Genomic DNA, 60,948 nt, shown 5'->3' on the forward strand with positions numbered 1-60,948 from the left:
GTATATACATACACGTACACACACACAAATATACATACCTATACATCTCAATGTATACATATATATACACACACAGATATATACATATATACACATGTACATAAGTCATACTGTCTGCCTTTATTCATACCCATCGCCACCCCGCAACACATGAAATAGCAACCCCCTCCCCCCTCATGTGCGCGAGGCAGCACTAGGAAAAGACAACAAAGGCCCATTTGTTCACACGCAGTCTCTAGCTGTCATGTAATAATGCACTGAAACCACAGCTCCCTTTCCACATCCAGGCCCCACAGAACTTTCCATGGTTTACCCCAGACGCTTCACATGCCTTGGTTCAATCCATTGACAGCACATCGACCCCGGTATACACATCGTTCCAATTCACTCTATTCCTCGCACACCTTTCACCCTCCCGCATGTTTAGGCCCCAATCACTCAAAATCTTTTTCACTCCATCTTTCCACCTCCAATTTGGTCTCCCACTTCTCCTCGTTCCCTCCACCTCTGACACATATATCCTCTTGGTCAATCTTTCCTCACTCATTCTCTCCATGTGACCAAACCATTTCAAAACACCCTCTCCTGCTCTCTCAACCACACTCTTTTTATAACCGTACATCTTTCTTACCCTATTATTACTTAATCGATCAAACCACCTCACACCAAATATTGTCCTCAAACATCTCATTTCCAGCACATCCACCCTCCTCCACACAACTCTATCTATAGCCCACGCCTCGCAACCATATAACATTGTTGGAACCACTATTCCTTCAAACATACCCATTTTTGCTTTCCGAGATAATGTTCTTAACTTCCACGCATTCTTCAACGCTCCCAGAACTTTCGCCCCCTCCCCCACCCTATGATAAACTTCTGCTTCCATGGTTCCATCCACTGCCAAATCCACTCCCAGATATCTATAAAACACTTCACTTCCAGTTTTTCTCCATTCAAACTTACCTCCCAATTGACTTGTCCCTCAACCCTACTGAACCTAATAACCTTGCTCTTATTCACATTTACTCTCAGCTTACTTCTTTCACACTCTTTACCAAACTCAGTCACCAGCTTCTGTAGTTTCTCACATGAATCAGCCGCCAGCGCTGTATCATCAGCGAACAACTTACTCACTTCCCAAGCTCTCTCATCCACAACAGACTGCATACTTGCCCCTCTTTCCAAAACTCTTGCATTCATCTCTCTAACAACCCCATCCATAAACAAATTAAACAACCATGGAGACATCACACACCCCTGCCGCAAACCTACATTCACTGAGAACCAATCACCTTCCTCTCTTCCTACACGTACACATGCCTAACATCCTCAATAAAAACTTTTCACTGCTTCTAACAACTTGCCTCCCACACCATGTATTTTTAATACCATCCACAGAGCATCTCTGTCAACTCTATCACATGCCTTCTCCAGATCCATAAAAGTTACATACAAATCCATTTGCCTTTTTAAGTATTTCTCACATACATTCTTCAAAGCAAACACCTGATCCACACATCCTCTACCACTTCTGAAACCACACTGCTCTTCCCCAATCTGATGCTCTGTACATGCCTTCACCCTCTCAATCAACACCCTCCCATATAATTTACCAGGAATACTCAGCTAGCTTATACCTCTGTAATTTGAGCACTCTTATCCCCTCTGCCTTTGTACAATGGCACTATGCTAGCATTCCGCCATTCCTCAGGCACCTCACCATGAGTCATACATACATTAAATAACCTTACCAGCCAGTCAACGATACAGTCACCCCCTTTTTTAATAAATTCCACTGCAATACTTTGTCGCTGTCTCCCGCGTTAGCAAGGTAGCGCAAGCAAGCAGATGATAGAATGGCCCAACCCACCCACATACACATGTATATACATACACGTCCACACACAGCACATATACATACCTATACATCTTAACGTATACAGTTATATACTCACGTACATAATTCATGCTGACTGCCCTTATTCATTCCTGTTGCCACCCGCCACACATGAAATGACAACCCCCTACCCCTGCATGTGCACAAGGTAGCTCTAGGAAAAGACAACAAATGCCACATTCATTCACACGGTCTCTAGCTGTCATGTATAAGGCACCGAAACCACAGCTCCCTTTCCACATCCAGGCCCCACAGAACTTTCCATAGTGTACCCCAGATGCTTCACATGCCCTGGTTCAATCCATTGACAGCACATCAACCCTGTTATACCACATCGTTCCAATTCACTCTATTCCTTGCATGCCTTTCACTCTCCTGCATGTTCAGGCCTCGATCACTCAAATATTTTTCACTCCATCTTTCCACCTCCAATTTGGTCTCCCACTTCTCCTCGTTCCCTCCACCTCTGACACATATATCCTTTTGGTCAATCTTTCCTCACTCATTCTCTCCATGTGACCAAAACATTTCAAAACACCCTCTTATGCTCTCTCAACCACATTCTTTTTATTACCATACATCTCTCTTACCCTTTTATTACTTAATCAAACCACCTCACACCACATATTGTCCTCAAACATCTCAGTTCCAACACTTCCACCCTCCTCCGCACAACTCTATCTATAGCACACGCCTTGCAACTATATAACATTGTTGGAACCACCATTCCTTCAAACATACCCATTTTTGCTTTCCAAGATAACGTTCTCGACTTCCACACATTCTTCAACGCTCCCAGAACTTTCGCCCCCTCCCCCACCCTATGATTCACTTCCGCTTCCATGGTTCCATCCGCTGCCAAATCCACTCCCAGATATCTAAAACACTTCACTTCCTCCAGTTTTTCTCCATTCAAACTTACCTCCCAATTGACTTGTCCCTCAACCCTACTGTACCTAACCTTGCTCTTATTCATTTACTCTCAGCTTTCTTTCCAAAACTATAAATATTCTATATATTCTGTCTATTCTGTTATATTATGTTGCTGTCTCCTGTGTTAGTGAGGTAGCACAAGGAAACAAATGAAAGAATGGCCCAACCCACCCACATGCACATATATATGTACACACACACACACGAACATATACATACCTATACATTTCAACATATACATACACAGACATATACATACATACACATGTACATATTCATACTTGCTGTCTTTATTCATTCCTATCACAATCCCGCCATACATGAAATAGGATGCCCCCCTCCCACCGCAAGGTAGCTCCAGGAAAAGACAAAAGGCCACATTTGTTCACATTCAGTCTGTAGCTGTCATGTGTAATGCACCCAAACCACAGCTCCTTTTCCACATCCAGGCCCCACAAAACTTTCCATGGTTTACCCCAGACACTTCACATGCCTTGGTTCAATCCATTGACAGCACATCGACCCCGGTATATTACATCGTTCCAATTCACTATTCCTTGCACACCTTTCACCCTCCTCTATGTTCAGGCACCAGTCACTCAAAATCTTTTTCACTCCATCTTTCTGCCACCAGTTTGGTCTCCCACTTCTTGTTCTCTCTACCTCTGACACACATATCCTCTTTGTCAATCTTTTCTCACTCATTCTCTCCAAGTGAGCAAAACATTGCAATACATCCTCTTCTGCTCTCTCAACCACAGTCTTTTTATTACCACACATCTCTCTTACCCTTTCATTACTTACTCAATCAAACCACTTCACACCACATATTGTCCTCAAACATCTCATTTCCAACACATCCACCCTCCTCTGCACAATCCTATCTATAGCCCACGCCTAGCAATCATATAACATTGTTGGAACCACTATTCCTTTTTTGCTCTCCGAGATAATGTTCTCGCCTTCCACACATTCTTCAACACTCCCAGAGCCTTCGCCCCCTCCCCAGCCCCTTTACCCAAAATTCTTGCATTCACCTTCCTAACAACCCCATCCATAAACAAATTAAACAACCATGGAGATATCTCGCACCCCTGCCACAAACCTACTCATACACATGCAAAGCTTTATATCCTCGATAAAAACTTTTGACTGCTTCTAGGTACTTACCTCCCACACCATATACTCTTAATACCTTCCACAGAGCATCTATATCATCTCTATCATATGCCTTCCCCAGACCCATAAATGCCACATACAAATCCATTTGTTTTTCTATTTCTTACATACATTCTTCAAAGCAAACACCTGATCCACACATCCTCTACCACTTCTGAAACCACATGGCTCTTCCCCAACCTGATGCTCTGTACATGCCTTCACTCTCTCAATCAATACCCTCCCATATAATTTCCCAGGAATACTCAACAAACTTATACCTCTGTAATTTGAACACTCACCTTTATCCCCTTTGCCTTTTGTTCATTGGCACTATGAATGCATTCCACCAACTCTTAGGCACTTCAGTATGAACCATACATGCATTGAATATCCTCACCAACCAGTCAACAACAGTCACCCCCTTTTTTAATACATTCCACAGCAATACCATCCACACCCACTGTCTTGCTGGCTTTCATCTTCCACAAAGCTTTCACTACCCCTTCTCAGTTTACCAAATCATTCTCCCTGACCCTCTCACTTCACACACCACCTTGACCAAAACGCCCTATATCTGCCACTCTATCAAACACATTCAACAAACCTTCAAAATACTCGCGCCTTCTCCCTCTCACTTCACCACTACTTGTTATTTGCCCCCTTCATCGATGTTCCCAATTGTTCTCTTGTCTTATGCACTTTATTTACCTCCTTCCAAAACATCTTTTTATTCTCCCCAAAATTTAATGGTACTCTATCACCCCAACTCTCATTTGCCCTCTTTTTGTCACCTCTTGCACCTTTCTCTTGACCTCTTGCCTCTTTCTTTTATACATCTCCCAGTCATTTGCACTATTTCCCTGCAGAAATTGTCCAAATCTTACTTCATCCCACCACTCACAACCCTTTCTGATCTACCAACCTCCTACCTTTCTCATGCCACAGGCATCTTTTGTGCAAGCCATCACTGCTTCCCTCAGTACATCCCAATCCTCCCCCTCTCCCATTATGTCATTTGATTGAGAAGGGGAAGGCATGCACAGAGCATCAGATTGGGGAAGAACAGTGTGGTTTCAGAAGTGGTAGAGGATGTGTGGATCAGGTGTTTGCTTTGAAGAATGTATGTGAGAAATAGAAAAACAGATGGATCTGTATGTAGCATTTATGGATCTGGAGAAGGCATATGATAAGAGTTGATAAAAATGCTCTGTGGAAGGTATTAAGAGTATATGGTGTGAGAGATAAGTTTCTAGAAGCAGTGAAAAGTTTTTTCGAGGATGTAAGGCATGTGTACGAGTACGAAGAAAGGAAAGTGATTGGTTCCCAGTGAATGATGGTTTGCGGCACGGGTGCATGATGTCTCCATGGTTATTTAATTTGTTTATGGATGGGGTTGTTAGTAAGGTGAATGTAAGAGTTTTGGAGAGAGGGGCAAGTATGCAGTCTGTTGTGGATGAGAGGGCTTGGGAAGTGAATCAATTGTTGTCCGCTCATGATACAGCGCTGTTGGCTGATTCAGGTGAGAAACTACAGAAGTTGGTGACTGAGTTTGGTAAAGTGTGTGAAAGGCAAAAGCTGAGAGTAAATGTGTAAGAGCAGGGTTATTAGTATTAGGTTCAGTAGGGTTGAGGGACAAGTAGGTTGGGAGGTAAGTTTGAGTGGAGAAAAACTGGAGGAAGTGAAGTGTTTTAGATGTCTGGGAGTGGATTTGGCAGCAGAAGTGAGTCACAGGGTGGGGGAGGGGGCGAAAGTTCTTGGAGCGTTGAAGAATGTGTGAAAGGCAAGAACGTTATCTCAGAGAGCAAAAATAGGTATGTTTGAAGGAATAGTGGTTCCAACAATGTTATATGGTTGTGAGGCCTGGGCTATAGATAGGGGTGTGCGGAGGAGGGTGGAAGTGTTGGAAATGAGATGTTTGAGGACAATATGTGGTGTGAGGTGGTTTGATTAAGTAATAAAAGGGTAAGAGAGGTGCATGGTATTAAAAAGTGTGGTTGAGAGAGCAGAAGAGGGTGTATTGAAATGGTTTAGTCACATGGAGAGAATTAGTGACAAAGAGGATAAATGTGTCAAAGGTAGAGGGAATGAGGAGAAGTGAGAGACCAAATTGGAGGTGGAAGGATGGAGTGAAAATGATTTTGAGTAATTGGGGCCTGAACATACAGGAGGGTGAAAGGCGTGCAAGGAAAAGAGTGAATTGGAATGATGTGGCATACAGAGGTCAACATGCTGTCAATGGATTGAACCACAGCATGTGAAGTGTCTTGGGTAAACCATAGAAAGTTTTGTGGGGCCTGGATGTGGAAAGGGAGCTGTGGTTTCAGTGCATTACACATGACAGTTAGAGACTTGAGTGTGAACGAATGTGGCCTTTGTTGTCTTTTTCTAGCACTACCTCGTGTGCACATGGGGGGAGCGGGGTGCCATTCCGTGTGGCAGGGTGGCGACGGGAATGGATGAAGGCAGCAAGCATGAATATGTACATGTGTATATATGTATATGTTTGTGTATGTATATGTATGTTTGTGGGCGTTTATGTATATGCATGTGTATGTGGATGGGTTGGGCCATTCTTTCATCTGTTTCCTTGTGCTACCTCGCTAACGCGGGAGACAGCGACTAAGTATAATGGAAAATAAAATATGTTTGAGGGAATAGTGGTTCCAACAATGCTGTATGGTTGCGAGGCGTGGGCTATGGATAGAGATGTGCGCAGGAGGATGGATGTGCTGGAAATGAGATGTTTGAGGACAATGTGTGGTGTGAGGTGGTTTGATCGAGTAAGTAACGTAAGGGTAAGAGAGATGTGTGGAAATAAAAAGAGCGTGGTCGAGAGAGCAGAAGAGGGTGTTTTGAAATGGTTTGGGCACATGGAGAGAATGAGTGAGGAGAGATTGACCAAGAGGATATATGTGTCGGAGGTGGAGGGAACGAGGAGAAGAGGGAGACCAAATTGGAGGTGGAAAGATGGAGTGAAAAAGATTTTGTGTGATCGGGGCCTGAACATGCAGGAGGGTGAAAGGAGGGCAAGAAATAGAGTGAATTGGAGTCATGTGGTATACAGGGGTTGACGTGCTGTCAGTGGATTGAAGCAAGGCATGTGAAGCGTCTGGGGTAAACCATGGAAAGCTGTGTAGGTATGTATATTTGCGTGTCTGGACGTGTGTATGTACATGTGTATGGGGGGGGGGGGTTGGGCCATTTCTTTCGTCTGTTTCCTTGCGCTACCTCGCAAACGCGGGAGACAGCGACAAAGTATAAAAAAAAAAAAAAAAAAAAAAAAAAAAAAAAAAAAAAAAAAAAATAATAATAATATATATACATTATCCCTGGGGATAGGTGAGAAGGACTACTTACCACGTATTCCCTGGATGTCATAGAAGGCAACTAAAAGTAGTATGAGTTGGGGGCTGTTTTACTTTTTCAAAACAAGGAACAGCTAAGGAGGCCAAATGAGGTTTCTTCCCTTTAAGGCCAAGTCTTGAGGATGGATGTGCTGGAAATGAGATGTTTGAGGACAATATGTGGTGTGAGGTGGTTTGATCGAGTAAGTAATAATAGGGTAAGAGAGATGTGTGGTAATAAAAAGAGTGTGGTTGAGAGAGCAGAAGGTGTTTTGAAATGGTTTGGTCACATGGAGAGAATGAGTGAAGAAAGATTGACCAAGAGGATATATGTGTCAGAGGTGGAGGGAACGAGGAGAAGTGGGAGACCAAATTGGAGGTGGAAAGATGGAGTGAAAAAGATTTTGAGTGATTGGGGCCTGAACATGCAGGAGGGTGAAAGGTGTGCAAGGAATAAAGTGAATTGGAACGATGTGGTATACCGGGGTCGACGTGCTGTCAGTGGATTGAACCAGGGCATGTGAAGCGTCTGGGATAAACCATGGAAAGTTCTGTGGGGCCTGGATGTGGAAAGGGAGCTGTGGTTTTAGTGCATTATTACATGACAGCTAGAGACTGAGTGTGAACGAATGGGGCCCTTTGTTGTCTTTTCCTAGCGTAGCGCTACCTCGCACACATGAGGGGGGAGAGGGTTGCTATTCCATGTGTGGCGAGGTGGCGATGGGAATGACACTATGAATTATGTACATGTGTATATATGTATATGTCTTTGTGTATATATATGTATACATTGAGATGTATAGGTATGTATGTTTGCGTGTGTGGACGTGTATGTATATACATGTGTATGTGGGTGGGTTGGGCCATTCTTTCATCTGTTTCCTTGCGCTACCTCGCTAATCGCGGGAGACAGCGACAAAGCAAAATAAATAATAAATTATTAAGCAATCAGGTACTTGGTAATGAATATGGTAGTGTCTGGAACCATGGAAGCTGAAAAGGGTCATAAGTGGTAGAGGAAAATCAAGTCCTTGGGACGCAATTGCGAGAGAATCTGGAAAGAGTCTTCGATGTCTCTTAGGTTAAAGCTGGGTATGTTTGAAGGTTTAGTAGTCCCAACAGTATTTTATATATGATTATGAGTACTGGACCCTAATCCCAAAAGGATGGATGTGTTGGTAGGGTGATCAAGTAGGGAATTACAGCAGCAGGAGAAAGTGTGGTTGAGAGAGCTGACCAAAGAGGTATGAAAATTGTTTGGACATTCTGAGAGAATGAATGAATGACTTACAAAGAGAATCTGTGTCAGAAGTGTAGAAAGCAAGGGTAATGAGACCAGAAAGGAGGTTTAAGGATTTTCTGTTTTATCTTATGTTGCCAAATCCCAACAGACTTCATAAAGTGCTTACTGGTAAAGTAATGCTCTGTCATAATCATATATGGTTTTACTTGAACCATTGCTGAAATAAAAAAAAAAAAAAGGGGGCTGTCTGTTTGCCTATCATACAGCTCCTTTCTTCTCTAACTCTGCTTGATGACACTTAATGAAAAATGTATATAGTCTTTTAAAAAAATTTAATCTTTGAATGTTTAGTGAGAGCTACAGATTTAACTACTTTCTTTTTACATAACTATGTTTTTCAAACTCATAATCAGACTAATCATAATGAATGGTTTATTGCAAGTTTAAAAATTTTAAACAGTCATGCTTGAAAGTTCTTTGAAAGGTCTTGTTTAATCTAATATACCTATAAAACCAAATATTTGCACACTTAATATCTCAAAACAGCATGGGCAGCAAGGCGACCAGCAGCTCCCATAACTCCACCACCAGGGTGTGCTCCAGCACCACACATGAAGAGGCCATTGATAGGGGTGAATGGACCTGGCTGAAGAGGTGAAGGCCGGGATATGAACATTTGATCCACAGTCATAGCACCATGGAAGATGTTCTGGAAAAAATCAAAAACTTCATGTAAAGGTTCTCTTGTCAAATGTAAATGCTCAAGAAAATGTGTAGCAGCAATACAGTAAAAGATCCAAGGAAATGTAGGCTGGTTTTCTGAAACTTTCAAGACTGCAACCAGCCTTACTCAGTCTTCCACAGATAATCTGATTTCATTGAAGAACAATCTTGACCTACTGGTGTTTGCACAACTCATCACTGGAACCCCACTGAAGTTAGTGTTGTCACCTACCCCTCCACATCAACAGAAATTGACAGGTGAAAGAAAATATGTTTACGTTTTATGAAACAAAGCTGTGATCATGAACAGTTCATTTTACAGTATGAGTGATATGGGATGAGAGAGACTGGAAAAGGCGAGCAACAGAAGTCAAGAATCCAGGATTTCGAAATGGACTATTTGAAAGTAGATGGACTGAAGAAATGAAGGGGTATATGAGTGATGTAGTATTCTTAATTAAAAACTCACCAGTAAGTTCTGCAGAATACCACATAAAAGCTGCAAAATGGTTTATACTGGGCAGACTGGTAAGGATTGATGCTAAACCCAAGCAACATAAATACAGGACAAGAATCAAATGCTGTTTAATGTTAAAAATGATTATTGTATTAATTGCAGTAGTGCTATTATCCCTGGGGATAGGGGATTAAGAATACTTCCCACGTATTCCCTGCGTGTCGTAGAAGGCGACTAAAGGGGGGGGGGGGGGGCTGGAAATCCTCCTTTTTTTTTTTTTTTTTTTTAATTTTCCAAAAGAGGGGGGGAGGGGGGGGAGGATATTCCACAAAGGCCCAGTCCTCTGTTCTTAACGCTACCTCGCTAACGCGGGAAATGGCAAATAGTTTAAAAGAAAAAGAAAGTGCTATTTTAGTTATAAACTGGAGCTCCTTGGCTAATAATACACCAATGAATGTTCTTTAATGCACCGTGAACTGCAACTTGAATAATAGTGACAATTATACAAACTGGATAGCTTTGTTGGAAAAATTTGTATAGTTCCATTTTGTCCACAAAAAATTTCATAAGCCACAAACTAGAAATACTTTTGTACCAATGGTGTTATCTTAGTTTCTGCCTCTCCTTCTTCCTTAATAAACCGGTTCCAAATCTTGTATCTTTGAAGCAGTGAGAACTTTTTATAAAGGGTGTAAGGCTTGTGTACAAGTAGGAAGACACGAGAGTGAATGGAGCCATGTGAAGGTTGGTCTGCAGCAAGGATGAGTGATGTAACCTAATTTAGTTTATTTATGAGAGGGTGTGGGAAGCGAGTTGTTGTTTGCTGAACTGCAAAATATGGTGACAGTTTGGTGGTGTGTTTTCTTCAAAATATTCTTAGGTGCTTTCCATAAATAAAACAAAAACTAAATACATGTTTTCTAAATTAGTTTTTTTTCTTTTCTGTTTTTTTTTAAGGCCAGGCCTTTATTGAAATATGGCAAGGAAGGAAAAGTATTTACAAATGATGGATGAAGTGAAAAATGTCTTCAAAAATAAGCCAGGTCATTTCATGAAGTTTACAGAAATACTTAATCATTATCGGTGCCCTTAAATTTGTTATACATAATCTGCCAAAGCTTCACCAATAAACTTTATAATCTCTTCTGAAATTCCTTTAAATTCTGCAAACATGCTTTCTAAAGCGTTCCCTTTGTCTCAGTGGTTGCTGACCTAACATGATGATGGGCTTAAATTCCTCCCTCGATTCATTTACTTGCTTCAGCTGGGCTCTACCATTCCTCCCAACACTTCTTGCCATGTAACATCCTCTGTGATTTTTCTCTTCTTTCCTCCTCTAGAAGTACATAAAGCTTCAAGGATGTGGCACGTCAGTTGTTTCTGAATGTGACACAGGAGCTGATAAGGAAGCATGCAGGCCTGTGAGAGGAGCATGTGGCAGGTCTTGTTTCACTGTTCTGAGGCTGAGCTGACAATGAGGAACTTAGGAGTTGGAGAATTCAGCTTGTTTGGAATCTAGTAAAAGAAAGCCTTTCAGGTCCATCTTCAGCCCAATCTGAAAGTAAAAATCAAAATATTTTTATGCTGAAATCACAATGTAATGTATCTAAGCCTCAACTCCATTTTCTTGTGAGCAAACTTTAAAAAAGATGAGTATCAACTCTGTCATTTATATCCATATAATCTTTAATATTGTAATGAACACTTTCCCTAAATCCTCTTTATTATAACTAGCTTTTAGAATAACCTTGAAAAACTTTTAATATCTATTTTAATTTCATTAATATATAAAATTAAAGATTATTATCTAATCATTTTTACTTACCATACAAACACAATCATATGACAAATATGAGCTGATTATATCATACCTATGTAAACTCTAATGAGACCAAACAACACCTCCTTTGGTTGCAGTGTCTACTATCTATCTATATATCTCCGATACATGTTCCCTCCTAGAACTCCCTCAAGGGGGTGGCCACGGCAAGAGAGGCTTCATAACTACTGAACTCCAGTACCACTTTTTAGCCTTTGACACCTCATCCTGAACAGGCTACTGAATGACAGAAGGCAACACTAGGTGTAGTGACTGCAGAGGCTCCAACTCAATGTTCCTACTGACACCTATCTATTGTCTACCTAATTTTCCAGCCTCTACTGCTACTACCTAATGATCTTGCTTAATATTCATTAATATTGTAATGAACACTGTCCCTAAATCCTCTTTATTATAACTAGCTTTTAGAATAACCTTGAAAAACTTTTAATATCTATTTTAATTTCATTAATATATGAAATTAAAGATTATTATGTAATCATTTTTACTGTTACCATACAAACACAATCATATGACAAATATGAGCTGATTATATCATACCTATGTAAACTCTAATGAGACCAAACAACACCTTTGGTTGCAGTGTCTACTATCTATCTATATATCTCCGATACCTGTTCCCTCCTAGAACTCCCTCAAGGGGGTGGCCACGGCAAGAGAGGCTCCATAACTACTGAACTCCAGTACCACTTTTTAGCCTTTTGACACCTCATCCTGAACAGGCTACTGAATGACAGAAGGCAGCACTAGGTGTAGTGATTGCAGAGGCTCCAACTCAATGTTCCTACTGACACCTATCTATTGTCTACCTAATTTTCCAGCCTCTACTGCTACTACCTAATGATCTTGCTTAATATTCCTGCCTAAATGTTCCTACCTACTGCTGCTATCTATTTCTCCTAACATTCTACCAAAAGGCAGGGCTGTACAGAGCTCACAACAGGAAAGTCTAGAGATATGAAGAATGAGCTGTGTAAGTTAAGTGTTGTCAAATGTTGTGTGTGACAAGGAGAGAATGTATGTTTGTGAACGGAATGCTAGTAGTCTACATGTGGGAGAGAGAAAATGAGAAGACAGCTATCTGGTGTCACAGAAGTGCAGGCTCACTATGCAGCTGTCACTAACCCTCTCAATATCCAGGCGGGTAGTGCTGGTAATACACCTCCCTGGTTATTAGCTACTTACCAATTACATGTGTGAGTGTAAGACTTGTCATACTGGCTCTCGAACAAACATCACTTCTCTGTCATTAACTAAGCAGCAGTAGCTACTGCCAAGCCACAGTATTTGGATGGGTTAGGTGGTGAACCCCTTCCGGTGTCTAACTTCTTCCTGATGTAGGTACTTATTTTTCTTGACCTGATAATGCTTACACTGAATTATTAAAATTATATTAAATGAAAATGGTACAAATCAATTGCAGTTCTTCTTAGAAACAACTGGCAAAATATATAACAAGGTTATGACAAGAAATTAGCACAAAACAAATAATACAATGCACTTACTTTGCTTAAATATGTTCCCATGTTCACTAAGTTGAGTGACAGCCCTTGTCTGAAAATGTGGATACACAGCATAAAGAAATTGCTGTGACTTCAAATCCATGCTTGCCACTAGGGTAATGCTTGCAAGGTCATAATGTTCGCCGTAAATTTCAGCATTAAGCTCGGAATTAAGAGCAACCACTGTTTTATGCTCCTCTTCCATAAGACATATGCCCTTTGCCTGCTACAAAATTTATCTGCATATTTGGTCAGCTACTTACATAGTCTGCAACTGAGGACTGCTTGTGGGGCCATCTGATATCAGCTGAACTTCACTCATAAAAGAATCTACCCATTTGAAAAAACAAACAGCCTCGTCATGTTGGCTGCAGATGAATGATGAAGGATGTGGACGTGTTGCAACAATTTAAGTTTGAAAAAATGGGCCATATACTATGGATGATGTAGTAAGGAAACTTAATAGGATTTGGAATATTTCAGATGAAGATGTTAAAGGAATGATTAAGAATTGGAAATATAATGAGTGCTTTGTGTATGAAGGTGGGATGAATGGTAATATGAATTAGCATCAACTGAATCGCCATCAAGTGTAAAGTGAAAAAGTAAGAAACAATCCTGTAAACATGGAAGTTTCACAAATACACACACAGTAGGGGGCTGAAGATGTCAGAGTTGTGGAAACTGTTTGAATTTAATCCACCACCATTAGACTGAGAATGGAGTGATAATAACAGATAGACCTGTATAAACCATCCTACTGTATAGCAGAAGAAATCAATATAAATCAAAACAAGTGGATGTATAATGGGAGGAGCCACATTGCTGTATTCCAATAAACCCTTTAGAGGGCAAGATCCTTTAACTTCACCGTTTAAAACAAGATGAATTACATATCCCTTGCTGGACACTGCCTGCTATTGAGATGAAAAAAAAGCAAGAAAAAAGGAAAATCATCAAATACATAAGCCTATACACATTTCTAGACATAACACCTCTACTGTTTGCCTAAAGATACAAAAATACAACACACTCACCCAACCCCAAGAAAAATATGTTTAGGACTTGGAGCTGCATTTATCAAGTCACAACCAAAACATACAAAGAGCTTGCAATTAGTATTACATCTGAAAGTTCTTTGCTCTAACAGACATTTTTCACCTTATGGAAAATAATGAATAATGGAAATTATCTACACTAACCTCTTTTAACACTATATAAATATTGTAAAAAAAACGGTGTTACTAGTTATCTGTATGATATATACATACCCCGCCTGTAAGTCCAAACACTTGTTCCAAATCAGGTGGTGGCAAAACTTCATATCCCTATTATACTTCCAATGAAGCCAGGAGCATAATTTTCCACTGTGTTGAAGATCTGTAAAATATCAGGGCATCATCATACTGATGTATATGTATAGAACAAGCCAAGAGCATAATTTTCCACTATGTTGAAAATCTGTAAAATATCAAGGCACCATCATACTGATATATAAAACAAGTTTTCTCATGAAAAAATGACATTTTGAGGAAGAGGAATGCCTGTGAAATCACAACACAATATGAGTGTTAAATGACAGCCTAACAACAAAATATACTGTAAGTCTTACCTTATTAGCATATTCCGTTTTAGTATTCTCATCCCATAGGCGACCATCAGCTCGAGTATATGGAACATACTGGGTGAAAAATAGAGCCACATGGCATCCAGGAGGTGCTAAAGTTGAATCACAGCTGCTTGGAAGTGTCATCTCTATCATGGGACTGTGTGATGCAGAAGTATATTAGTGAATGACCATAAGTTCCTCTTCCTATTTTTCTTTGTGTGTGCAGTCAACAAAGGTATAAAAGTAACTATAGTGAGGTAGAAATCATCTGATCTTGTAATCTTACTAGAACAACCCTCATAACATACTGTTTTCAAACATTCAGTTTCCAATACATCCACTCTCTTTCATGCTAAGCCTTGCATCCATGCTAAACCTTCAAACACTCTTCACTGCACCTAAGACAGCCACTTCATCTATCCTCTGACTTACTTCCACTCCCAAGATTCCCTCCATTGCCAAATCCACTCCCAAGAGTCTAAAATTCTCGACTTTCTCCAAGTACTCTCTATGCAAACTCGCACTCCCTCTCTCTTACTCAACATTATCATCTTAATTTTATTAACTTTTTTTTTTTTTTTTTTTTTTTTTGCTGTCTCCCACGTTTGCGAGGTAGCGCAAGGAAACAGACGAAAGAAATGGCCCAACCCACACCCACACACGCAAAATATACATACCTACACAGCTTTCCATGGTTTACCCCAGACGCTTCACATGCCTTGATTCAATCCACTGACAGCACGTCAACCCCGGTATACCACATCGCTCCAATTCACTCTATTCCTTGCCCTCCTTTCACCCTCCTGCATGTTCAGGCCCCAATCACACAAAATCTTTTTCACTCCATCTTTCCACCTCCAATTTGGTCTCCCTCTTCTCCTCGTTCCCTCCACCTCCGGCACATATATCCTCTTGGTCAATCTTTCCTCACTCATTCTCTCAATGTGCCCAAACCATTTCAAAACACCCTCTTCTGCTCTCTCAACCACGCTCTTTTTATTTCCACACATCTCTCTTACCCTTACGTTACTTACTCGATCAAACCACCTCACACCACACATTGTCCTCAAACATCTCATTTCCAGCACATCCATCCTCCTGCGCACCACTCTATCCATAGCCCACACCTCGCAACCATACAACATTGTTGGAACCACTATTCCTTCAAACATACCCATTTTTGCTTTCCGAGATAATGTTCTCAACTTCCACACATTCTTCAAGGCTCCCAGAATTTTCGCCCCCTCCCCCACCCTATGATCCACTTCCGCTTCCATGGTTCCATCCGCTGCCAGATCCACTCCCAGATATCTAAAACACTTTACTTCCTCCAGTTTTTCTCCATTCAAACTCACCTCCCAACTGACTTGACCCTCAACCCTACTGTACCTAATAACCTTGCTCTTATTCACATTTACTCTTAACTTTCTTCTTTCACACACTTTACCAAACTCAGTCACCAGCTTCTGCAGTTTCTCACATGAATCAGCCACCAGCGCTGTATCATCAGCGAACAACAACTGACTCACTTCCCAAGCTCTCTCATCCCCAACAGACTTCATACTTGCCCCTCTTTCCAAAACTCTTGCATTTACCTCCCTAACAACCCCATCCATAAACAAATTAAACAACCATGGAGACATCACACACCCCTGCCGCAAACCTACATTCACTGAGAACCAATCACTTTCCTCTCTTCCTACACGTACACATGCCTTACATCCTCGATAAAAACTTTTCACTGCTTCTAACAACTTGCCTCCCATACCATATATTCTTAATACCTTCCACAGAGCATCTCTATCAACTCTATCATATGCCTTCTCCAGATCCATAAATGCTACATACAAATCCATTTGCTTTTCTAAGCATTTCTCACATACATTCTTCAAAGCAAACACCTGATCCACACATCCTCTACCACTTCTGAAACCACACTGCTCTTCCCCAATCTGATGCTCTGTACATGCCTTCACCCTCTCAATCAATACCCTCCCATATAATTTACCAGGAATACTCAACAAACTTATACCTCTGTAATTTGAGCACTCACTCTTATCCCCTTCGCCTTTGTACAATGGCACTATGCATGCATGCATTAAATCTTGACTTTCTCTTCTCACCCACTCTCCCTCACCAGCTTTTGCAGTTTCTGACTAAAGTCTGCCAATAGAGCCGTGTCATCAGCAAACAGCTATGGACACATCTATCAAGTGCCCCACCCCCAACATACTGAAGACCTGCCTCTTTCCCTAAGAACCTTGCATTTACCATCTCACCACCCACCTCTGTTCTTCCTACTTGCACACATGCCTTATTCTTTTGACAGAAACTCCTCTGCTTCTAATACCTTTCCTCCTACACCATATGTTCATAGCAACATCAAAAAACCATCTCTATGTACCTTATAACACGATTTCTCCATATCCATGACACCCACATACAAATCCTTCTCTTTCTCTTAAATATTCCTTACACAGTTTACTCAAATCAAACACCTGATCCACGCATCCTCTATCACTCCTTCCCAATCTGATGCTCTCAGCATGCCACCACCATCACAATCACCACTCTCCCACAGAACTTACATATTATTCTTAACAAACATAACTCTGTATTTTAAACATTCAACTTTTGTACTCCATGCCTACATACAGTGGCACTAAACAAGAATTACACCAATTACCAGGCACCTCACCTTGAGACATATACTATGAAAATTCCAAACAACCAATCATCAGCACTTACCACCTTTCTTGAAAAATTCAACTGTCTTTGCCACACTGATTTATGGAAGGTTATCACCCTCTCTACTCTTTTTTCTGAACTATCCACCATGATTCTCTTGCATCACATACCTCCATGTTTCAAGTATGCCACATGTATCACCTTATCATCTAACACATGTACCAATCCCTCAAGATATTTATTCCATCTCCTCTTCAACTCTTCTTTGCTTTACACTTCTCTATCAGCTCCCTTCACTAATTCCCGGTTTGTTACTTGTTCTCCAGACCGTTCAACTTCTTCCTAAACATCTTGTTCTCCTTAAAGTATGGCAACCCCCCTTTCATCCTAACTCTAATTTGATTCATGGGATTCATGAGAGATACAGTATGTTTTTGAAAAGTACCTTCTTAAGGCACCACTTCATCACACAAGCTAAGAGCACAAAAGGTGAGGTTACCCACACCACTAGCTAGATCGTACAATATTCGGCAAGCGACTGCATCACGATTAATGTGTGGCCAACTGTAACTCAAGGGTGCGCTGTTTTGATACCAAAGACCAGAGAAATCATAATTGGGATGCAGAAAGTTCAAGGATACTTCTTTCTTACCTATAAATGATCAACCTAAAGTTGTCCTACAGCAGGAATCATGGCCTGTTGACTTAAGTAGTACATAATATAATGGGATTATATTGCTAAATTACACAGTTACTATATACAAAGATTAAAACATCATTACTTATCTGGTATTTGACCAGCAATGGCCTGTGTGTAGGCTTCATTCAACAATTCTGTTTTCTCACAGTTCAAGTGAATGGTGCAGCAATGATGAGGCATGACTGCATTTTCTCCAGTGTTGGGGTTGGCTTTAAAGTTGGGTATGGATTTGAGGGCGACTGTGAAAATCACCATCACTATCATAATCATAATAATAACAATATATTATTATTTATTCATTTGATTCGATCGCCGTTTCCCACATCAGTGAGGTAAGGCCAGGAAACGGACAAAGAAAGACCCATCCACTCATATAATCACATATATATATACACATGTACATACACCTGCCTTCATCCATTCCCAGTGTCACCCCGCCCCACAGGAAACAGCACCACCACCCTCTGCTTCTGTGGTAGCACCAGGAAGACAGACAATAAAGGCCACATTCATTCACACTTAGTCTCTAGCTGTCATGTGTAATGCACCAAAATCACAGCTCCCTATCCACATCCAGCCCACACACAGCTTTCCATGGTTTATCCCAGACATTTCACATGCCCTAGTTCAGTCCACTGACAGCACATCAACCCCAGTATACCACATCATTCTCATTCACTCTATTCCTTGCACACTTACCCTCCAGCATGTTCAGGCCCCAATCACTCAAAATCTTTTTCACTCCATCCTTCCACCTCCAATCTGGTCTCCTGCTTCTCCTTGTTCCCTCCACCTCTCTGACACCTATATCCTCTTAGTCAGCCTTTCCTCACTCATTCTCTCCATATGTCCAAACCATTTCAGCACACCCTCTTATGCTCTTTGAACCACACTCTTTTTAATATCACATATCTCTTACCCTTCCATTACTTACTCGATCAAACCACCTCATACCACATATTGTCCTCAAACATTTCAAATACATCCACCCTCCTCCATTCAACCCTTGCAACCATATAATATTGTTGAAACTATTATTCCTTCAAACATACCCATTTTTGCTCTCCGAGATATCATTCTCTGTTTCCTGCACATTCATCATCGCTCCCAGAACTTTTGCCCTCTCTCCCACTCTATGACTCACTTCTGCCGCCATAGGTGTCAATTTTTAACACTTCAAAAGGCATCAAAATTTTCACAATGTAAAGGTTAGCAGTGAGGCAGGAAGTGCCAAAACTGAAGGTGTCAAATTTTCTGGAACTGCATAGGATAGTTGTGGATGAGAAATATTTGCCAGAACAAATATTTAATGTCAATGGAACTAGTTTGTTCTGGAAAAAAGTAAAAATTATAATATGGAGTGACATACAGTTGATGGACCAAACCAGGGCATGCAAAGCAGCCAGAGGAAACCATAGAAAGGTCTGTGGGGGCTGGTTATGGATAGGGGGTTGTGGTTTTGGTGCATTATTCATGACAGCTAGAGAACAATTGTGAGTGAATGAGGCCTTTTCTTCATCTGTTCCTGGCACAACCTTGCAAATGTGGGAAATGGTAAAAAAGTCTGAAATGAAATGAGATAAAATTATAAATAGTATCTTTACTCTTTTTTTTATATATTTAGTCACTGTCTCCTGCATTAGTGAGGTACCACAATGAAACAGACAAAAGAATGGACCAACCCACCCACATACACATGTATATATGTATATATATAAATTCCCACTAATGCACATATACATACCCATACATTTCAATGTTTACATACATATACATACACAGACATATACATATGTAAACACGTATATATTCATACTTGCTGCCTTCATCCATTCCCGTCGCCACCCCACCACACATGAAACAGCACCCCCCTCCCCCGGCATGTGTGCCAGGCAGCACTAGGAAATGACGACAAAGACCACATTCACTCACATTCAGTCTCTAGCTGTCATGTAATAATGCACCAAAATCACAGCTCCCTTTCCACATCCAGGCCCCACAAAACTTTCCATGGGTTACCCCAGATGCTTCACATGCCTTGGTTCAATCCACTGACAGCACATTGACCCCAGTATACCATATCGTTCCAATTCACTCTATTCCTTGCACAACTTTCACCCTCCAGTATGTTCAGGCCCCGATCACTCAACATCTTTTTCACTTCGTCCTTCCACCTCCAATTTGATCTCCCACTTCTCCTTGTTCCCTCTTCCTCTGACACATATATCCTATTTGTCAATCTTTCCTCACTCATTCTCTCCATGTGACCAAACCATTTCAATACACCCTCTTCTGCTCTCTCAACCACTCTCTTTTTATTACCACACATCTCTCTTACCCTTTCATTACTTGCTCGATCAAACCACCTCACACCACATGATGTCCTCAAACATTTCATTTCCAACACATCCACCCTCCTCCACACAACCCTATCTATAGCCCACGCCTTGCAACCATGTGATATTGTTGGAACCACTATTCCTTCAAACATGCCCATTTTTGCTCTCCGAGATAATGTTCTTGCCTTCCACACATTCTTCAACGTTCCCAGAACCTTCGCCCCCCTCCCCCACCCTGTGACTCTCTTCTGCTTCCATGGTTCCATTTGCTGCTAAATCCACCCCCAGGTATCTAAAACTCTTCACTTCCTCCAGTTTTTCTCCATTCAAACTTACCTCCCAATTTACTTGTCCCTCAACCCTACCGAACCTAATAACCTTATTCTTATTCACATCTACTCTCAGCTTTCTTCTTTCACACACTTTACCAAACTCAGTCACCAACTTTAGCAGTTTCTCACTCGAATCAGCCACCAGTGCTGTATCATCAGCAAACAACTAACTCACTTCCCTAGCCCTCTCATCCATAACAGACTGCATACTTGCCCCTTTCTCCAAAACTCTTGCATTCACCTCCCTAACAACCCTAACCATAAACAAATTAAACAACCATGGAGAATTCACGCACCCCTGCTGCAAACCGTCATTCATTGGGAACCAATCACTCTCCTCTCTTCCTACTCGTACACATGCATTACATCCTTGGTAAAAACTTTTCACAGCTTCTAGCAACTTACCTCCTAGACCATATACTCTTAACATCTTCCACAGAGCATCTCTATCAACTCTATCATATGCCAGATCCATTAATGCTACATACAAATTCATCTGTTTTTCTAAGTACCTCCCACATACGTTCTTCAAAGCAAACACCTGATCCACACATCCTCTACCACTTCTGAAACCAAACTGCTCTTCCTCAATCTGATGTTCTGTACATGCCTTTACCCTCTCAATCAATACCTTCCCAAATAATTTCCCAGGAATACTCAACAAACTTATACCTCTGTACAATGGCACTATGCATGCATTCCACCAATCCTCAGGCACTTCACCATGAACCATACATACACTGAATATCCTTATCAACCAATCAACAACACAGTCACCCCCTTTTTCAATAAATTCCATTGCAGTAACATCCAAAGCCTTGCCAGCTTTCATCTTCCACACAGCTTTCACTACCTCTTCTCTGTTTACCAAACCATTCTCCCTGACCCTCTCACTTCGCACACCACTTCAAACAAAACACCCTATATCTGCCACTCTATCATCAAACACATTCGACAAACCTTCAAAATACTCACTCCATCTCCTTCTCACTTCACCACTATTTGTTATTACCTCACCATTAGCCCCCTTCACCAATGTTCCCATTTGTTCTCTTGTCTTACGAACTGTATTTACTTCCTTCCAAAACATTAATTTATATCAACTTTATTATAAATACCTTACCATTAATCTTACAGACAGGTGATGAATAATCAATGCCCTTGATGGATGCTTCAAAATCTGGAGGTAGAGAACCTTCTGGAAGTAGCTTGAGGAAAGTTACATTGGCTGTAGCATTTGAAAGGACAGTATCAGCATAAAGATAATAGCCATCCTCAGTTTCCACACCAACAGCTTCATTCTTGTCTCCTAACAGTATAGTTTTCACAGGCTGGAAAACATTAATTCATTAGTTTGTAGAATCAAACAATAAAAGGTTAATGTATTTAAAAATGACAGACCTAAGTTTATATCTAATGCTTCAGACAAAAGCATTTACTGACAGGCCAAAAGCATACTTTAGCCTCATACACTTTGTGCCCAAGTCCCAACATTTGCAGTTATACACATAAAACTTAGCATATAAAATCTTCATGAAAGCCTTAATCTCCTCTTTTACATTCAACCGAATAATTAACTCCTGCTCTGGCTTTGCAAACATACAAATACAGAGCTTTGAAGATTCTTTTCTATTTCACCAATCAAATAACAAAAAACATAAAAAAATGCTAAAACACCAGCTTTTAATATCTACAATTAATATCCTTGTCCCTGGGAAAAGGGTTGATAGAATACTTCCCACACATTCCCAGTGTGTCGTAGAAACTAAAAGGGGAGGAAGCAGGGGGCTGGAAATCCTTCCCTCTCATTTTAATTTTTCTAAAAGGAACAGAGAAGGGGGCCAAGTGAGGATATTCCTTCTAAGGCTCGATCCTCTGTTCTTAAAACTTCCACGCCAGCACGGGAAATGGCGACGGGAATGGATGAAGGCAGCAAGTATGAATATGTACATGTGTATATATGTATATGTCTGTGTATGTATATGTATGTATATCTTGAAATGTATAGGTATGTGTGTGTGTTTGTGAGGGCATTTATGTATATACATGTGCATGTGGGTGGGTTGGGCCATTCTTTCGTCTGTTTCCTTGCACTACCTCGGTAACACAGGAGACAGCGACTAAGTACAATAAATAATAAATATTTTTTTTCTCTTCTTACCTGATCACCATTTGCCACATAAGCATGGTGCCGCCAGGAACAGACAAAGAGAGGCCACATTCAACCACATCTGTTCTCTAGCTGTCATATGTGCAATACCCACTATCCACAACTGGACCCAACAGACTTTTACACAGACTTTTCCATGGTTTCCCACTGCCATTTGACATGCTCTGGTTCAGTCCAATGAAAGCATATTGACCCTGGTATACCAAATCATTCCAATTCACTCAATCTTATGAATGCCTTTCATCCTCCTGCATGACTAGGCCCTGATCATGCAAGTTCTTTTTCTCTCCATCCTTCCATCTCCAATCTGGTCGCCCCCTTCTTGTCCCCTCCACTTTTGACATATATATCCTGTATGTTAAACTCTCTTTCCAAATTCCAAACCATTTAAGCACACCCTCTGTAGCTCTCTCAAACATACTCATTTTATTACACCTCCTCTCTTACCCTTATATTACTTACTCGATCAAACTGCTTCACACCATACATCATCCACAAACATTTCATTTCCAAAACTTTCATTATCCTCCACAAATCCTTGTCTATAACCCATGCTTCACACTGTCAGGACTTCAACTCCTCCTAACATACTCATTTTTTGCCCTCCCAGATACTTCCTTCTCTTTTCACTCTAATCAGCCACCAGTGCTGTCATCAGCAAACAACTGACTCACTTCACAGATCCCTCTCATCCCCTATAGACTGCATACTCTCCCCACTCTCCAAGACTTCCAATTACCTCCTTCAACAACCCATCCATTAACAAATTAAACAGCCATGGTGACATTAACCATTTCTGCTCAAGATCAACTTCACTTGGAACCACTCACTCTCCTCTCTTCCTATTGGTACACATGCTTTACACCCTTTATGAAAACTTCTCACTGCTTCTAGCAGCTCTCCTTGCACACCAGATATTCTTAAAACCTTCCACATATGCTTTCACCAGATCCTTCTTTCTCAAAGTATTTCTCAAACATTCTTTAAAGTATACTTCTGATTGACACATCATAAACCACTTCTGAAACCACATTCTTCATCCTCTCAATCACTACTCTCCCATACAAATTACCAAGTACACTCAACATACTTATATCTCTGCAGTTTGAAATTCACTCTTGTTCCCTTTGCCTTTTTATAATGGTACTATACATGCATTTCACCAATCCTCAGGCACCTCACTATGATCAATACTCACGATTAAAATCCTAACTAACCAACCAATAACACAATCACCCCCTTTCTTAATAAATTCAACTTCAATACCATCAACTCAAGTTGCCTTGCCATAAGGCTTTTGACACTTCTCTCTTCAACACTTTGCATACCACCCTAACCCACACATCCTACACCTGCGACCCTATCATCAAGCATATTCAACAATCCTTCAAAATACTCACATTACCACTTCCCCATTTGCCCCATTCATTGATGTTTCCACTTGTTCTCTTGATTTTTGCGCCATACTAACCTCCTTCCAAAGCATGTTATTCTCCTGAAGTTTACAGATACTCACTCACTCCATCTCTCATTTAAACTCTTTGTCAACCATTTTGCCTTCATCTTGACCACTTGCTATTTTCTCTTGTACATCTCTCAATCATCTGCACTCCTTCGCTGAAAATTCCATTCATACACCTCTCTTTTCTCTTTCACCAGTAACTTTACTTCACCATCCCACAACTCACTACACTTTCTAACTTGCCCACCTCATGCATGCCACATACTTATCTCACACATGCCAGCACTACTTCCCTAAATACCTCTCATTCCTCACCCACTCTCCTAGTTTTGTTTCTCTCACTTTTTTTCCATTCTGCATTCAATCTGGTGTTTCTTCACACAAATTTCTTTTCAAAGCCCACTTACTTCTAACATTGTCTTCTCACCCATAACATTTCCTATTTTCTGAAAAGCTCTACAAATCTTCACCCTTGCCTCCATGAGGTAATGATCAAACATCCCACCAGCTGCCCCTCTCAACATATTCTCATCCAAAAGTCTCTTTGCATGCCTATCTATTGGTATGCAATCCATTAATACCCACTGACTATCTTTCTTACTTGTGTATGTCTCTCTTTTTAAACTTGGTATTCCTAATCACCAGCCCTTTCCCAAGACAAATCCACAAGTTGTTCTCCATTTCCATTTACTTTACTGAATAACCCATGCATCCTAGTCAATTATACCCTTAACTGCCACAATACTCACCCTCATATTTAATTCACCTATCACTAATATCCAGTCTCTTAAATCTAAACTGCTGACAACACTCAGCTGCTCCTAAAACACCTGCTCCTCATGATCTTTCTTTTCATGGCCAGGTGCAAAAGCACCAGCCCATTCTCAAGACAACTACACAAGTTGTTCTCCATTTCCATTTACTTTACTGAATACCCCATTCTCCCTAACCAATTATATCCTTAACAGCTGCAATACTCACCCTTGCATTTAATTCACCCATCATTAATATCCAGTCCCATAAATCTACACTACTAGCACATTCAGCTGCTCCTACAACCCCTGCTCCTTATGATCTTATAGCCACGTGCAAAAGCACCAATTTCCACTTTCATTTTTACCCACATCATTCTGGAGCTCACTCCCTTACACTTTTCCACACACTCCCACAGCTTCTACTTCAACAGTAATGCTACCCCTTCCTTAACTCTTGCTAACATCAACCACTGACTGTACCCCTACAATATTTCCAAACCATTCTTCCCCTTACACCTAAGCTTTCTGTTTTACTCAGAGGTAGAACATCCAAATTCCTGTCCTCAAATGTATTACCTTTCTCTCCTTTCTTCTCACCTTGGTTATATCCAAAAACGTTCAGAAATCCCAGCCAAAGCCTCTGATGAAGATAAGCACTCCCTGCTTGACTCTTGTTCCATCTTCAATCACCATTCTCCCATACAACTTGCCACTCAACAAACTTATACCTTGTAATTCAAGCATTCCAACTTTAAATAATGACATTTGTAAAGCATCTCATACTTACCATATTCAGTTGACTGTGTTCTCACAACCTTTGGTTATATTACAAGGCAATATTACATACCTGATTAGTAAAAAGGTGTGCCCCAGCTTCTGTGGCTGCTCGAGCCATGGCTTGTGTGACACCTCCCATGCCTCCTTCAGGATAACCCCAAACACCTTTTAATCCACACACCAAAGACATCACATGGTGAAGCAAAACATATCTGTTAAAAGTAAACAGAATTATACTATTGATTTCAGGTACTGGCGCTCACATCAGTGCTTAGCTTACTATCATGTCCATGTCCTGTCACTGATCCCTATCTGCCAATTCAAAGAGTTGTTCTGTATCACTATTCTCAAAATCTTCATGGATCCAATCCTCTCCCTCTTGCTCAGTTTCCTTACTTCAGATACAGTCTGCCTTACCTTCCAATGAACTCTCTTGCATATATATATATATATATATATATATATATATATATACATATATATATTTTTTTTTTTTCTTTTTTTTTTGTCGCTGTCTCCCGCGTTTGCGAGGTAGCGCAAGGAAACAGACGAAAGAAATGGCCCAACCCCCCCTATACACATGTATATACATACGTCCACACACGCAAATATACATACCTACACAGCTTTCCATGGTTTACCCCAGACGCTTCACATGCCTTGATTCAATCCACTGACAGCACGTCAACCCCGGTATACCACATCGCTCCAATTCACTCTATTCCTTGCCCTCCTTTCACCCTCCTGCATGTTCAGGCCCCGATCACACAAAATCTTTTTCACTCCATCTTTCCACCTCCAATTTGGTCTCCCTCTTCTCCTTGCTCCCTCCACCTCCGACACATATATTCTCTTGGTCAATCTTTCCTCACTCATCCTCTCCATGTGTCCAAACCACTTCAAAACACCCTCTTCTGCTCTCTCAACTACGCTCTTTTTATTTCCACACATCTCTCTTACCCTTACGTTACTCACTCGATCAAACCACCTCACACCACACATTGTCCTCAAACATCTCATTTCCAGCACATCCATCCTCCTGCGCACAACTCTATCCATAGCCCACGCCTCGCAACCATACAACATTGTTGGAACCACTATTCCTTCAAACATACCCATTTTTGCTTTCCGAGATAATGTTCTCGACTTCCACACATTCTTCAAGGCCCCCAGAATTTTCGCCCCCTCCCCCACCCTATGATCCACTTCCGCTTCCATGGTTCCATCCGCTGCCAGATCCACTCCCAGATATCTAAAACACTTCACTTCCTCCAGTTTTTCTCCATTCAAACTCACCTCCCAATTGACTTGACCCTCAACCCTACTGTACCTAATAACCTTGCTCTTATTCACATTTACTCTTAACTTTCTTCTTCCACACACTTTACCAAACTCAGTCACCAGCTTCTGCAGTTTCTCACATGAATCAGCCACCAGCGCTGTATCATCAGCGAACAACAACTGACTCACTTCCCAAGCTCTCTCATCCCCAACAGACTTCATATATATATATATATATATATATATATATATATATATTATCCCTGGGGATAGGGGATTAAGAATACTTCCCACATATTCCCTGCGTGTCGTAGAAGGCGACTAAAAGGGGAGGGAGCGGGGGGCTGGAAATCCTCTCCTCTCATTTTTTTTTTTTTTTAATTTTCCAAAAGAAGGAACAGAGTGGGGCCAGGTGAGGATATTCCAAAAAAGGCCCAGTCCTCTGTTCTTAACGCTACCTCGCTAACGCGGGAAATGGCTGATGATACAGCGCTGGTGGCTGATTCATGTGAGAAACTGCAGAAGCTGGTGACTGAGTTTGGTAAAGTGTGTGGAAGAAGAAAGTTAAGAGTAAATGTGAATAAGAGCAAGGCTATTAGGTACAGTAGGGTTGAGGGTCAAGTCAATTGGGAGGTGAGTTTGAGTGGAGAAAAACTGGAGGAAGTGAAGTGTTTTAGATATCTGGGAGTGGATCTGGCAGCGGATGGAACCATGGAAGCGGAAGTGGATCATAGGGTGGGGGAGGGGGCGAAAATTTTGGGAGCCTTGAAAAATGTGTGGAAGTCGAGAACATTATCCCGGAAAGCAAAAATGGGTATGTTTGAAGGAATAGTAGTTCCAACAATGTTGTATGGTTGCGAGGCGTGGGCTATGGATAGAGTTGTGCGCAGGAGGATGGATGTGCTGGAAATGAGATGTTTGAGGACAATGTGTGGTGTGAGGTGGTTTGATCGAGTGAGTAACGTAAGGGTAAGAGAGATGTGTGGAAATAAAAAGAGCGTGGTTGAGAGAGCAGAAGAGGGTGTTTTGAAGTGGTTTGGGCACATGGAGAGAATGAGTGAGGAAAGATTGACCAAGAGGATATATGTGTCGGAGGTGGAGGGAACGAGGAGAAGAGGGAGACCAAATTGGAGGTGGAAAGATGGAGTGAAAAAGATTTTGTGTGATCGGGGCCTGAACATGCAGGAGGGTGAAAGGAGGGCAAGGAATAGAGTGAATTGGAGCAATGTGGTATACCGGGGTTGACGTGCTGTCAGTGGATTGAATCAAGGCATGTGAAGCGTCTGGGGTAAACCATGGAAAGCTGTGTAGGTATGTATATTTGCGTGTGTGGACGTATGTATATACATGTGTATGGGGGGGGGGTGGGCCATTTCTTTCATCTGTTTCCTTGCGCTACCTCGCAAACGCGGGAGACAGCGACAAAGTATAATAAATAAAATATAAATAAATATATATATATAAGGGGAGTGGGGGAGGAATGGGATGTATTTAGGGAATCAGTGATGGATTGCGCAAAAGATGCTTGTGGCATGAGAAGAGTGGGAGGTGGGTTGATTAGAAAGGGTAGTGAGTGGTGGGATGAAGAAGTAAGAGTATTAGTGAAAGAGAAGAGAGAGGCATTTGGACGATTTTTGCAGGGAAAAAATGCAATTGAGTGGGAGATGTATAAAAGAAAGAGACAGGAGGTCAAGAGAAAGGTGCAAGAGGTGAAAAAAAGGGCAAATGAGAGTTGGGGTGAGAGAGTATCATTAAATTTTAGGGAGAATAAAAAGATGTTCTGGAAGGAGGTAAATAAAGTGCGTAAGACAAGGGAGCAAATGGGAACTTCAGTGAAGGGCGCAAATGGGGAGGTGATAACAAGTAGTGGTGATGTGAGAAGGAGATGGAGTGAGTATTTTGAAGGTTTGTTGAATGTGTTTGATGATAGAGTGGCAGATATAGGGTGTTTTGGTCGAGGTGGTGTGCAAAGTGAGAGGGTTAGGGAAAATGATTTGGTAAACAGAGAAGAGGTAGTGAAAGCTTTGCGGAAGATGAAAGCCGGCAAGGCAGCAGGTTTGGATGGTATTGCAGTGGAATTTATTAAAAAAGGGGGTGACTGTATTGTTGACTGGTTGGTAAGGTTATTTAATGTATGTATGACTCATGGTGAGGTGCCTGAGGATTGGCGGAATGCGTGCATAGTGCCATTGTACAAAGGCAAAGGGGATAAGAGTGAGTGCTCAAATTACAGAGGTATAAGTTTGTTGAGTATTCCTGGTAAATTATATGGGAGAGTATTGATTGAGAGGATATATATATATATATATATATATATATATATATATATATATATATATATATATATATATATATATTTTTTTTTTTTTTTTTATACCTCGTCGCTGTCTCCCGCGGTTGCGAGGTAGCGCAAGGAAACAGACGAAAGAAATGGCCCAACCCCCCCCATACACATGTACATACACACATCCACACACGCAAATATACATACCTACACAGCTTTCCATGGTTTACCCCGGACGCTTCACATGCCTTGATTCAATCCACTGACAGCACGTCAACCCCTGTATACCATATCGCTCCAATTCACTCTATTCCTTGCCCTCCTTTCACCCTCCTGCATGTTCAGGCCCCGATCACACAAAATCCTTTTCACTCCATCTTTCCACCTCCAATTTGGTCTCCCTCTTCTCCTCGTTCCCTCCACCTCCGACACATATATCCTCTTGGTCAATCTTTCCTCACTCATTCTCTCCATGTGCCCAAACCATTTCAAAACACTCTCTTCTGCTCTCTCAACCACGCTCTTTTTATTTCCACACATCTCTCTTACCCTTACGTTACTTACTCGATCAAACCACCTCACACCACACATTGTCCTCAAACATCTCATTTCCAGCACATCCATCCTCCTGCGCACAACTCCATCCATAGCCCACGCCTCGCAACCATATATATATATATATATATATATATATATATATATATATATATATATATATATAAATATATAAATATATTTATATATATAAATATATAAATATATAAATATATATATATATATATATATATTTTTTTTTTTTTTTTTTTTATACTTTGTCGCTGTCTCCCGCGTTTGCGAGGTAGCGCAAGGAAACAGACGAAAGAAATGGCCCAACCCCCCCCCCATACACATGTACATACACACGTCCACACACGCAAATATACATACCTACACAGCTTTCCATGGTTTACCCCAGACGCTTCACATGCCTTGCTTCAGTCCACTGACAGCACGTCAACCCCGGTATACCACATGACTCCAATTCACTCTATTTCTTGCCCTCCTTTCACCCTCCTGCATGTTCAGGCCCCGATCACACAAAATCTTTTTCACTCCATCTTTCCACGTCCAATTTGGTCTCCCTCTTCTCCTCGTTCCCTCCACCTCCAACACATATATCCTCTTGGTCAATCTCTCCTCACTCATTCTCTCCATGTGCCCAAACCATTTCAAAACACCCTTTTCTGCTCTCTCAACCACGCTCTTTTTATTTCCACACATCTCTCTTACCCTTACGTTACTTACTCGATCAAACCACCTCACACCACACATTGTCCTCAAACATCTCATTTCCAGCACATCCATCCTCCTGCGCACATCTCTATCCATAGCCCACGCCTCGCAACCATACAACATTGTTGGAACTACTATTCCCTCAAACATACCCATTTTTGCTTTCCGAGATAATGTTCTCGACTTCCACACATTTTTCAAGGCTCCCAAAATATATATATATATATATATATATATATATATATTTTTTTTTTTTTTTTTTTTTATACTTTGTCGCTGTCTCCCGCGTTTGCGAGGTAGCGCAAGGAAACAGACGAAAGAAATGGCCCAACCCCCCCCCATACACATGTATATACATACATATATATATATATATATATGAAGAATGTATGTGAGAAATACTTAGAAAAGCAAATGGATTTGTATGTAGCATTTATGGATCTGGAGAAGGCATATCATAGAGTTGATAGAGATGCTCTGTGGAAGGTATTAAGAATATATGGTGTGGGAGGCAAGCTGTTAGAAGCAGTGAAAAGTTTTTATCGAGGATGTAAGGCATGTGTACGTGTAGGAAGAGAGGAAAGTGATTGGTTCTCGGTGAGTGTAGGTTTGCGGCAGGGATGTGTGATGTCTCCATGGTTGTTTAATTTGTTTATGGATGGGGTTGTTAGGGAGGTGAATGCAAGAGTTTTGGAAAGAGGGGCAAGTATGAAGTCTGTTGGGGATGAGAGAGCTTGGGAAGTGAGTCAGTTGTTGTTCGCTGATGATACAGCGCTGGTGGCTGATTCAAGTGAGAAACTGCAGAAGCTGGTGACTGAGTTTGGTAAAGTGTGTGAAAGAAGAAAGTTAAGAGTAAATGTGAATAAGAGCAAGGTTATTAGGTACAGTAGGGTTGAGGGTCAAGTCAAATGGGAGGTAAGTTTGAATGGAGAAAAACTGGAGGAAGTAAAGTGTTTTAGATATCTGGGAGTGGATCTGGCAGCGGATGGAACCATGGAAGCGGAAGTGGATCATAGGGTGGGGGAGGGGGCGAAAATTCTGGGAGCCTTGAAGAATATGTGGAAGTCGAGAACATTATCTCGGAAAGCAAAAATGGGTATGTTTGAAGGAATAGTGGTTCCAACAATGTTGTATGGTTGCGAGGCGTGGGCTATGGATAGAGTTGTGCGCAGGAGGATGGATGTGCTGGAAATGAGATGTTTGAGGACAATGTGTGGTGTGAGGTGGTTTGATCGAGTAAGTAACGTAAGGGTAAGAGAGATGTGTGGAAATAAAAAGAGCGTGGTTGAGAGAGCAGAAGAGGGTGTTTTGAAATGGTTTGGGCACATGGAGGGAATGAGTGAGGAAAGATTGACCAAGAGGATATATGTGTCGGAGGTGGAGGGAACGAGGAGAAGTGGGAGACCAAATTGGAGGTGGAAAGATGGAGTGAAAAAGATTTTGTGTGATCGGGCCTGAACATGCAGGAGGGTGAAAGGTGGGCAAGGAATAGAGTGAATTGGATCGATGTGGTATACCGGGTTGACGTGCTGTCAATGGATTGAATCAGGCAGTGAAGCGTCTGTGGTTAACCATGGAAAGCTGTGTAGGTATGTATATTTGCGTGTGTGGACGTAAGTTAATACATGTGTATGGGAGTGGTTGGGCCATTTCTTTCGTCTGTTTGGGAGAAGGAAGGAAAAAAAAAAAAATTTAAAAAAAAAATATATATATATATATATATATATAAATATATTTTTTTTTTTTTTTTTTTTATTTTTTTGCTGTTTTCCCCCCGGGTTTGCGAGGTGCGCAAGGAAAAGACAAAGAAATGGCCCCCAAACCCCCCCCCCACACATGTAATACAACCTCCCCACCGCAAATATACATACCCACACAGCTTTCCCGGTTTACCCCGGGCCTTCACTGCCTTGATTTAATCCCTGACGCACGTCAACCCCTGTTACCCAAAAGTCCCAAATTCACTCTATTCCTGCCCCCCCTTTTCACCCCCTATGTTCGGCCCCCGATCACACAAAATTTCCCTTTTTATCCATCTTTCCCCCCTCCAAAATTTTGGGCTCCCCCTTTCCTCGTTCCCTCCCCTCCGACACATATATCCTCTTTTGGGCAATCTTTCCTCACTCCCCTTCTCTCTGTGCCCAAACCATTTCAAAACACCTCTTCGCTCTCTCAACCACGCCCTTTTTTTTCCCCCACATCTTCTTACCCTTTTGTTACTTACTCGATTTTAAACCCCCTCACACCCACATTGTCCTCAATATATATATGAAGAATGTATGTGAGAAATACTTAGAAAAGCAAATGGATTTGTATGTAGCATTTATGGATCTGGAGAAGGCATATCATAGAGTTGATAGAGATGCTCTGTGGAAGGTACTAAGAATATATGGTGTGGGAGGCAAGCTGTTAGAAGCAGTGAAAAGTTTTTATCGAGGATGTAAGGCATGTGTACGTGTAGGAAGAGAGGAAAGTGATTGGTTCTCGGTGAGTGTAGGTTTGCAGCAGGGATGTGTGATGTCTCCATGGTTGTTTAATTTGTTTATGGATGGGGTTGTTAGGGAGGTGAATGCAAGAGTTTTGGAAAGAGGGGCAAGTATGAAGTCTGTTGGGGATGAGAGAGCTTGGGAAGTGAGTCAGTTGTTGTTCGCTGATGATACAGCGCTGGTGGCTGATTCAAGTGAGAAACTGCAGAAGCTGGTGACTGAGTTTGGTAAAGTGTGTGAAAGAAGAAAGTTAAGAGTAAATGTGAATAAGAGCAAGGTTATTAGGTACAGTAGGGTTGAGGGTCAAGTCAAATGGGAGGTAAGTTTGAATGGAGAAAAACTGGAGGAAGTAAAGTGTTTTAGATATCTGGGAGTGGATCTGGCAGTGGATGGAACCATGGAAGCGGAAGTGGATCATAGGGTGGGGGAGGGGGCGAAAATTCTGGGAGCCTTGAAGAATGTGTGGAAGTCGAGAACATTATCTCGGAAAGCAAAAATGGGTATGTTTGAAGGAATAGTGGTTCCAACAATGTTGTATGGTTGCGAGGCGTGGGCTATGGATAGAGTTGTGCGCAGGAGGATGGATGTGCTGGAAATGAGATGTTTGAGGACAATGTGTGGTGTGAGGTGGTTTGATCGAGTAAGTAACGTAAGGGTAAGAGAGATGTGTGGAAATAAAAAGAGCATGGTTGAGAGAGCAGAAGAGGGTGTTTTGAAATGGTTTGGGCACATGGAGGGAATGAGTGAGGAAAGATTGACCAAGAGGATATATGTGTCGGAGGTGGAGGGAACGAGGAGAAGTGGGAGACCAAATTGGAGGTGGAAAGATGGAGTGAAAAAGATTTTGTGTAATCGGGGCCTGAACATGCAGGAGGGTGAAAGGTGGGCAAGGAATAGAGTGAATTGGATCGATGTGGTATACCGGGGTTGACGTGCTGTCAATGGATTGAATCAGGGCATGTGAAGCGTCTGTGGTTAACCATGGAAAGCTGTGTAGGTATGTATATTTGCGTGTGTGGATGTAAGTTTATACATGTGTATGGGGGTGGGTTGGGCCATTTCTTTCGTCTGTTTCCTTGCGCTACCTCGCGTTTGCGAGGTAGCGCAAATTACTTATGCCATTTGGTGAATGTCCGCGATTCTGCTTTTATCCAGACTTGCCACATAAATAATATCGCATGTTTTGCTATTGCTGTTTTAGTCTTCTTGAGGATGGGGGCAAGGACTCCACTTGGTCCTAACGCTGAATTTTCTGAGCTGATCAACTGCTCTGATTATACTACAGTTTGACATCTGAGTATCTTTGAGCATTTTTATCATGGTGGTTAAACAATTCACCAATTCAAATCTAGTTGCATTTTGAAATGAAAACCAATATGAATTGTTTAATTAACACTCTCCATATTTTCTTAGGTCCTTTTCATTATTTTCTCCATCTTTAGAGGATCTAATCTCTAATTTCTTGTTTGTTGCTTTGTTTATGCATGTGATTACTAATTTTGGGTTCCTTTCCATGTTCTTTATAACTCTTTCTTCTATAGGATTTCATAATTTCATCTATGTTAAGTATTTCTTTTTTGCTTTTCGTTTCATTCATTGCTAACTTCTTCTTTTTTTCAATGTTTTTTCTATCCACCCAGAGAAAGATAGAGTACTTATGACAAGATTCTAACAAATGGCAGGGCTAGCACATAGTACTCTCTACAGGAAAATCTACAGTTACAAAGAACAAGTAGTATGTTGTCAAGCACCATGTGAGAGATGGAGATATTGTTTCTTTGTGGACTGAATGCCACTAGTGGGTGAGGCATAAAGAAAATACAGCCACATGGACCAGAGGAATGAAACTTGACAGCCAGTGAAGTGCTGGCTCACTATGCAGCTATCACTAATTTTCTTGATATCCAGGCTAGTAGTACCAGCAGAAGCTCAATGGATCCTGACTGGCTACCACCCACTACCTACAATAGGAAAATTATAAAACATTCATATTTTTGAAAAATAGCTTAATGTTACAAACAGTTCTCTACTATCAAATCTTCAACTAAGAATATGACAGTTACAAATAATATCACTTTATCTTAATTATCAAACAAAATTAAGCATTTTTCTATTTCTTACCCAGTACCAGGGGTGCCTGGGCTACACATGGTTCCTATGACACTGTCTGTGGCAAGTGTAGCCTTCAGTGGTTCTGACTCCAGCCACTGGTCTAGAATCTTTGTTGCAGGTGCTGTCATCAACTCATAAAACTGGGGGATATCTTTTCCAAGAACAGAAGCTGTAGAACAATAAACAAAAATATAGTTTTTGAAAGATGAAAATTCATTACCTTAAACACAGCCTTATAAGCATCTAAGACAGCACTTCCTTGGTGGTAGGTTAGAACAATATTTTACTCCCTAAAGCATGGCATCAAACATTATAAAACATATAAGGCAAGCAGATGCTTGATTGCAAGACTTACTGACCAGGACAAGTAATGATTTATTCTATTTTATTTATCATTACCCCTAGGCCAATTTTTATAAAAGAGTCCCAGTGTCATCCAGGACATTTCAAAATACTCCTACAGGTTAAGGCTGTGCCACTTCCAGTAGCAATGAAATACAGACTCCTTTGGAGTGAGAGGGTCTTTGATGAAACAGTTTGATACAGCCGCACCAAAGGTGACTTTTCACTTGCAGTGTAAGCTCAAGTTGGTGGTGTCTAGTGACAACAATACAATGGTGTATGTGTGAGGAGGCACCATGAGACCTCTTACACATGTTCATTCTCTAACCACTGGTAAACTGTGCCTTGTGGCCTTACTGTCAAGATTCATGATACAATTTTTCAAAAAGAAAAGAAGGAAAGGAAGGCAATAGAAAAATATTGAATACTGTGGGTATAGCAGAGATTCTTTTTTTCATATTTCAAAACCAGAATTTCTCACTTAAGACAGCGATGTATGACCATCGAAAAACATTCCCATAAGGAAGTGGACAGACTAAGATAAACCAGGACCATCCATTAAGTTTATGAAGACTGTCTGCATTTAATGAGTCTAACAAAATGTAAGTTGCATATGTTCAAATTAAGCTACTGTAAATCTGGTATAAGTGAAAGGCACCAGTCCTTCAAAATACTAATGATTCATATCATAAAAAAAAATAAGACAGTGATACTCATCCAGCCCCTCTAAAAGCCAGAATGGATAGTGAAGATATTGCAAACCAACATCAAACAAGATCAGCAGGTCTGAAGTGCAATAGCAAGCAAGTACCAACCTACCTAAGAGTACCTCATCACCTTATCAATCCACCACAAAGTTCTAGGCCAGTGTTGATTGCTCATATGGTTGCTAAGTCCAGTGAACAAGCACTTGCCAACATCATATGTTTTACAATGCTTGAAGGAGGTCATTCCTCAAGGCCAAACTGTATTTTGAAAGTTCAAACAGCGTTTTAACCTGACACCAAGAAAGCACTCCCTCGGATGGTTAAAGCACTCGGTCCAAAGGTGAGAAAACAAATGCATAAAAACTTTTGAGGTATTCTGCTGAATACAGTTACACTTACAAGTCACTGGTAACTATACCAAAATGTGCCACAAAAAGGACAACTTAGGAAGCAATGAAAATGGTAAATGGAGGTTTTCATAAGATGAATAACAAAACTTGAGCAGTAGAAGATGAAAGTATGTAAGAGGATATAAAATAATTTACTGGAAAAGGGTATAAAAATATGAGTGCAAAGCTGAGTTAAGTTTGAATGGAGAAAAACTGGAGGAAGCGAAGTGTTTTAGATATCTGGGAGTGGACTTAGCAGCAAATGGAAAATGGAAGTGGAAGTGAGTCAGAGGATGGGGCGGGGGCGAAGGTTCTGGGAGTGATGAAGAATGCATGGAAGGAGAGAATATTATTTTGGACAGCAAAAATGGGTATGTTTGAAGGAATAGTAGTTCCAACAATGTTATATGGTTGCGAGGCATGGGCTATAGATAGGGTAGTACAGAGGAGTGTGGATGTGTTGGAATGAAATGTTTGAGGGCAATATGTGGTGTGAGGTGGTTTAATTGAGTAAGTAATGAAAGGGTAAGAGAGATGTGTGGTAATAAAAAGAGTGTGGTTGAGAGAGCAGAAGAGGGTGTGTTGAAATGGTTTGAACATATGGAGAGAATGAGTGAGGAAAGATTGACAAAATGGGTATATGTGTCAGAGTTAGAGGGAACAAGGAGAAGCAGGAGACCAAATCAGAGGTGGAAGGATGGAGTGAAAAAGATTTTGAGCAATCAAGGCCTGAACATACGGGGGGGTGAAAGGAATGTGGTATACCAGGGTCGATGTGCTGTCAACGGACTGAGCTAGGGCATGTGAAATGTCTGGGGTAAATCATGGAAAGGTCTGTGGGTCCTAGATGTGGACAGGTAGCTGTGGTTTCGATACATTACACATGACAGCTAGAGACTGTGTGTGAACGAATGTGGCCTTTTTTTTCTGTTTTCCTAGCACTACCTCACTGGAGCAGGGAGTAGCAATGCTATTTCCTGTGGGGCAGGGTAGAGACAGGAATGGATGAAGGCAAGCATGAATATGTATATATGCATAATGTATATGTCTGTTAGTGAAAGTGTTAGTGAGGGAGAAGAGAGAGGCATTTGGACAATTTTTAAAGGGAAATAATGCAAATGACTGGGAGATGTATAAAAAAAGAGTCAGGAGGTCAAGAGAAAGGTGCAAGAGGTGAAAAAGAGGGCAAATGAGAGTTGGGGTGAGAGGGTATCATTAAATTTTAGGGAGAATAAAAAGAGGTTTTGGAAGGAGGTAATTAAGTGCGTAAGACAAGTGAATCAATGGGAACTTCAGTGAAGGGGGCTAATGGGGAGGTGATAACAAGTAGTGGTGATGTGAGAAGGAGATGGAGTGAGTATTTTGAAGGTTTGTTGAATGTGTTTGATGATAGAGTGGCAGATATAGGGTGTTTTGATCGAGGTGGTGTGCATAGTGAGAGGCTTAGGGACAATGATTTGGTAAACAGAGAAGAGGTAGTAAAAGCTTTGCAGAAGATGAAAGCCAGCAAGGCAGCAGGTTTGGATGATATTGCAGTGGAGTTTATTAAAAAAGGGGGTGACTGTATTGTTGACTGGTTGGTAAGGTTATTCAATGTATGTATGACTCATGGTGAGGTGCCTGAGGATTGGCGGAATGCTTGCATAGTGCCACTGTACAAAGGCAAAGGGGATAAAAGTGAGTGCTCAAATTACAGAAGTATAAGTTTGTTGAGTATTCCTGGGAAATTATATGGGAGGGTATTGATTGAAAGGGTGAAGGCATGTACAGAGCATCAGATTGGGGAAGAGCAGTGTGGTTTCAGAAGTGGTAGAGGATGTGTGGATCAAGTGTTTGCTTTGAAGAATGTATGTGAGATATACTTAGAAAAGCAAATGGATTTGTATGTAGCATTTATGGATCTGGAGAAGGCATATGATAGAGTTGATAGAGATGCTCTGTGGAAGGTATTAAAATATATGGTGTGGGAGGCAAGTTGTTAGAAGCAGTGAAAAGTTTTTATCGAGGATGTAAGGCATGTGTACGTGTAGGAAGAGAGGAAAGTGATTGGTTCTCAGTGAATGTAGGTTTGCGGCAGGGGTGTGTGATGTCTCCATGGTTGTTTAATTTGTTTATGGATGGGGTTGTTAGGGAGGTGAATGCAAGAGTTTTGGAAAGAGGGGCAAGTATGAAGTCTGTTGGGGATGAGAGAGCTTGGGAAGTGAGTCAGTTGTTGTTCGCTGATGATACAGCGCTGGTGGCTGATTCATGTGAGAAACTGCAGAAGCTGGTGACTGAGTTTGGTAAAGTGTGTGAAAGAAGAAAGTTAAGAGTAAATGTGAATAAGAGCAAGGTTATTAGGTACAGTAGGGTTGAGGGTCAAGTCAATTGGGAGGTGAGTTTGAATGGAGAAAAACTGGAGGAAGTGAAGTCTTTTAGATATCTGGGAGTGGATCTGGCAGCGGATGGAACCATGGAAGCGGAAGTGGATCATAAGGTGGGGGAGGGGGCAAAAATTCTGGGAGCCTTGAAGAATGTGTGGAAGTCGAGAACATTATCTCGGAAAGCAAAAATGGGTATGTTTGAAGGAATAGTGGTTCCAACAATGTTGTATGGTTGCGAGGCGTGGGCTATGGATAGAGTTGTGCGCAGGAGGATGGATGTGCTGGTAATGAGATGTTTGAGGACAATGTGTGGTGTGAGGTGGTTTGATCGAGTAAGTAACGTAAGGGTAAGAGAGATGTGTGGAAATAAAAAGAGCGTGGTTGAGAGAGCAGAAGAGGGTGTTTTGAAATGGTTTGGGCACATGGAGAGAATGAGTGAGGAAAGATTGACCAAGAGGATATATGTGTCGGAGGTGGAGGGAACGAGGAGAAGAGGGAGACCAAATTGGAGGTGGAAAGATGGAGTGAAAAAGATTTTGTGTGATCGGGGCCTGAACATGCAGGAGGGTGAAAGGAGGGCAAGGAATAGAGTGAATTGGAGCGATGTGGTATACCGGGGTTGACGTGCTGTCAGTGGATTGAATCAAGGCATGTGAAGCGTCTGGGGTAAACCATGGAAAGCTGTGTAGGTATGTATATTTGCGTGTGTGGACGTATGTATATACATGTGTATGGGGGTGGGTTGGGCCATTTCTTTCGTCTGTTTCCTTGTGCTACCTTGCAAACACGGGAGACAGCGGGGGAAAAAAAAAAAAAAAAAAAAAAAATTGGATCTGGAGAAAGCATATGATAGAGTTGATAGAAATACTCTGGGGAAGGTATTAAGAATATATGGTGTGGGAGGCAAGTTGTTAGAAGCAGTGAAAGGTTTTTATCGAGGATGTGAGGCATGTGTACGTGTAGGAAGAGAGGAAAGTGATTGGTTCTCAGTGAATGTAGGCTTGCAACAGGGGTGTGTGATGTCTCCAAGGTTGTTTAATTTGTTTATGGATGGGGTTGTTAGGGAGGTGAATGCAAGAGTTTTGGAAAGAGGGGCAAGTATGCAGTCTGTTGTGGATGAGAGAGCTTAGGAAATGAGTCAGTTGTTGTTCGCTGATGATACAGCACTGGTGGCTGATTCGTGTGAGAAGCTGGAGTCTGAGTTTGGTAAAGTGTGTGAAAGAAGAAAGCTGAGAGTAAATGTGAATAACAGCAAGGTTATTAGGTACAGTAGGGTTGAGGGACAAGTCAATTGGGAGGTGAGTTTGAATGGAGAAAAACTGGAGGAAGTGAAGTGTTTTAGATATCTGGGAGTGAATCTGGCAGCGGGTGGAAGCGGAAGTGAATCATAGGGTGGGGGAGGGGGCAAAAGTTCTGGGAGCGTTGAAGAATGTGTGGAAGTCGAGAACATTATCTCGGAAAGCAAAAATGGGTATGTTTGAAGGAATAGTGGTTCCAACAATGTTGTATGGTTGCGAGGCGTGGGCTATGGATAGAGTTGTGCGCAGGAGGATGGATGTGCTGGTAATGAGATGTTTGAGGACAATGTGTGGTGTGAGGTGGTTTGATCGAGTAAGTAACGTAAGGGTACGAGAGATGTGTGGAAATAAAAAGAGCGTGGTTGAGAGAGCAGAAGAGGGTGTTTTGAAATGGTTTGGGCACATGGAGAGAATGAGTGAGGAAAGATTGACCAAGAGGATATATGTGTCGGAGGTGGAGGGAACGAGGAGAAGAGGGAGACCAAATTGGAGGTGGAAAGATGGAGTGAAAAAGATTTTGTGTGATCGGGGCCTGAACATGCAGGAGGGTGAAAGGAGGGCAAGGAATAGAGTGAATTGGAGCGATGTGGTATACCGGGGTTGACGTGCTGTCAGTGGATTGAATCAGGGCATGTGAAGCGTCTGGGGTAAACCATGGAAAGCTGTGTAGGTATGTATATTTGCGTGTGTGGACGTATGTATATACATGTGTATGGGGGTGGGTTGGGCCATTTCTTTCGTCTGTTTCCTTGTGCTACCTCGCAAACGCGGGAGACAGCGGAAAAAAAAAAAAAAAAAAAAAAATTGGATCTGGAGAAAGCATATGATAGAGTTGATAGAAATACTCTGGGGAAGGTATTAAGAATATATGGTGTGGGAGGCAAGTTGTTAGAAGCAGTGAAAGGTTTTTATCGAGGATGTGAGGCATGTGTACGTGTAGGAAGAGAGGAAAGTGATTGGTTCTCAGTGAATGTAGGCTTGCAGCAGGGGTGTGTGATGTCTCCAAGGTTGTTTAATTTGTTTATGGATGGGGTTGTTAGGGAGGTGAATGCAAGAGTTTTGGAAAGAGGGGCAAGTATGCAGTCTGTTGTGGATGAGAGAGCTTAGGAAATGAGTCAGTTGTTGTTCGCTGATGATACAGCACTGGTGGCTGATTCGTGTGAGAAGCTGGAGTCTGAGTTTGGTAAAGTGTGTGAAAGAAGAAAGCTGAGAGTAAATGTGAATAACAGCAAGGTTATTAGGTACAGTAGGGTTGAGGGACAAGTCAATTGGGAGGTAAGTTTGAATGGAGAAAAACTGGAGGAAGTGAAGTGTTTTAGATATCTGGGAGTGAATCTGGCAGCAGGTGGAAGCGGAAGTGAATCATAGGGTGGGGGAGGGGGCAAAAGTTCTGGGAGCGTTGAAGAATGTGTGGAAGTCGAGAACATTATCTCGGAAAGCAAAAATGGGTATGTTTGAAAGAATAGTGGTTCCAACAATGTTATATGGTTGTGAGGCTTGTGCTATAGATAGAGTTGTGCGGAGGAGGGTGGATGTGCTGGAAATGAGATGCTTGAGGACAATATGTGGTGTGAGGTGGTTTGATTAAGTAATAATAGGGTAAGAGAGATGTGTGGTAATAAAAAGTGTGTGGTTGAGAAAGCAGAAGAGGGTGTTTTGAAATGGTTTGGTCACATGGAGAGAATGAGTAAGGAAAGATTGACCAAGAGGATATATGTGTCAGAGGTGGAGGGAACGAGGAGAAGTAGGGGACCAAATTGGAGGTGGTAAGATGGAGTGAAAAAGATTTTGAGTGATTGGGGCCTGAACATGCATGAGGGTGAAAGGCGTGCAAGGAATAGAGTGAATTGGAACGATGTGGTATACTGGGGTCGACGTGCTATCAATGGATTGAACCAGGGCATGTGAAGCATCTGTGGTAAACCATGGAAAGTTCTGTGGGGCCTGGATGTGGAAAGGGAGCTGTGGTTTCGGTGCATTATTACATGACAGCTAGAGACTGAGTGCGAACAAATGTGGCCTTTGTTGTCTTTTCCTAGCACTACCTCGTGCACATGAGGGGGGAGGGGGTTGTTATTTCATATGTGGCGGGGTGGCAATGGAAATGAATAAAGGCAGACAGTATGAATTATGTACATGTGTATATATGTACATGTCTGAGTGCGTATATATAAGTTGAGATGTATAGGTATGTATATTTGCGTGTGTGGACGTGTATGTGGGTGGGCTGGGCCATTCTTTCGTCTGTTTCCTTGCGCTACCTCGCTAACGCGGAAGACAGCGACAAAGCAAAACAAATAAATAAATATATCTGTGTATGTTATGTATATGTAAGTGCAGGTATGGGCGTTTAAGTATACATATGTGTATATGAGCAGATAGACCATTCTTCATCTGTTTCCTGGCGTTACCCCGCTGAAGTGGGAAAGAGCGATTAAGTATAATAAAGAAGAAAAAATAATAATACATATATTTCATACATATTTCGCCATTTCCCACATTAGCAAGGCAGAGTCAAGAACAAGGACTGAGCCTGAGAGGGAAAATCCTCACTTTTCTGTTCCTTCTCTTGGAAAAGTAAAAACTGGAAGGGAGGACTTCTAACTCCCCACTCCCAACCCTATTAGTCACCTTATACGACATGCAGGAAATACGCGGGGAGTATTCTTTTCCCCCACCATCCTCATGGATAATATACTGATGTAATGTGTAATGCACTGAAACCACAGCTCCCTATCCACAAACAGGCCCCAGAGACCTTTCCATGGTTCACCCTGGATGCTTCACATGCCCTGGTTCAGTCCATTGACAGCACATCAACACCAGTGTAACATATTGTTCCAATTCACATCTTTCGCCCTCTTGCATGTTCAGGCCCCAATCACTCAAAATCTTTTTCCCTCCATCATTCCGTCTTCAATTTGGTGTCCCCATTCTTCTTGTTCCCTCCAGAGAGCTCAGCAGGGGTTAAAACTTCTTGAACCCCTACTCCTAAATAGGTTGAATAAATAAGCATTCACCTCCTATGACCACCACAACACATGTGAGATCAGATTCTCATCCATAGAACTAAACAACTGTAAACAATAACTGCCCAAGCCCCAAGAGACCACAATGCAGCTTGCATGGCACAGCACAATTAGCCACCACCAGTAATTCACTGATTGTTGCCATATGCATCAGGCCTGTTACTGTCCAAAATAACCAGGGAAGGAAGTGACAGTAAATAAATACTAATACTTCTAAGAAATGATTTTCCATTCTTGAAATCCTATACTTCTCACCTACAGACAGAGCCTAAAGAGTATCAGAGTGCATATCCAAATTAGGGGGAGGGGCCTCTAGTGCCATTGCTGCCCATGCTTAGGACTGGCCTATCCGGTAAATAGAGTATTTTTGCTAAACTAAGAGTAATTAAATCTCAATTCACAAGAAAAATTCATTGTCTTGATATTTTCTTAAGCACATAATAGCATACATATGAAATACAAAAAAGTTAAAAAAAATTTCAATAAAATTTTCTTTCATAAACTAAAATGGTTAGGTCCTTCTCATTAATATATAATGGTTTTTATATTCTTTGTGTACTTATTCATAAATACTAAAAAAAAAGTTGTTTTGCATACTGAGGTCAAAAATATCAAATGTTTCTAAAACAAATGACTTCTTGTTGTAGCAGTCAAATGAATTTTATACTTAATACACCACGCACATGCACAAAATACCAACAGTGACTAGAATCAATGGATAATCCATACCCAATTTCATTAGTGGAGTGATGCTGCCAAGCTGTTTGATCTTTCCTGCAAGCCCCAGGGTAAAGAACTTGTTGGCATCTGGTGGAGGGTAGTCAACAAGAAAATCAAGTGCTTTGGCACACTTGAACAGCAATGACTCCAGTCGTGGAAGAGCCTGTACAAGAGTTTAGCAGTGAAAACACATGACACTAAATAATTTCTGTATGAAATGCTACTTCCTACCATTCAGAACTCCGAGTTATATTATTTAGAAAAAAATCTCTACATCTGACGTCTATGACCCTCTAATTTACAAGGCTAACTGATGCGATAGTACCTAAAAATCTAATCAGTCTGTCACATCCAGATTTTGAGCTTCTTAGGTTCTTGAGTTTTAGACTGAAGAAGAATTGTGTCCAAGGACAGATAAATAGCAACAATTTAGCATTCCTACATTATTAAGTTTTTCTGACAATGCAGTAAACCTTTATGATACGAACCTGTGCATCTTTCTCGGAGAACTGTGCAATCTGCTGATAATTTTCATCTTCATTTGATCCAAGAATAAGGGATTTCCCACACCCTCTCTGCCAGTTGCTCTCATGAAGAGGTGTATATGAACTTGGGTCTCGGGGATACACCTTCAAGCCATGGCGCTAAAGAAAATAATTTAAAACAAATCACATGATGCACCACATCCTAAGGACTTTCATCTATTATTACAGCATAGGCTCAAATAACTTAATTTGCTTTAAATCATTTCAATGATTTCAAAATAAACATCATTTCTTTGAGGGTTTTTTCATGGTCGCTTCCCATAATACACTGAAATATTATTCCAAAAATGAATTACAAGATTTCTGGTTTCCTTAACCATCACAAGTAATCATATTATTAAATCAATATGTGCATAAACACACTTGCAATGCACATACACACACAAACACATACATTCAGCAATCTGATCTCTCTAGATGAAACAAAGAACGACTAAAGTAGGTCCTATGGATTTGCATTGCCACGAAAAGGTGCCAAAATTTTACAAGATATGCCGTGATGAAATAATGGGACACCTCAATCAGCACACACTACGATAAAGAAGCATAAAAGAAATCCAAAAAATACCTTTAATTTCCCATGGACCACCTTGATGACATACACTACATTTTGAAAAAATTCAAATGTATGCTAGAAACATACAACAATAAACATTTCTTAAGCAATAAAATATTATTGGATGTGTAAATCCAGGCCATGAAAGGATAAAGAATGAAGGAAGCACTGAAAAGCCGAATGACAGAATCCAAACTAGTTTGGTCCGAATATTATAAAATGGGTTAGAAAGATGTAAAGTAGACTAGTCAAGGTACTTGGTCAACAAGAGGAACACAGAGGATTCAGAAAGAACAGGCTTCTTGAAGAGAAAGGGATTCATGGACACACTGGAAGATGTAATTAAGAAGATAATGAGAAAGATAAGAGACAGCAACGAAACTGGAGCAAACTATAGAGGACAGGAGGCCCACAAAACATATACAAGATGAAGATCCTGGGAGTCCTAGGATGAACCTATGAATCGGTAAATGGTGAAAAATTCAGAAAAGCACTCTTGAAAACACTAAAAAAAATATGGAAAATAAAGAAAAATCAAAATAGGCAAAGGAAAAAGATATAGGGCCCTAATCAGCCCCAGAAAACTGGATGCAACTACAATAGCACAAATATTGTACGCAAATGCTTACTGATTGCTGGGAAATTGTAAGAGACTACAGTTTAAGAACAGAGGTAAAGTCTGACATAAAAAAAAGTTTAAGTTAAATGTAACAAAGATGTCAATTTGATACAGCTTTCTCAGGAAATATATAATAATACAAAAGAAAGAGTTGACACAGAGGGGGGTGGACTCCACCTCCTGATGAGAGAAAATTAAACAAATGGACCTTTCAGACAGTAAATTTTGGGGAATATGTTTGATAAATCTTAGGGAGAGTAAAAAGATGTTTTGGAAGAAGGTAAATAAAGTGCATAAGACAAGAGAGCAAATGGGAACATCGGTGAAGGGGGAAAATGGGGAGGTAATAGCAAGTAGTGGTGAAGTGAGAAGGAGATGTAATGAGTATTTTGAAGGTCTGTTGAATGTGTTTGATGATAAAGTGGCAGATATAGGGTGTTTTGTTCGAGGTGGTGTGCGAAGTGAGAGGGTCAGGGAGAATGGTTTGGTTAACAGAGAAGAGGTGGAGAATGGTTTGGTTAACAGAGAAGAGGTAGTGAAAGCTTTATGGAAGATGAAAGCCAGCAAGGCAGCAGGTTTGGATGGTACTGCAGTGTATTTTACTAAAAAAAGGGGGTGACTGTGTTGCTGACTGGTTGGTAAGGATAATCAATGTATGCATGGACCATAGTGAAGTGCCTGAGGATTGGCAGAATGCATGCATACTGCCATCGTACAAAGGCAAAGGGGATAAAGATGAGTGTTCAAATTACAGAGGCATATTTGTTGAGTATTCCTGGGAAATCATATGGGAAGGTATTGATTGAAAGGGTAAAGGCATGTATAGAGCATCAGATTGGGGAAGAGCACTGTGGTTTCAGAGGTGGTAGTGTTTGCTTTGAAGAATGTATGTGAGAAATACTTAGAAAAACAGATGGATTTGTATGTAGCATTTTTGGATCTGGAGAGGGCATATGATACGGTTGATAGAGATGCTTTGTGGAAGGTATTAAGAGTATATGGTGTGGGAGATAAGTTGCTAGAGGCAGTGAAAAGTTTTTACCAAGATGTAAGACATGTGTACGAGTAGGAAGAGAGGAAAATGATTGGTTCCAAGTGAATGTCAGTTTGCGGCACGGGTGCATGATGTCTCCATGCTTGTTTAATTTGTTTATGGATGGGGTGGTTTGGGAGGTGAATGCAAGTTTTGGAGAGAGGGGCAAGTATGCAGTCAGTTCTGGATGAGAAGGCTTGGGAAGTAAGTTGTTGTTCACAGATGATACAGTGCTGGTGGCTGATTTGGGTGAGAAACTGCATAAGTTAGTGACTGAGTCTGGTAAAGTGTGTGAAAGAAGAAAGCCGAGAGTAAATGTGAATAAGAGCAAGGTTATTAGGTTCAGTAGGGTTGAGGGATAAGTTAATTGAGAGGTAAGTCTGAATGGAGAAAAACTGGAGGAAGTGAAGTGTTTTAGATATCTGGAAGTGGATTTAGGTGCAGATCGAACCATGGGAGCAGAAGTGAGTCAGAGGGTGGGGTAGGGGGCGAAAGTTCTGGGAGTGTTGAAGAATGTGTAGGTGAGAACGTTATCTTGGAGAGCAAAAATGGGTATGCTTGAAGGAATAGTGGTTCCAATAAAGTTATATGGTTGTGAGGTATGGACTATAGATAGGGTTGTGCAGAGGAGGGTGGATGAGTTGGAAATGAAATGTCTGAGGACAATATGTGGTGTGAGGTGGTTTGATTGAGTAAGTAATGAAAGGGTAAGAGAAATAAGTGGTAATAAAAAGTGTGGCTGAGAGAGCAGAAGGGTGTGTTTTACCATGGAGAGAATAAGAGAGGAAAGACTGACAAAGAAGATATATGTGTCAGAGGTAAAGGGAACGAGAAGTGGGAGACCAAATAAGAGGCGGAAGGATGGAGTGAAAAAGATTATGAGCGATCAGGGCCTGAACATACAAGAGGGGGAAAGGCATGCAAGGAATAGAGTGAATTGGAACGATGTGGTATACCGGGGTTGACATGCTGTCAATGGATTGAACCAGGGCACGTGAAGCGTCTGGGGTAAACCATGGAAACTTTTGTGGGGCCTGGATGTGGAAAGGGAGCTGTGGTTTGGGTGCATTACACATGACAGCTAGAGACTGAGTGTGAATGAATGTGGCCTTTTTTGTCTTTTTCTAGTGCTACTTCGCATGCGCACGTGTGGGGGGAGGGGGGTAATATTTCATGTGTTGCCAGGTGGCGAAGGAAATGGATGAAGGCAGCAAGTATGAATATGTACAAGTGTATATATGTATATGTCTGTGTATGTATATGTAAGTATACGTTGAAATGTACAGGTATGTATATGTGTGTGCATGTATGTGTATGTGGGTGGGTTGGGCCATTCTTTCATCTGTTTCCTTGCACTACCTCGCTGACGTGGAAGACGGCGATTAAGTACAAAAATAACAAGTTTGATAAAGTTGGCAAATACCCTATCTATATGAAATCCTCCATGATGGACAGATAAGATTGAAAACATCTATAACGAGAATAATAGAGGAACAATCAGCATGACTATCCATACATAGGGATGGAATATTCTTTTGCTTTAGGACTTTACTCACAAAGGAAAAGACTGGACATGCTTAGCTGTACATGGGTTACACATGCAGCTTATAGTTCTAAGGATGTACTCAGGACACCTATTAACAAATCATGCAGTTCACTAAGGTTTGAGGTACAGATACATCATCAAAGTTGGACCTAATTTTCATCAAAGAAAACTACGACACCAACCGCCTTGTCACTCTAACTTCTACTCTTTTACATACTTATGTACATATATGCGCATATACATATAAATCTTTATGTGCATCTATTCATATCACTTATTAATCTATTCATTTTCTTAATTCATAATCACCCTAAGACCACTCTATGAGAGTCCTGGTGTCAAAGGCCTCTTTAGCCAAAGATGGGATTACTTCCAGTGGCAGGGAAATGCAAGCTCCTTTGGAGTGAGGAGAGTGATACAATTTTGCCAAAGATGACTTTTAACATTCAGTGTAACCTTGTGCTGGCAAAGAGTGGTAATAACTCTACAATATTCATCATACATGAGAATAAACATAAGGCAATCAAACTTTTCTGGAAACATACCTACTGCATGATGAATAAAATTTCTAACACTGTCTTTTCTAACTTATGTGGAATCTGCCACATTTGCTTTTAATAAAAACGATAATCTGTTCCACAAGAAGTTAGCACCCAGTCCCATGAAAGAGATTGAAGGATTTGATATTATATTCAATATAAGCACAATTCATCACTAATTACAACTGTTCAGCAAAATGAGACAGAATCAACATTAACTTACTATAAATTGCATTACAGTTAAGTGCTATCCTCATCTCATCTCTCAATTTCCAAACCCCATTTGTAGCATTTCACTGATCTTTTGTAGCATTTCAAGCTTTTTCAAATGATGGGAAAAGACAGATACTACACATTCTTATTTGACTTAGATACTCTCTCTCTCTCTCTCTAAGTTCCCCTCCTTGATTTGCTGTCTTTTCTTCTGACATAGCCATGGGCTGCTGGCATCCACCACACATGCATATATTCTCTACACCTCGAATGAAACTCTTAACAGCACATAATTCACTTCATCAGCTATACTTAACTTTACATTTTCCTGCAATCAGTGGTACATTATGCCTGCCTTTTGGAAAATCTCATTATAGGTATGCTTTGAAGAATGTATGTGAGAAATACTTAGAAAAGCAAATGGATTTGTATGTAGCATTTATGGATCTGGAGAAGGCATATGATAGAGTTGATAGAGATGCTCTGTGGAAGGTATTAAGAATATATGGCGTGGGAGGCAAGTTGTTAGAAGCAGTGAAAAGTTTTTATCGAGGATGTAAGGCATGTGTACGTGTAGGAAGAGAGGAAAGTGATTGGTTCTCAGTGAATGTAGGTTTGCGGCAGGGGTGTGTGATGTCTCCATGGTTGTTTAATTTGTTTATGGATGGGGTTGTTAGAGAGGTGAATGCAAGAGTTTTGGAAAGAGGGGCAAGTATGAAGTCTGTTGGGGATGAGAGAGCTTGGGAAGTGAGTCAGTTGTTGTTCGCTGATGATACAGCGCTGGTGGCTGATTCATGTGAGAAACTGCAGAAGCTGGTGACAGAGTTTGGTAAAGTGTGTGAAAGAAGAAAGTTAAGAGTAAATGTGAATAAGAGCAAGGTTATTAGGTACAGTAGGGTTGAGGGTCAAGTCAATTGGGAGGTGAGTTTGAATGGAGAAAAACTGGAGGAAGTGAAGTGTTTTAGATATCTGGGAGTGGATCTGGCAGCGGATGGAACCATGGAAGCGGAAGTGGATCATAGGGTGGGGGAGGGGGCGAAAATTCTGGGAGCCTTGAAGAATGTGTGGAAGTCGAGAACATTATCTTGGAAAGCAAAAATGGGTATGTTTGAAGGAATAGTGGTTCCAACAATGTTGTATGGTTGCGAGGCATTGGCTATGGATAGAGTTGTGCGCAGGAGGTTGGATGTGCTGGAAATGAGATGTATGAGGACAATGTGTGGTGTGGGGTGGTTTGATCGAGTAAGTAACGTAAGGGTAAGAGAGATGTGTGGAAATAAAAAGAGCGTGGTTGAGAGAGCAGAAGAGGGTGTTTTGAAATGGTTTGGGCACATGGAGAGAATGAGTGAGGAAAGATTGACCAAGAGGATATATGTGTCGAAGGTGGAGGGAATGAGGAGAAGAGGGAGACCAAATTGGAGGTGGAAAGATGGAGTGAAAAAGATTTTGTGTGATCGGGGCCTGAACATGCAGGAGGGTGAAAGGAGGGCAAGGAATAGAGTGAATTGGAGCGATGTGGTATACCGGGGTTGACGTGCTGTCAGCGGATTGAATCAAGGCATGTGAGGCGTCTGGGGTAAACCATGGAAAGCTGTGTAGGTATGTATATTTGCGTGTGTGGACGTATGTATATACATGTGTATGGGGGTGGGTTGGGCCATTTCTTTCGTCTGTTTCCTTGCGCTACCTCGCAAACGCGGGAGACAGCGACAAAGCAAAAAAAAAAAAAAAGTATGCAGATACAATCTCTCTCTCTCTCTCTCTCTCTCTCTCTCTCTCTCTCTCTCTCTCTCTCTCTCTCCATTTTACCTTTAATTCCAAATCTTCATAGACTTTTGGTCTTAACAGTCCAAGAACATATGATGCCCTTGAAAATTTAAATCCTGGGATAATTTCCTCAGTCACAGCTGCTCCTCCAAGTATGTGTCGACGTTCCAATACACAAACACTTTTTCCTGCCTTGGCTAAGTATGTTGCTGCAACAAGTCCATTGTGACCTGAAGAAGAATTTCCATCTTAGTTTTAAGTTGCATAATATCATTCTCAGATTTCTCAAAATACTTAACGACGGCAAAAAAGCCTAGCGCATAATTCATTCTGTCTACTGTTCTGAAGGCAGAGAAGATATCACATCCCTCTATATATCTATAATTACAAACACTCCAACCAAGTACATGAAGAAAATCTCATTAAGCACTGCACACATTACAGCTGTAAACTACTAAAGTCAAAAATCTATTGGTGTACAACAAACACAGAGTGATTTCTAGTGAATTACAAAAATCAAAATGAACCATTCCCATTATAGTAATGTATCATGTTTACCTCCATCCCCAGTATATGGTTGTTCATAGCAAACTGCCCTGGCTGCATTAAATAGAGTTACAGTGCTTGAAGATGATTGGTCTCTTTCTGCCTAAGGTGACAGTGTTACAGTTAACACTGTCCTTTACATGCACCTCCACCCTGTTGCTATGGGAATGTTGATCAGATATGATAGTTGGCTGCATGTCTATTCCCTTCTTCCCCAACACACAAACATCTGTCAGGCCTGATTTGCTTGAGATCCTCTCATGTTCGCTCTATGCCTCTCCCTCCTTGTTAGAGCTTGAGAAACAGTAAGTCCTATCAACTACATTGGCTGGTCCATCCCTTGTAAATTCTGAATCCATTGGAAGATTGAATAGGGTTCTGAGCAATCAGGATGGCATGAAAGATACATAAATAACAGTACCATATCTCTTGCCATTTTCTCTGCTATATCAACCAACCGCCAGATGTCTACATGGACTAATTTCGGTGAGTGTTTTTATGGCTTAATCATAAATGATCTCATGAATAAAAAAAAAATTATATCAAATCATTCAACACATTAATCAAGCTCACCCATTTTGTTTCATTTCAATCTACTTATGTTAACTTAGTTTTGGTCAGTTAAAATCAGTTCTGTCAATTTCAATACAAGCAATTATCCTACACTCTACCACACCATTAATATTTTCTATCACAGTCAGACTAAATCAGTTCTTTTGATTTACAGGTCATGACATGACCATAAGTGGAACCATATGCAAAAGCCAGGATAGAGCTAGTCATGCTAAACTTTTTTTTGGAGTGAAAATAGTAGTATCATTATCTTTATGCCAAAATTGATTTCTTTATAAAGACTTAGTAGAAGTAATAAACATACTGGTACTGCATGATCTGGAGAATATTTTTTAATTTTCCAAAAGAAGGAACAGAGAAGGGGGCCAGGTGAGGGTATTCCCTCAAAGGCCCAGTCCTCTGTTCTTAACGCTACCTCGCTATCGCGGGAAATGGCGAATAGTATGAAAAAAAAAAAAAAAATAATAATAATAATAATAATAATATCAATAATTTATTATTTTGCTTTGTCGCTGTCTCCCGCGTTAGCAAGGTAGCGCAAGGAAACAGACGAAAGAATGGCCCAACCCACCCACATACACGTCCACACACGCAAATATACATACCCAATTATACATACATCTCAACGTATACATGTATATACACTCACAGACACATACATATATAAACGTGTACATAATTCACACTGTCTGCCTTTATTCATTCCCATCGCCACCTCACCACACATGTAATAACAACCCCCTCCCCCCTCATGTGTGCGAGGTAGTGCTAGGAAAAGACAACAAAGGCCCCATTCGTTCACATTCAGTCTCTAGCTGTCATGCCATAATGCACCGAAACCACAGCTCCCTTTCCACATCCAGGCCCCACACAACTTTCCATGGTTTACCCCAGACGCTTAACATGCCCTGGTTCAATCCATTGACAGCACGTCGAACCCGGTATACCACATCGTTCCAATTCACTCTATTCCTTGCATGCCTTTCACCCTCCTGCATGTTCAGGCCCCGATCACTCAAAATCTTTTTCACTCCATCTTTCCACCTCCAATTTGGTCTCCCACTTCTCCTCGTTCCCTCCACCTCTGACACATATATCCTCTTGGTCAATCTTTCCTCACTCATTCTCTCCATGTGACCATACCATTTCAAAACATCCTCCTCTGCTCTCTCAACCACACTCTTTTTATTACCACACATCTCTCTTACCCTATTATTACTTACTCGATCAAACCACCTCACACCACATATTGTCCTCAAACATCTCATTTCCAGCACATCCACCCTCCTGCGCACAACTCTATCCATAGCCCACGCCTCGCAACCATACAACACTGATGGAACCACTATTCCTTCAAACATACCCATTTTTGCTGTCCGAGACAATGTTCTTGACTTTCACACACTCTTCAACACTCCCAGAATTTTGCCCCCTCCCCCACCCCATGATTCACTTCAGCTTCCATGGTTTCATCCACTGCCAAATCCACTTCCTGATATCTAAAACACTTCACTTCCTCTGGTTTTTCTCCATTCAAACTTACCTCCCAACTGACTTGACCCTCAACCCTACTGTACCTAATAACCTTGCTCTTATTCACATTTACTCTTAACTTTCTTCTCTCACACACTTTACCAAACTCAGTCACCAGCTTCTGCAGTTTCTCACATGAATCAGCCACCAGTGCTGTATCATCAGCAAACAACACCTGACTCACTTCCCAAGCTCTCTCATCCACAACAGACTGCATACTTGCCCCTCTTTCCAAAACTCTAGCATTCACCTCCCTAACAACCCCATCCATAAACAAATTAAACAACCATGGAGACATCACACACCCCTGCCACAAACCTACATTCACTGAGAACCAATCACTTTCCTCTCTTCCTACACGTACACATGCCTCACATCCTCGATAAAAACATTTCACTGCTTCTAACAACTTGCCTCCCACACCATATATTCTTAATACCTTCCACAGAGCATCTCTATCAACTCTATCATATGCCTTCTCCAGATCCATAAATGCTACATACAAATCCATTTGCTTTTCTAAGTATTTCTCACATACGTTCTTCAAAGCAAACACCTGATCCACAAATCCTCTACCACTTCTGAAACCACACTGCTCTTCCCTAATCTGATGCTCTGTACATGCCTTCACCCTCTCAATCAATACCCTCCCATATAATTTCCCAGGAATACTCAACAAACTTATACCTCTGTAATTTGAGCACTCACCTTTGTCCCCTTTGCCTTTGTGCAATGGCACTATGCAGGCATTCCACCAATCCTCAGGCACCTCACCATGAGTCATACATACATTAAATAACCTTACCAACCAGTCAACAATACAGTCACCCCCTTTTTTAATAAATTCCACTGCAATACCATCCAACCCCGCTACCTTGCCGGCTTTCATCTTCCACAAAGCTTTTACTACCTCTTCTCTGTTTACCAAATCATTTTCCCTGACCCTCTCACTTTGCACACCACCTCGACCAAAACACCCTATATCTGCCACTCTATCATCAAACACATTCAACAAACCTTCAAAATACTCACTCCATCTCCTTCTCACATCACTACTTGTTATCACCTCCCCATTAGCCCCCTTCACTGAGGTTCCCATTTGTTCCCTTGTCTTACGCACTTTATTCACCTCCTTCCAGAACATCTTTTTATTCTCCCTAAAATTTAATGATACTCTCTCACCCCTACTCTCTGCCCTCTTTTTCACCTCTTGCACCTTTCTCTTGATCTCCTGCCTCTTTCTTTTAAGCATCTCCCACTCATTTGCATTATTTCCCTGCAAAAATTGCCCAAATGCCTCTCTCTTCTACTTCACTAATAATCTTACTTCTTCATCCCACCATTCACTACCCTTTCTAATCTGCCCACCTCCCACACTTCTCATGCCACAAGCATCTTTTGCACAATAATAATAATAATAATAATAATAATAATAATAATAATAATTATAATAATAATAATAGTTTATTGCTCACAGAGAACTGTCTTTGCTTGACCATATACAAGAGAGTAACAGGCATGTATCAGATCAAAGATTACACAAGAAAAAACAATACACATAAGAACATTCACGATATATACACGAAGCAGCAAATCTGATATCACGCTTTCATAGGACAGATAAAAGCAAACACATAAATGTGTGGCAGTGGGTTGAAATATAAATATCAGTGATAATGTGTGGTTCATTACCATGAAAAGATAATATACTAAAAGAAATCACCGAAAAACTCATCTAACTTTACCTAATACCCAAACCATATCTTAATTTTCAGCATTACAATTATAGCATAGTATGTATCAAAGCCATGAATTAAGTCTTGAGCCAACTGTCAAAAGAAATACAAACAGAAAACAAGCAAAAGGTTGTTAGCACTGCTCCAGTTCAAGAACCATCAGTCTAAATAACTAGTGTTAGTGTCTACAGGTATGTATTGATTTAAAGTCAATGTTAATTTTGTAGCAATATTTTAGGCCAAATTGCATCCAAATCATAACATGAGAGATACAATCTCAGTTTTCTGGTAATACATCATAAAGAGTGCAACTGTTCTTTACGCTGGGAATGGCACTTAAACGACAAAATAACTAATAAAACACTTCTGCCTCCATCCATAATTAAGTAAGGGTTCCAGCAAAAAATGCTACACAACACATGATCGATGACACGCAACCCTTGTCCCTTCTTCAAACCCATTCCAAATCCTATTGGATGCTCCAGTCTTTTAAAAACAAGTTCTTATTCCATCTATTTAAGTGAACAAAACAGCACAAACTAAAGGTGTCAGATTTTATCTGAATGGTACTAAAGTATGATCAAAATTATGTAAACTTTTAATATGCTTGTTGAAAATACCAATAACTTCTACTTAAAATACCAATAACTTCATCTATCCTACTATTTCAATCCTAAAATACAAAATACAAAAACAAAAGTGCGAGTCCTATGATACGAGAGAAAGAAGCTACTAAATGACAATAAATTTAATAATCAGCATTCCAAACTGGAAGTTATGTTGCTTTTCAATATTCTATTACACTTTAAATTACTTATTCATCATTCAACTATGCATTTCCCTTCTTCATAACCCTCCTTACTATTGCATCATCATCATCATCATCATCATCATCAACACCTAAGAAATATCAGAGCTAATATAACCCACATTCTCAATATTTCTAGCAGGCAAGACCCTCTGAACCTCACCACTTTCAAAACAACAGAATTCGAGTATCCCTTGCAAGATACTCATACACGATAGAGATAAGTCCTTACTTTACAACAATCAATCCATTAAAGTGGAACAAATGTGCAACAGCTAAAATAGGCCTGCCCTCTTTCTGATGACTTATCATATTTACATCTTTACTTACCCCCGCCAACAATGATGGCATCATATTTTGCTTTTTCTGTATATCCTGAAGTGAGACATTTCCCTAACTGTCTACTAAAACTCCTGAAATATCTCATAACTTTTATTTTCAATAATATCTTCTGTTCACAGTTGTATGATTCATGCCACTGTCATTGCTTGGCACATAACATCCCACCCCAGCATTTCTTGGCTGAAATTTAAACAGAACCACAGGTTGTTGCAAAAATATAAGCTGGATATAAAAAACTTCAAATGACATTAGCTGTAGCTTTTGCTAATTTGAATTTCTTGTAATGATCATTGTTACCTCCTCTGAGAAATATGTTTATGTATATTTCATTCATATTTACTATTTCCCGAGTTAGTGAGGTAGCGCCTGCAGCAAAGAAAAAACTTCATTTACTCACATCCACTCTCTAGCTGTCATGTATAATGCACCAAAGATTTCATAATAAAAGGCTTATTTGCCTTATATGATAACCTAACATAATAACGCTTTTTTGGCCCTGCAAATTGCTAATAATTATACTTTTCTTGTCTTTCTTTTCCCCATTTCCTGTATCAGCAAGGTAGCACACAAAACAAAGAAAAAAGTCATTTGATGTCATCTGTGATGCACCAAAGCCTCATCCACAAATCAGGCACCATAAACCTTTCTGCAGTTTCCCCTAGATACTTGATGTACATAACCTGGTTCAGTCCAATGACGGTATGTTGCTCATCTGTCTACATCATTCCAATTCACTCTCTCATGTATGCCTCATGCCCTCCTGTCAATTCAGGCCCCAATAACTCAAAGCATCTTTCACTGAATCCTTCCAAATTGTCTTCAATCTCTCCTTCTACTTGTCCCGTCAACTTCTGACATTCACACCTCTTGGTACATTAAGTGATACTCATTATATAAGGCGCTGTTATCTAACTGTCACAGAAAAGGTGCTGGAAAAAATATCAACTAAAGGTGCTTTGTTCTTATCCGAGATTTACATTAACATAACCCTCTCTTACATTTATGGAGATGCGGGGCAATGACGGCTTAAAACACTACCTACGTAGGTTGGATATGCACCTAAAACACAAAGCAAAATTTCCATTTCGTCCTAAAATACAGCATATTGTGCAACCCCCTCCCCCCAAGCACACGAAGCCGAAAAACAGTGGAAGCACCTCTACAATAACCCTCGACCTCGATGCTTTCATTTTGGGATATTTCTTACTAACATGATTTCCCTTCATAGGCAGCATTTACATACATTCCAATGTAATGAAGTATAACAACTCGGCGTGCCTCTCGTTCCCTTGCCTCCACTGTTGGCCTGTACACAAACAAACCATCTCCTTTCAATATGTGTAATCTCGTGTTCCTCAATACAAATGACACTGTTCATCTCTTACACAAATGATTACAATATCGTGTACACTTATATCTCACTTTTGGGGTCTAACAGAACTCGAATATCCCCGAAAATATCTACAAATATAGCACGAAGCACATTTTCACAAATCAAAATTCCGCCGTTTGTTTACTAAATTTTCCCAGCCGCTGCGAACATAAGAGCATCGACTTCCGTCCCTTCACTATTGCTCACTCCCGGGTTCTTTAAACATTATTCATTTTACGATTGCATTTCTTTACACTCACCCCGGGAAACTTTCATCATGGCCCCTATGAAGTACTTACCTAATCATCCTTGAGAAAGACCAACCAACGTATATTAACCCTTGCTGTTTTATATAGCCTAGTGCTGCATCTCTGTCGGGGAGGGGTCACCCACAGGGAAGTGATCAAAGGGATAAATGAATTCAATCAGAAATTATGTTAAGCTAACTGGCCGTCCACCGGTCACCTATGTACGCATAAGAAGTACGGACATTTAATATGATCCACCCTGGACTCTGAAAGCGAGGTCTCTCTCAGGTCGGAAGAATTATACCGAAGGATCCGAGGGAACATGACATTGAGGGAAACCAAAGGGAAGACGATCCCCTACATTAGGCACATAGTAGTGGATGTAGAGATAGTAGGGAGAGTGGTTGCACGGTGTGAATGGCTGATACGAAGGTTGCCAAGTGGGAAGTCTCTCGAAAGGATCATTGTTTGGTGGAGATGAATATCATTAAACTTTGCCGGAGTTACTAATTAAGGGATTTGGGCCACGGTACACATGCGAGGTTAACCTGTAAATGAGCATCGAGGTTGAGGCTAAAGTATGTTTTGGAGTTGCCTCCACTGCTGTTTTGACTCCATGTGATTTTAGGTGGTCTCGGTGGGTGCAACACATGTTGCAGTCCAAGACGAAATGAGGGAATTTGCTCTGCGTTTTAGGTACATATTCAAGCTGCGTTGGTAATGCCTTAAGCCATTATTGCCTCGCATCTCCACCATATATGTATGATGATGTACCAGTTCGTTTAAATCCTGAATAATAACAAGGCACGATTGGATAACAATATTTATTCCATCACCTTTTATCAGAAAATTAGACAATAACATGGTTATCAGTAGTACTTGATACAATAACTCTAAACTGCAGCCTAAGATCACTCGGAGTCAAACAGCCTTGGAAGCAGCCAAAAAAAAACAACGCCATTGCATATGTATGAACTTCGAAAGTAAGAATTCGATTCTTTCAGATAGTTCACTGGTAGCACATTTGATAAGACATTTGCTCTCATATTCTCCCCAAAGCGTTTTCTAAGATAATTCGGGATTCAGCGAGATACATTGTTTAAAGACGACGGTGTCCTGCTGATATTAGAGGGCTTGGTCACTATTTACACGTTCACTTAATCAACACCCTCCACTCACTAGGACAAGCACATCTCCAGCCCTGGTTACTAATACATCGTCATTGCCACGTCATTGCCACTTTACTCCAATATGAGCAGCAATACCACCATTGAATTCAGTTGTGCTGTCGTCACTAATTCGTTCCTTAAATCGTACTTTCCGTATTAGTCAACCTTAAGCACACAAAGAGTATACGAATCCGTACTGATTGCTGGATCTTTAGATATTTTAGCTCCAATGTGACGTTCAAAACCTGCTCATTTCCCAGATCCTATTATGGCTTTAGAAGCTTGTTCATCCCTAGCATCACTCATTTTCTAGTGATATAGGTCTCCAGATAGACAGATGAAATGAAGAAGTGGGTTTTGATGTCCAAAAATCAGTGCAAGACTTGAGCAATCAAAGTCATTTTTGCAAAATACATAAAAAATAGCACGTGAATATTTTTTTTCGAGGATACCACATATACATATTTCCAATATGATCCTTATAATAGATTCTTGCACCGAATACTCCTCCAATTCTTGCTAAAGTTAGCTTCCCGTCATTTTTTTCTTGGCATCAGTCCAAGAAATGCAACCTTTTTTTTTTGTCTGAAGACACTCCAGTGTTTTTTTGTCACACCTCCGCCAACAATAATGACATCGTATTTTGCTCCCTGTGTGAAAGTGTGACAACTACGAATTTGTCCAATAAAACGTTGGAAGCATCTGACCAACTTCATCTTTAGCGATGTAATAACGAAGTGAACCATATATAGTCACATAATCTCAGGTCCTCGTCAGATTATAAGATTAGATAGCTGCTGTTTGATCACATATAATTGCTGCGTTCAGTCGTGCGCATACGGCTTTGGATGATGGTATTTCAACAAGATTTTTTTGCAAGTTCATTCGTGTACTCTTAGATTTAAGAGTTTATCCAACCTAGAATACTTTGTCCTTGCTTCCACAGAATATTCTTTATCAGAAACCCCTTACAACCTTCCATCGATAACTTATTAAAAAGTTTCAATATACGCACTTCACCGGACTGTGGCCCTTTTCTTACATAATTTTCATTTTAGTTACTTGCATTAGTAGTGTAAGCCACACGTAATTGATTAGAACATTATCGCGGCAAGTCAAGTGCAATCGATCACCGTTATCAAGCGTTATGTCAAGCCAAAGATATACTGTCAGAGTTCAGTCTGTGCACTGTACTGCCCATACACCTCTCTCTACTTTTTACTAAAATTTTACTTCATCCCACCAGTCGATACCTTTTCTAACCTGTCCACCTTACGCATGTTACACACTTCTCTTGCACATAGTAATACTTTCCCAAATATTTCCTATTCCTTACCCACTCACTCAGTTTCGTGTACTCACTTTCTGCTATTCACCACCTAATCTCTCATGGTATTTCTTCAATTTTCTACCAAGCTCACTTACTTTCACCACCCTCTCTTCACTTCTGTTTCTTTCCAGAAAATCCACACACTTTTTCACCCTTCCCTCCACGAAATAATGATCAGACATCCCAACAGATGACCCTGTCGACTAATTTGCATCTACAACTCTCTCTTTGGCACACAAAATAAATGGTATGTAA

General features: G+C 40.8%; 1 protein-coding gene across 1 annotated transcript; it reads right to left on the reverse strand.

The window, feature by feature from the left end:
• Nucleotides 1-8,896: 8,896 nt before the first annotated feature.
• LOC139759170 (pyridine nucleotide-disulfide oxidoreductase domain-containing protein 2-like) lies at nucleotides 8,897-58,074 on the reverse strand. Its single transcript, XM_071681218.1, is given in 13 exon segments — nucleotides 8,897-9,290; nucleotides 14,375-14,431; nucleotides 14,433-14,483; nucleotides 14,716-14,869; nucleotides 18,183-18,339; nucleotides 21,895-22,102; nucleotides 26,006-26,147; nucleotides 35,380-35,539; nucleotides 44,228-44,381; nucleotides 44,707-44,862; nucleotides 51,079-51,266; nucleotides 56,563-56,645; nucleotides 58,040-58,074. Coding segments are annotated over 13 exon segments (1,710 nt in total). The 5' UTR covers nucleotides 58,060-58,074; the 3' UTR covers nucleotides 8,897-9,110.
• Nucleotides 58,075-60,948: the final 2,874 nt, after the last annotated feature.

This window comes from Panulirus ornatus, chromosome 32, assembly GCF_036320965.1.
Source record: "Panulirus ornatus isolate Po-2019 chromosome 32, ASM3632096v1, whole genome shotgun sequence".
NCBI classification, from domain to species: domain Eukaryota; kingdom Metazoa; phylum Arthropoda; class Malacostraca; order Decapoda; family Palinuridae; genus Panulirus; species Panulirus ornatus.